This window comes from Elgaria multicarinata, chromosome 2, assembly GCF_023053635.1.
Source record: "Elgaria multicarinata webbii isolate HBS135686 ecotype San Diego chromosome 2, rElgMul1.1.pri, whole genome shotgun sequence".
In the NCBI taxonomy this organism is placed as follows: domain Eukaryota; kingdom Metazoa; phylum Chordata; class Lepidosauria; order Squamata; family Anguidae; genus Elgaria; species Elgaria multicarinata.
In genome coordinates, this window is record NC_086172.1 from 142687079 (window position 1) to 142748026 (window position 60948).

At 41.8% G+C, this 60948-nt stretch overlaps 2 protein-coding genes across 2 annotated transcripts; both read right to left on the bottom strand.

Annotated features, from left to right (window-relative positions):
- Positions 1 to 32811: 32811 nt before the first annotated feature.
- Positions 32812 to 39904, bottom strand: SPTSSA (serine palmitoyltransferase small subunit A). Its single transcript, XM_063117792.1, has 2 exons — positions 39734 to 39904; positions 32812 to 34016 (listed from the first exon to the last, which is right to left on the bottom strand). The coding sequence occupies exons 1-2, from the start codon at positions 39834 to 39836 to the stop codon at positions 33913 to 33915; spliced, it is 207 nt and encodes a 68-aa protein (XP_062973862.1). The 5' UTR covers positions 39837 to 39904; the 3' UTR covers positions 32812 to 33912.
- A 2516-nt stretch (positions 39905 to 42420) lies between these two features.
- EAPP (E2F associated phosphoprotein) lies at positions 42421 to 56442 on the bottom strand. Its single transcript, XM_063117793.1, has 6 exons — positions 56346 to 56442; positions 54809 to 54990; positions 53914 to 54012; positions 48006 to 48129; positions 46459 to 46581; positions 42421 to 44894 (listed from the first exon to the last, which is right to left on the bottom strand). Exons 1-6 carry the CDS (start codon positions 56417 to 56419, stop codon positions 44618 to 44620), a joined length of 879 nt encoding a protein of 292 aa, XP_062973863.1. The 5' UTR covers positions 56420 to 56442; the 3' UTR covers positions 42421 to 44617.
- Positions 56443 to 60948: the final 4506 nt, after the last annotated feature.

Sequence of the window (60948 nt, forward strand, 5' to 3'; positions counted from 1 at the left end):
AAGGCAGATCTCCAAATGTTTGGGACTTCAACTCCCAGAAGCCCCTGCCAGCAAGACCAATGGTCAGGAATACTGGGAGTTCTGAGTCCAAAACCTCTGAAAATCAACTTTCAGCCCATCCCAGCCTATACAGAATTTATTTGCTAAAACAAAACAAACAAACACCAAATATCAGTGACAAGATCTTTGTAGGTCATCTTCTTAGGTTGTTGACAATGGGCATTGGGGAAACTGACAAGGGAGTTCCATGGGTCCAGAATAAAGACAACATGACATTACCAAGCATCCTAAGAGAACAGAATAGGAGTTACTGTCTGGTCACTTGTCCCAAAATTGCAGTGTTTCCAGCCATTTTTATGGAACATTTGTGAGGAATCCTATTGCATCCTTTGTCCAAATCCTGTCATCAGACTTGAAGAAAATGGAGATGGGTTCTACTCCATTCACTTCCTCTCTGGATATATCTGAATCCCAGATATCATCTACTGAGCAGAAAGTTGGGCTGGGAAACATCACCCTCCGCTATGTAGTCACAAGGCAATCATGGCCACGCAGCCCAGCGGTGCCCACTTTGAATCCAAGTACATGGTGGCCAATCCTACAGGGCAACATTGGAATTCTAGGACTAAAGCTGCAGTTCTGATCCTACTTATCTGGAAGTAAGTCCCATTGAACTACGTCTGAGTAAATATACCAAGGAGTGTAGTGGCTAGTTTATTGGACTAGGACAGGGTTGGGGGATCTCAGGCACAGTCAAATCTGCCTGAGAGGAAAGGGATCCATCTACTCCCTCCACAGATGGCCCCACCCCTTCCCCTGGCCCTGGCCACTTCCCCCCAAGCACCAATCGTTTCTTGGCTTCCTGGCTTTTCTGCAGTTTCCCCCCAATCTGAACGCCATGGAGAACAGGTAGGATTTAAAAAATAATAGCAAGATTGAGCTGCAAATTAGGGCATATCTAGACATGATGTACACGTGGCTACTGCTGACCTGTATTTCCCTGGTAATGACATCATCACATTCAGGATCCCCACCCCCACCCCTCTGCCATTTCATTTACAGGGGTTGGGGAAATGCAGATGGCAAGATCACCCCGTGTTTCTTTTACTATATTTTAACCAGGAGACGTTGGTTTGTGACAGCCACACACATCCTTCAAAATGTCTAGTTAATAGGCCCTCCCTCAGCACACTGAGAGGGTTTCATAGCACATACAGTTTGGGGTCCAAAAAATGTTTTTTAGCACAACATCTAATTATGACACAAAGGAGAACTGCTCCTCATCTTACATTTTGCTATTAGTTTCATTAACTACAAGGTAAAATTTGAGCCTTTGTTGTGAAAGGACGCTGGTCAATCTCTAACTATATAAGACAGGGATTCAGATTTCATTGTGTTGCACTGCCCTCTAGAGTTACCACTGTGGGTTTTTTTTCATTGCTTCCTTATTGATTTTTTATGTATAAAAGCAAGACGCTGAGCACTGATCCTAACAAAAGATGTTCTGATCATTTAATGATGTTTTTTCTTTCTTTCAGGCAATAACTAGGAATTTGTTGGTTTTGAAATTCCCAAGTTTTGATTAAGCTGTCAGTTTAGAGAGGAAATAATCTATATTTTTATATATATATATATATATATATATATATATATATATAGTTAGCCTTTGTCAGTTGCCAAACATCTTTCTCCAGAGATTCTTCCTCTCTCCATGAGAAACAAACTTGGGGAAAATAAGTCATGAAATATTTGCTAACCCACCAAGCAAAGGGAAACAGCATTACGAAGTAGCTGTCAAAGAACAGCGGTATTGCTCCTCACTTCAAAGATGCTGCTTCCCAGTAAGATAACACATGCAGAGTCAAGGGCCAAACAAAAATGTAGAGAGAATGGACTCCGCACGCAGCAGATTACACAAACGCAGCTGCCATTTTGTGTAGCAACAGACAGAGTACAGTCTCACCAATACATTTTCAAATTGAACAGGGCAACTCCAGAAAAATCATTTGAGGAATGAAGGGGAAGCCAATGCAGTTATAGGGAAAACAAGATTCCCCCCTCCCTGTTTTAAAGGGGAAAACATTGCTCCTAACATTTATTTTGAAGATAAATCTTAACAAGGCTGAAATGGATAATGAAAAATATTTTTAAGGAGTAGGGCCCTCCAGGCAACTGGCAATTATTCCTGGAAAGGTCCCTCCTGGGACTAGGATGGCCACTACTCTTTGCCAAAACAGAGGAAATGCATCACCAAAAAGGAAGACAAAGGAGGGTAGAGATTTGCATAACATTTGCATGTGCTAATGTTTGTGTAGAGATGTAAATTGAAAATAATTATTGTTGTTGAAATAAAAATACAGTACTTCTAACCCTAATGGGGAAGTGTGTGACCAGGTGAGCTATATGCCTGCTCAGTCTACTGACCTGGTGCCCAACTGTTGATGGGCAAATTCAAGGCCCCAGCACTTGTGGTTTCCTCTGGTTCCCTATCTTTAAATCACTCGGACTGGACAGTCCTTCAAACAGAAGGTTGTCCTCTGTAAAGCACAGCCACACTACATGGCAATAAGATGAAATATGAAGTGAGTATCGCTGCATTTTAGGAAATCTAGGGCTTAAACTGGAGCCTTGGAGTCATAAGAACATCGGAAGGTGCCTTATACTGAATCAGGCTGTCAGTCCATCTAGCCCAGTTTTGTCCACACTGACTGGCAGCAATGTCTCTCCAGGGTTTCAGGCAGAAATTTGGCCTAGCCCTAGAGATGCTGGGGATTAGAACTTTTACATGCCAAGCATGTGCTCTACCACTGGGCCATGGTCCCTTCCCAGTCTGAAGCTGGGACCTAGGACTATATGTTCTCAGGCCTCAGAGCCTGCTCCATCTGCAGAAGGAAATATGGGAGTTCACCATACAGGGGTTGGCAGGCAGTCCTGAAGCCTCTGGTCTGGCCAGACCTGATCCACAGCGCTTGATGCAGCTTCCAACTTTTCTAGCTCAAGCCACTGATTTAAAAGATACTTCAGATGGAGATGCTCCAATTGGGAATCTACACTGGTGTTATTCTAATGTTTTGAATGGGTTACTGTGACGCATAGCGTCACGTGACCCTGGGTCTCCAACGTTGTAAATGAGTCGTACTTACAGGTTCTATTTCTTAGTTCCAGCATGGCTACAGATTCATGTGCCTTGTCCTACCGGTAATTTTCCTCTCCCTTTCTCAAAGCTGCTGGGTTTGCTCCGCCCACTTCCTGTTCTCCTTCCTTTGCCCCGTTTGCTATCTTATCTGCTACAGCAGATAAATCACACCAGCGTTATACTGTGCAATCACTGACAATTGCATGCAAAGGACTCAGAAGTTTTCCACCTTAGAATCTGCTTTTATTGTGAAGTACTCCCATGCATCCTGCCTTAAAATTTGAATCAAATTGGGTCATCGGTTGATTTTTTATGATTTTTTTTAAATATTTCCCCCCTCTTTGCAAAGGAGCTGAGGAGCGCTCAAAGGATCGCTGTAGCTCCGTGCAGGAAAATTAACAAGGGTCTCTTGGTCCCAGTCCAAAACTCATGACCAGCGGGGCTTAAATGCAGCTGCTGCTAAAACTTTTTAATTTGGTCTCCCATCCAAACCCTGACCAGACACAACCCTGCTTAGCTTCAGCAAAGTGGCTAGCTCCTATGTGTTCAGGCAATTCCCCAGGACTTATGTTAAGATGTTTTGGGAGGGAGGGAGTTTGTGTGTGCTTATGACTATTGCCCTGCACTGCTGGCTAGGAATGAGACAGGCAGTGGGTGGAGCAAACCCAGCAGCTCTCAGAGAAGAGGGAGGGACAATGTGCCCTGCAGTAACGTTACAGCTACAGAGAACCGATACAGAGAACCACGTTAGAAAGGGACACTAGCAACGTTATAAGACTAGTGTAGATCTGGCCCAGGTCTAGTCTAGAACATGCCCTACACTGATCCTGACAGTATTTGGTGGAGGGAATGTGTAGTGAGCATCCACACCTGCCCAATTCTTGGGAATGTGACACATGCTGCTCACTGTCCACTTCGCTGTAGGTTCCTGTTGCATGTAAATGTCAGAAAATAGACGGGTTATTTACCTATAGAGAAGCACTAAAGTGCTATTTCCTATTCATTATGATTGTATTATGCCTGTGCTTTACCAACTGTCCTGGCTCCCAGTCCAGTTCTGGGTCTAGTTCAAAGTGTGGTATTGACCTAAAGCCTTTCTTGGCTTAGAATCAGGGAACTTCAAGGTTGGCCTATCTCCATATGTCAGGCCTGCGGAATCTCTTTCAGCCCATGGGCCTAATTCCATTTCTGAGAAGTTCTCGGGGGGTGCATTTCAGTAGTGGTGGGGGCTGACAGCAAATGAAGGGAGGGCTAAGCAAAAGGAAATCCCCCTGTTATCTCTACTCAATGATCAGAAATAAAAGGAGGATTCTCCTTTATGCCCCCTCCGGACTTGGGGAGGGAGTGGGAGATGCTGATAGAGGAAGACTCTGTGGGCAAGATGGGGAGTTCCATGGGTTTGATTTGGCCCAAAGGCTAGAGGTTCCCCATCTCTGAACTAAGGTAAGGTGGGTGGGTACCAGATAGATGGCCATCTCAGTTGTGGCACCCCATTGAGGATGCTCTCTCCAGAACAGTTTACGTGGCTCCTACTTTCAGGCCAGGAAAATACCTTTTTAGAAACAGCCCGAATCTTGCTGACTAGTTTATGTCGCTTTGGATGTTTTAGTTTATTATGTTTTGGAATTTTTACATTTTAATTGTTTTATTCTTTCTTGCAAGCCCCCCGGGAATATAATTGAAGGGTGGTATAAAAATACCTATAATTACCTACTTAATTAATTAATTTGGGTAAGTGACATAATGGGATTTTGATTGAATGACCAGAGACAGACAACTTCTTTGTGAATCTAGGCCTGGTGATACGTAAGATACACGCAGTTGCCCTTGCCTCTGCGAAGCAATGCAAATAGCGTAACAAGAATTTTGTTTAGATGAGTACAATCAGGATACATTTGGTACCACTGTTTTATGAACAAGCTACAAGGATTATTATACTCACAGTACAACCTATCGCACTCGTCTCTCCAGCCCAGTTCAAAAGCAGCACATTATCTCCTACAGTGGGAACACAGATATTGCTTGTGAAGAGATATTTTGCCTTCAATAAAAACCACAGAAGACTTTTAATAACAGCTGTAGGTATATAGAAATTGAAAGATGCCTCACCTCATCCGTTTACTGAAACCTAACATACAGATGACTATACAAATAGGAGAGGGTAGCTGGGAGCTATATCTCTTCTTGAACAGGGAAGCATTATATATTACGTGTCCTTGAGGCTTTTTCTTAGACTATTTATTTGTTGCATGTTATTACCAATATGCTCAGCAGCATGCATGGCTCAATCCTCTTGCTAACACCTGCCTGTCTAGTATCTTTATCGCTAAAACAGGATTTTGCCCTTCAGAGCTGACTAAAGACTAGGGCATTTTCACATTCTTAGTGGTCTAAAGGCTACTGCGTGTTTTTTAACAGTCCCTAGAAAAAAATCATGTACATAGATGGCATCATCATCATCTCATAAATGAAATGACTAATTTATTAAGCAGTGGCTGTGTCAGTTTCCTTACCAAATACATTTCCTTCTTCAGTACTACAACAATTGTGCCTCTGATGAAATAAAACATTCTTTCATTTCCAGTTGGAATAGCCTTTCTCCCATAATTCAGTGCCAGCTTTTGCTTTGGTTATTGGTGGCTGTGCTTCCCATTATAGAGAAGGGGTCATGTTGATGCTTGTGGGCTTTTCTCATTGTGGCATCGCTGCCACTATTTCCCTGTGTTTTCAGGGCTTTCCCATAATTAACAGAATTAAAATTCCCACAGTAAATATGTGTGCCCCCTGTAGCACAGTGGCTAGGTGGGTGGGTGGGTCCATGGGACAAGACAGGACCTCTTCAGCCATTGCACCAAGCCTTAGGGTGGGCAGTGGCACATTGAGGGGGGGAATTGAGCAAAAGAGGTCAGTGGGCTGCACAAAAATTGCACATGCTTAGATAGATAGATGATAGATAGATAGATAGATATGAAAATTTAGAAATAACTGCTATTTTAATTTAATTTAAATAGAAATACCTAATGGGAAAGACTGTGACCAGGTGATCTGTGTGCCCACTCAGACTGTTGACCAGGTGCCAACTGTTGAGGAGAATCTTGAAAGCCTTCACTCTTCTTTCTTATAGTTTCTTCTGCTTCTTTATTTTTAAACCTGACTTGGACTAGACAGTCCTTCAAATAGAGGAAGCCTTCAAAAAGAGGACTGTCCTCTGTAAAGTAGGACAACTGGCCATCTAATGCAGCTCCAGAGCTGGCATATTTTTTCACATTTATTTCTGCATGGCAGGGGAATGGGGAGAACCAATCTAGTCATATTATTAATAGAAAATATTTTAATCTTAAAACAAATTTGTTTTTAAGATTGCCAAAACATATGAGTTAAAGAAGCATTAGTTGGATTACATCTCCAACAATTGTGCAAGTTAGACAAACCCTTATTGAAAAGGCATTGTGGAGTGTGACAGCAACCATGCTCTGAAGCATACGTGGGCATGACACAATTAAGCGTGCAACCCTATGTGCGTTTAGACAGGAAAAAACCCTACAACTTGCAGCATGGCTGGCTGAGGAACGTTGGGAGCTACAGGACTTTTTTTCTCTAAACGTGCAAAGGATTTTGCCTTAAGTTATGTTTGATCAAATATGATCTGTAGAGTTCTCTAGATTTTGATAGAGAAGAAATGTCGTATTGTGGCAATAGCCATATTTTCTGCGATGGCCCCATGTGCCAGTACTATCAAAACCTTGCAAATTCAATTAACATCCCATAAGCAGCTTTGTCTAGAAACAATAGAACTTTTTCTGCCATGTACACACCGCTTCTTATAGAGCAAAAACGATACCCCTGAACACACACACCCAAATAAGCTTCAGGCATACTCAAGCAAAAGAAATAACCAAATACCTCTGAATATTTAATTATCTAAGCTGGAAATGAGAAACAGGTGTAATTAAACTAACACTTTTTAAATTAAGTGACCCCTCTTGACCAGCCATCTGTGAATAATTCAGATCCCCCCCCTCCCCATTATTACTGTAAAATTAAAACTAGGACATATAAATGGCTAGATCCTCTTTAACTATCTTTAAGCACCAGCAATATATATTTTCCACCAGTTAAAATCCTTAATGATACCAAAAAATCTGTCAAGCATAACTCCCCCAATTCATTTGCCTGAAACCATCAATATTTTATCATGCACTTGCAGTTGGCTTTAATTTAACAGTCCAGGTTACTAATCAAACAAAACACCCAAGTCATTAAAAGTTAGCGTGCCATTTAGAAAGTGCATTTCACGTTTATTAAAATATCTTTCATGGAGCCATTAGAAGGCTAAAGTTTTAATTACAATCAGATATTTAGTTCTACTTCAGTTATGCTTTTGGCACTCTCTTGCAACTGCCTTGATTAATCTTCCGGACAGAGCTCATCCATTACCTCCTGAAATTATTTTCCTCTTTACTTCTTCATAATTCATCTCTCCCCCCCACCCCCCTGCACAACACCTACTTTTCTCCAAACATGTAAATTGCATTAAGGAGGTGTGTACCATACTTACCTTGGAAATAAGTCACTAGAAAACATTGCATTTCAAATGCAATTGAGCCTCGAAAATACGAAATACAATTCAGAGAGGGGTGCCGAAACAAAAAAACAAATTCAAGTTCTCTTTGCTGTTGCTTTTAATTTTTTTAATTGTTTTCAAATAAACCAAATACTACTAGGTGCCTCCCCCTCTCCATAACTCTTGTTATATTTCAGTTCAAATTTCTCTGGCTCATTCAGAGAACATTTTGAGTTCCACCTCTCCTCCCATCTTCACAGAGCAATCCTAGGACAGGGTTGGGAAAGAATCCTTCGAAGAAGAACTGCTACTTTCTAAGCCTTTCTGACCGAGGAAGAATTTGGGGAGATGGTTTTATACCACACAAATTAAGAAAAACAGAGCTTCCCCCCTCCATTTCCCTCACATTAACAGCAGGGCTGGTATAGTTCCTGGCCCTTGTTTTGGGCATATTGGGAAAATGAGGAGGCACAGAGCTCTGTGAATCCATGCTGACACAACCTGGACACATCCTTGGAATGGCCCATTTCCAGCCCCGTCACTTGGCAGAGCAGTGCTGGTGGAGGAGTGCCGGTGGCAGAGTTTTCTGCTGCCATATCAGGGAAGCCTCCATCTGTGGGCCTCCCTCTCTGCCTGCACCAAGGGAGATCCACAGCATCCTATGGCCCCTCAACTACCTTCACAGGGAGCATAGGATTACTCTCTGAAACAGTATTTAGGATTGCTCTCTGAAACTGAACAAATAATCAATAACACAGCAGTTAAATATGATGCTAACCAACTTGTCTAAATGGCCCAAATGAAAATGTTTAAATATATTCAAAAGGGGTGGTGATATTAATTAAGAGCAAGAGGGTGAGTTAAAAGTAAGCCAAAAGATACAATCAAGTCCCTTCAGGAGTATATTTAAAAACCATGGTGGTAGAGGCTCTATTAAAATGTATACTGCTCATCAGTGGACACAAGTCCAAAAAGATGCCAGAATGGCTAAGCAGTATAGCCAATACATTGTTTTATATAGTGCCCAAAGAAAGAGAATTTCAAAAGAGCACAAATTCTACAAACTGGAAGCATGTTTACCATAGGGCAAGCTAAGAAGGAATTTAAGGAGCAAGTTACTACCAGGGGGTGGGTGGGGTGGTAATCTAATATTAAACATTTATTGGAACATAGAATGAGAATTGTAGGATTTTTTCCTGTCTAAACATGCATAGGATTTGCATTCTATGTGAATTCTTTGTATCAGACCTCACTACAAATGTTAGACAGAGACTCACAGTTGAACATTGGTTTTCATGCAGTATTTCTGAAGAATTCCACCATATAGAAGGGATAATGATGGAGGTTTTAGGATGAAATGATAAATAAGTCTCTAAGCGTAGATGGTATTTACCCAAGCATTGTTCAATAGCTCAAATGTGAAATTGTTGATCATTTAAAAGAAATATGTATACGCAAAGTCAGCCTCCACACCAAAGGACAGGAAAATAGCTAATGTAACACCTAAAAAAAATCCCGAGAAGAGCCACCAAATGATGGATCTATCCGCCTAACATCTGTGCCAGAGAAACAGCAGAAAACATTATTATTAAAGAAATGTTTGTTGAACATATGGTAGAACAAGCTTCTGTAAGGGGTGCCTTGCTGGCCAACGTTATGAGAGCATCAGCAAACATAGTGTTATTTTAGTGGAAAGGCTATCTATCTATCTATCTATCTGTCTGTCTGTCTGTCTGTCTGTCTGTCTGTCTGTCTGTCTGTCTATCTATCTATCTATCTATCTATCTATGTGATGGGTAGACTTCAGCCTTTCCCCAGCTTAGGGTTGTATCCAATGGTCATTCTGCTAATGGAAGCATCTCCATTAATAGAACTAGGAGGGCACTGATTTCTCCATCCCACCCCCACAGCACAGCAGGCACCCTCAAAATCTGCTCCAGAGAGCTGGGAAACCCTCCGGAGCAGATTTTTGGATGGCCCAGAGGGCTACAGCAAGAATGAGAGAGTGAAAAAGTTGTGTATCACTAGCAGATGTTATGTTGGACTGTTGTGCCCTCCAGATGTTTTGGACTACAACATCCAGCATTCCTGACAGTTGTGGCCATGTTGGATGACTGTGGTAGATGCTATATAGATGGACATTCAAAACACTTTATCAAAGTGTCTTATCAAAGATTCCTAGGATAACTTCGTAGTCCTGGGATAAGATCCTCTCATGGATCACTAACCAGTTTTTTAAAAAGCAGGAAGCAGCGATTGGAATAAACAGACAATTCTCGCAATAGAGAGAAGTAAGCAAAAGTATCCTCCAACGATCTGGACTGGGACTGGGACTATTTAACATTAATAAATTATTTGGAATCAGAAACGACCAGTAAGGTAGCCACATTTGTGGATGACACCAAATTAGTGAATAAACAGACTTCTAACAGCTCCAAAAGGAGCGCTCTTTTAAAGTTCACTATACCATCACTCCTTGCTTTATTGCAGCTCTTGTGAATCTCCAAGAGGCTACTGTGGAGACTTTTGGTTCCAGCGAGGAATTCTGGTCCCATATCAGCAGGTGGTTTGCCCGCTGCTCAGAGAATCCCACATGCTCCACATCTTCTCTTCCACCTGCCAATCATCTTTTCCACTAGGGAGATGGAGGACTACATAAGCACTAGTTTTCTCACACACCTCTTGGCTACCATGAATTTTTTTAAATACATGACATGTATTAAACACCCATATTATCAGTGTTCATGATATAGATTACAGAGACATGTAACTGAACTTTAGATTCAAAAGGAAAGGATTCAACATAGGCTGTAGTTTGCTGATATAATTGAAAATATAGTGTCATCTAGTGTTGGCTGCAAGAATCACAATATATGAAGAGACAGCCACAAAGCAAGCGCTATCTGTCCGTTCTATCCAAAGGCTCCGAAACTGCACTGTCAAGACAATGTGACTCACAATGTGTCATTGGATAGCCTATGATGTCTAGGGAACACTTACATTTTAATTAACAAAAAGTGTTCATAGACTTGAAAGATCATCTATATTCCCTTTAGCATTCAGTTACCTATTCCTTGTAGAATATCAGCGCTGCTAAGCCAATGGCAGCTGAAGGGACTATGACACATCTGCCTGCAAAATTCTACTGCTTGTCAACCCGCCACTTTACCAAAGCTTCTGCTTCTGAATTCTTTGTGGGATTAAGATTGGCTCCTTTATACAGATTTTTTCCTGGTGTTTTTCTTTCTTTGCCTTTCTATATGTTCCATTACCCAACTATTAGGAGGTGCTGTGGTATAACAGAATTCCACAACTATTCCAGGGTTTCATGTTGCCATTGACAGAAATCCCAGCCTTTCATAATAATAATAATAATAATAATAATAATAATAATAATAATATTTCTTACCCGCCTCTCCCTTTGGATCGATTCATCATAAGAAACACCTTCCACCCCACCCACCCCTATAATGGTTGAAAAGACTGGGAGAGGCCCGTTCTTTTTTTCCAAGGTTTCTCTTTCTCTGCCATTCTCTGCCTTAGCCAACAACTAGATGGTGGAATTTCACAAATACACCAGGGTTTCATGCCACCATTCACAGAAATACCAGCCTTTCCTAATTTGAACACACACACACACACACACACACACAGTTATAATGGTTGAAAAGAATGGGAGAAGCAGTGGAGGAGGATGTCATGTAAAAGCATCCACAAATTACCATGAGTGAGGAATCATGAGGGTACAATAAAAGCCTTATATGGAAAGACCAAAAAGGCTATTTTGCTGTGTCACCAAATGAAAGATTTGACAGGCTAAGGTTTTATGAGATAAAAAGCATTTGTAGTAATTTAGAGTGGTGTAGTAGTTAGACTGATGGATTCAGTCTAACATTTTGTTAGAGGGTATTTCTGTATTATTAAGGAGGTTTTTCCCTTCTTGGGTTGAATCCAGAGTGATTATTCTGCCAGAGTATTTATTCAAGCTAAGTTTCACTCAGAATGCTCTTGCTGAAGAAAATGGAGAGAAGCATGTAAGCCTATGCGGCAGGGTCTTGCTATTTACTGTTTTACTCTGTACAACACCATGTACATTGATGGTGCTATATAAATAAATAAATAAATAAATAAATAAATAAATAAATAAATAAATAATAATAAGCATTTTTCACCAATTCATCCTACCTTTGTAGCCCTTCATGCCACCTTCCCCCACCAATGTTCCAGAGTGTACCCAACCCTCCAGGAGAGATTTTTCAGGGAGACAGGGGATCGCAGGGGAGAAGAGCAAGTAAGCAAAAATCACCCCCTCCCCCATTCAGCCACCAGGAAAGCAATGCCAGATCAAAAGCCTCCCCCTGATGGAAGGAGCCTTTCTGTCCATGGGAGGTTTTTGCTGGAACCACCCTTTTCTGCATGGAATCAACTAGGTGCACTACTAATAAACAGGAAGTGAACTGACTGAGGACACCCAGGTTCAAATCCCCATGAGGCCTCAAAGCTTCAGGCAGTGATGTGAGACGGAATTTTTTTCCAGTGCTTTATTTCTCCCACAGAAAATTTTCTGTTTCAGAAGTTCATTAGTCAAAATGAATGTATGCCAATAGCAAATAAAATATTAGGCAACCTTGGGAGTTTCAAAGTTGTAATTAAGGTGTTTCAGGTGATTATCCCTAGTAAGTATGTGAAGGAATACATATATGTCCTTGAAATACAAATATGTCTCAGAGTGAAGTGGAACTAATAAATAGTGACAGTGAAACTGAAGGTGCCCCAACAACCTTCATGGAGGAGGGTTGAACTCTGTTGAAATACGTGAATGATTGTCAGCATATCATGCAGTGTTCTTCGGGTTGCTAAACTTAATTAGCAACTGCCTGCTGTTGTTGTTGTTGTTTAACCAATGTAAGGGAAGTATATGCTATTGTCTTTACATTTTTAAGTAATCCAATAAAAATGTCTATATACTATACAATTTAAATCACATTAATTGTTCTTCATTTATTTTTCTCAAATATTTTAGGGCAACTATTTGTGATGTATGGGGACAAAAAAAATTAACATGAGGAACTATTTTTTTTAGCTTTGTTTACTAAATTCAAGTAAATAAACATGCTATATGAGATCTCTCTAGGGCATCAGAATATTTTCTGATGCAAACTGGGGGAAAATCCTATGCAAATGAACCTAAATTGCATAGAATCCCCCCCCCAAAAAAAATCCATTATCACTGGCTTCAGGGGTGGCTTCAGACCAGTCACTATTCTTCGGCCAGATCTATCCCATGGGCTTGTTGTTAGGACAAAATGAAAAAAAGCGGGGACTCAAAATGAAAAAGAGAGACAATGTGATAGATTTAGCATGGTAATCTTAATCATAGAGTGCTTACAGATGGGAGGGGTCCTAGCGCTAAAAATCAGAAGGCATTATGCAGCTATTTTCTTTTCTTACTTAATGGATTCTCCATTGTAAGAAAAAAGTCAAAAGAAGTGGTGAGAAAATGCAGGAGAGCCATGAGTGGAAGATGACGTCTGGACCCCATAAAAATTCTGTAAATGAGGCAAGGCAATGGTGCAATAAAAGCCTAGTCTGGAAGCATCCATAGAGTAGATCTACTCATCCATTCCTTGTAAAACCAGGTTTATCTCAGCAGGTAGGTAGGGGAGTGGGTGTGTTTTAAGGGATAAGGGTGGTGTGCAGCCAGCCATCAGCAAAATGTTGGCAATGACATTCAAAGCCCTAAACGGCTTGGGACCTCGGGGCCTTCCTCCACATCCCACCAACTCAAGACATATGCTATGGTGGGACATGGGAGAGGGCTTTCTCTGTTGTGGCACCCCAACTGTGGAATGCCTTCCCCTTGGAGGCCCGACTGGCGCTGACACTGGCTTCATTTCAGCACCAAGTTAAAACATGGCTTTTTATCAAAGCATTCAAGGGCTAAATTCTCCACGGTTACTCATAGTTTTAATTGATTTAAATTGTTTTATTGCTTTTAAAAAATTTCTACTGGTTTTAATTTGTTAATGATTGAATATATATTTTAGCTGTGTAAGTTATTTATGTTTATATTGTTCTGATTTTATCTGTATGCCGCCCTGAGATCCCAGTGATAATAGGGTGGGATACAAATGTTTTAATTGATAAATAAATAAAACACCACCAAGGAATATTGAGCTTTGAATGCGCCCTGAGCCTCAGCAGGTGGCTGTATTTGTTCTCCCAGCATAGCCCTTAGCAAACATTCACACTAGTGATTCTACGCCCAGACTAGAAATGTTCGCCTTCATTAATGCGCATTGACATTCTGCAGCAGTTGGTGTTTTGGAAAACGTTCTTATTCAGCAGATAGGCAGATATTATGATGTGGTATGTGTGCAAAAATTGATAAATATTAGTGTGTGTGTGTTTGAGTGTGCACAGTGGCCTCCAAATGAACAAACTGAGAAGAGCTTGGTTCTTTGGCACAAGTGATTGCTGTTTTTTGTGAAAGGTTGGGGTGGTGCTCTAACAAAGCAAGCCCACCTTCATGGAGAGGACAGGTGAATGGTGCCTCTGATTATAAAAGCCTTGGTCTGAAGCCTTCCTCTGATATTTCTGCCTGACAGCTATTAAAGCAGCATGCTGAGGACAAGGAGGATGAGCCTGAAAAAGCCTGAGATAAGCTGCAGCACAGGAGCAAAATTCAGCTTTTGAACTAGAGGTGAATATCGTTGTTTAGAAGAGTAGGAAAGGGGGGATTAGGAGAAAGTTAGGCTGCTTTAAGAAACATCCATGAAATGTTGAGGAGCAAGAAAGACTGTGTCCAGGATGACAGAAATCTCTTCCAATAGAACAAAATTGTGCATGTACTCCATGGGGCAGTTACTGATCGCAATGCATGAGCTCCCCTACATCTGTAAAAATATTTGGAGAAATGGAAATGGCAACACCCTGTGCTCTTTAATTTTATGGCACGTTTTGCACTTTTACAGCACTATCAGTGAACATAAAACTCCGACTAAGAGAACCATTTTAGCTAACAATGACTAAAAATACCACATCAAGGTATGGCTTCATGAAAGTAATCAAGCTGAGCATCCTGGAATGGGTGGAAGGGATATGATAAAGGCTTAGTGGTCTAATTTGGGGTGGAAGGTTGTTCTTCTTAGTAAACAGCATGAGATCCACTTTTAACACAGCCCAAATCCTAAAGGGCTTCAATGATCCTCAGCCTTTGGTAACTCAGACAAAGGTTCTTAGACTCCTTTCTAATTCCAGTCAAACTGCTGCACTCATTATATTTTTGGATTTCTTGTGCTTGTTACTTGCCAAGCCCAGGAAGTGGATTAAGGCCAGATGAGGATGTACAGCAACCCATGAGAAGATCCTGATAATAATCTTGCTGAAAAGGACTGAATGAGCATTTAATTTTTCATTCAGAAGGTGCAAAGTTTGAGAGGAAGTTTAACCTTACCTAACCTTTGTTAGGGAAATTCCCCTAACTGGGAAGGAATGACTTCACAGTCACATTCCAGACACAGAGACCCTTTATTATCTGTGCACACAGGAGAAAGCCCCTTACCCCCATACAAACCAACAGCAGAGACTCTCTGAACCTCATCCACATCAGCATACATTTATATTTATTTATTTATTTATTTATTTATTTATTTATTTATTTATTTAATATACTGCCCCAAAGCCAAAGCTCTCTGGCCGGTTTACAACTTTATACTCATCAAAGTTGCTCTGATGAAGTCATACTTTTCCCTCCTCCCTCCTGTGACTGATCACAAGTCCCATACATGTTCCATAAGCAGAAACCCATTCTTACATGAACAATGCCATGTTTTGGCAGCCTATGACCAGTACAAAATGTTGCATTCTGTTCTTTGATAAGCACCTCAAGGAGAGAGAAGAATTCCAGAGTATGCTCTGACCCTTCAGAAATGCCTAATCAAAGGGCTTTTGCTGGTAAATAGATGACACGATGCACCTCTAAGTCTATGTTGCTCAGCCTGGTTCCTAAACATAAGCAGACATGTCTCTCAAAAAGTAACACGTAACCCTGGCAGAGATCAAGAGATCAAGAAAGCCTTGAGGCTTTCTGTGCCTCTCTTTAGAGGCACAAAGGTGGGGGCTAGAGGGAAAGTGTCAGGAGTATGTTTGAGCAATTTATTCACATCAAATTGAGGGACTTCAACAGGGGCATTTTCAGATTTCCTTATCCCCTTATAACAGGAGTTCCCAAATGTTTCAGTATGAGAACTCAACATTTCAAGATATTTACATGGAGCTGTGACAACTCCCATGGCTGAGGAAGAACTTCATTACCCAGTGCCCAGTTTCCTAAGATTTGTTGAATACTCAGGCATATCCATCCCTTCTTGAGGGAGGAGAATGCCATAGTAAGAAGAATACGTGTTGTGAGTGTGTGGTATGTACGTGTGTACATAGTACAGGGGTGAAGGATGTATGGCCCTCCAGATGTTTGTGAACTCCCAGCAGCCCCAGCCAGCACAGCTAATGGTAAGGGTTGCTGACATTTGGAGTCCTACCAAATCTGGAAGACCACATTCCCCATCCGTGGTGTAGTGAGTATGAGAGACAGGGGGTGAGCGGTGAGCGGTCTATATGTGTAAAAGAGTAAAGAAGAGACAGGTGGATACGTTGGTGTGTGTAAAAAAGAAAGAATTGTTCACAAAGGTGGCAACCTAACCTACAATCCTGATCTAATAAAATCTGTAGTAATGTTTCCATAGATTCCACTTCAACAGCAAGCCTGTAAATTGGTTAGCTGCTTGTGCTGCACAACCCACAGTAGAAATTTTGACACAAGGACAACCACAGATGACCTGTCGTGCGGAGAACCTTCACATACCTGATCATTTACCATTTGATTGGACTAGGTACTGAGAAACACGTTGAAGAAACAACTCTAATTACCTGGCATGGGGGCAGGGGACATAGAAGGACTAGATGACTTGAGGTTGTTCCCATCTCTAATGAATTGGATTCTAGCAATGAGAGAATGATAGAGTTGTCCCTTGCTGAATGATTAGAAGAATATGGCAACAGCGCTTCCTGAATTCAGACAACATGTGGGTAAAAGGTATACTTGATGGGAAAGGGGTGATGAGCTACCAGCAGGCAGCCTGACAAATTGGATCATTTAATCCCAGCAAATATCTCCTGTCTGAGGACTCTTATTTTGGGGCCTCTGAGCAGCAGGGGATTTGGCTGAAGTATTTGATTAAGCTAAAGGGAGTCAAAGATTGCGTACGAGTGTCAAAGAAGATGTTCTTTTAAAGGTCAGAAAGGTTTTTGATAACTTGCAGAGAAGTCAAAGCTAGAGGAGGCAAGAGGAGGAGATGCACAAAGTAGTGCCAGCTTGGGTAGGACACCCTCAGTGGGGGCCCTCCCTCAGTGTGTCTACCTTCTCACCACCCTTGGCACCAGCTGCTGTTGCTCCTTGTCCTCTTTCTCACCACTGCTACTGTCTGTTTGCTTATCAGGCAGAGCGCCAGGGAGCAAGCAGGCCCACCCCCTCCCCCCTGTCTGGTCAGATGGCGATCAATCAGGGTTTGCCATCTGCCCAGACACATCGTTGGAATGGGAGTCCAACTGCGCAAGGGTTGAATCCAACCCACTGCGTGCATACTACCTTCTTTTGTCACACTATTGTTTATTCTTAAAATAGATTTTGCAGGTTTGTAAAACATTTTAAAAAAGGCTACCCAACCTGTTTACCTGGTCTGCTTACCACATGAAATGATGCCTCTACCATGCAAAGCTCTCCAGAAATAATTATCCTCTGGTCTCCAGTCGAGTGTTGGCCTGGAGAAACCACTTGTTTTTTGCATTGCAGAATAACTTCGTCTATGGGGCGGTATATAAATGTAATAAATAAATAATAACAACAACTTACATGGGCATACAAGGCATTGTATCATTTTAGTAACCATTTGTGGGATACCTTAAAATGCAAGCATTTATTTCCCTGAGAGAAACATTTCTGGTTAACAAATTTCACCTTCTCATAGGAAACTGCTTTATACCAAGACCATTGACCTGCCATCTAGTTCATCTGTAGTCAGCAGCAGCAGCAGTGGCGGCAGCTCTCTAGATTTCCAAGAGGAGTTTTTCCCAGCCCTGCCTGCAGATGTCAGGAACAGATCCTGGGACCTCTTACAGGCAAAGCATGTGGCTCTAACACTGAGCAACAGCCCTTCCTTTAAATGTCTTGTCAGTTTCCCCTTTGAAGGCAAGAAACTCTTTGCACTGTCTGAAATAACTTTATCCAGGGACTTTTATGGGTTTCTTCGTAGCGTTCTCCAAATCCCCCTCCACCTGCTCCCAGCACAAACTGCTCCTGCTGTTTTTAAGCAGACCTGCCAATTTTATACAAAGTGCTGCTGCTGATACGACGTTTCGAAGCTGTTGCAATTGAAGTCAATTACAGGAGAGTGCTCGGAGGTTTCAGCACTCAATCGGAGCAGAACAGAGTTAAGCAGATGCTTTTGGTTTGCAGGAAAATGGTAGCATGTATCTGTGGCACTGGAAACTATGCCTTCATCTTCCTTTAGACACAGGACCTTCTAGCCTATGGTCAGCTCTGTAAAGGTGCATGCAAAACATTTATAATTTAATCCTTCGCAGACTTACTTAGAAGCAAGTCTCATTGATTTCAGTTAAATCTATTTCCAATGAATGCTGACCAGTGTCGAGGAAATGTGTGAATGGGCTGTTTTGTCTGTGCCCACCCTGTTTTGATGTAAGCCCTTTCTATTAGAAATTAAGTTCTATAGTAATTTGATCCAAACTGTAACTGAAAATATATTGAGTAACACTTGCTCAACCAACAAGAAGTGTTGACACATTAGTCAGAGTGTGAGCCTCCCAGCGAGGACAGGAACAGTAGTAACCACAAAGGAACAGATATTCCAGGATTGCAATACCCATCTATGTGTTGTTTTTCTAGTCTTAGAATTATCTGCACTCTGCACCTGCATAAATGCCTTATCATTGGTTACTGTATTGCAAAACTGTATTATGATTGGTTTATTATATGAGGAATTTCTGTTGTTGCTTCTGAGGATGTTACCCTATAAGTATCTTAGTGTTGCCTACAACTAGTGGGCAGTCCTTCAGATCCTCTAGGGTTTGCCACCTTGCAGCACTGCAGGCTGCTCGTAATAAAACTTTTCCAAGATGAGAGAAATGGTGTCTTGAGAGTCTTTGACCGCCGCTCAGCGAACCTAGGGAACTCGCCCTTTCGGGTTCCTCCACACCAGCGGTGGGAGGGGGGGAGGGAGGAGAGAGAGATTTGAGCCAAACTTTATTCTGTTTCTCTGGGTTATGATTAGCTACCTACAAGCATTCTAAGGCACATCACAACAAAGAGAACTCCTTCGCTACACAAGAGTCAATTAAGCCAGCTGCAGCCTCTTCTGGTGAGATCTGACCTGGCCACAATCATGCATGTCTTTGCATTGGTAACATCCAGGTTGGAGTAGTGTAAACTGCTTTGTGTGTAGCTGCCTTTGGCAAGTGTTTGGACTGGAAGCTACAACTGCTTCAAAAGGAAGCAGCAAGCGTCCTGAATGGAACCCACTCCAGGAACATATAAAATCAATCCTGTGTCCACTGCATCAGCTCCCTGTTTGCTCACAGGCCCTATCTTCGGGATTAACTTCTTCTCCCATAAGATCCTGCCTATTGTTGGCTGCTGTGTGTGCCATTGGGCATGGTTAGATGGGTGGGTCTGTGGGACAGGACCTCTTCAGCCATTGCGCCCAGGCCTTCCTAGGAAAATAAAAAGAGCCCTGCTGAATCAGGCCAAAGGCCAATCTTGTCCAGTATTTTGCTTACACAGTGGTCAACCAGCTGCTTGAAAACCAACAGATAAGGCATGTGTATAATAGCACCCTTGCAGTGGGAATCAATGGGCAAGTGCAGCTCTGAACCATGAGGCGCCTCCCAATCTGCAAAGAATACTTGGAAGCCTCTGAGTTTGAAGGTTTACAAGTAGCCTGGGTGCATCCCATAGGATTGTGCCCTAACAGAAACTGACAGACTAAAATGTCTGGGAAAATAAGGTCTTCATGTGGCACCACTGCATCCCCTCTCCCTTAACCCCACTTTCCCATCATTTCATCCTTCTCCTCCAACAGTCAGCATCATACCATACCATACCATACCATACATCTTTATAAAAACAAGAATCAAACATGAAACATCATAACCAACCGTGGCCAAAACGGGCCTCCTCCCTCAACATTGGCCAATGTAGGGTTTCCCCCGTAGGGTCCTGTGTTTATTTATTTATTTGTTTATTTATTTATTGCATTTTTATACCGCTCAATAGCTGAAGCTCTCTGGGCAGTTCACAAAAATTAAAATCATGAAGAGCATAAAAACAACCAACAAATTTAAAACACAAATACAATATACAATATAAGAAGCACAACCAGAATAAAACCACACAGCAATTATTATAAGTTAAAATATGAGATTAAAACAGCAAAGTTTAAATTTAAGTTAAAGTATGTGTTAAAATACTGAGAAAATAAAAAGGTCTTCAGCTGGCGATGTAAAGAAGACAATGCAGGTGCCAAGCGAACCTCTCTGGGGAGCTCGTTCCACAACCGGGGTGCCACAGCAGAGAAAGCCCTCCTCCTAGTAGCCACCTGCCTCACTTCCTTCGACAGGGGCTCACGGAGAAGGGCCCCTGTAGATGATCTTAAGGTCCGGTTAGGTACATATGGGAGGAGGCGTTCCTTCAAATAACCTGGCCCCAAACCATTTAGGGCTTTGAATGTTAATACCAGCACTTTGAATCGGGCCCGGACCTGGACTGGCAGCCAATGAAGTTGTAGAAGGACTGGCATGATATGATCTCACTGGCCAGTCCCTGTTAGTAAACGGGCTGCCCTGTTTTGTACCAGCTGAAGTTTCCGGACCGTTTTCAAAGGCAGCCCCACGTATAACGCATTGCAGTAATCCAAATGAGAGGTTATCAGAGCATGGGTAACTGTAGCTAGGCTCTGTCCAGATAAGGGTGTAGTTGGGATATCAGCCTAAGCTGATAAAAGGTGCTCTTTGCCACTGAGTTCACCTGTGCCTCAAGTGACAGCTCTGGATCCAAGAGCACCCCCAAACTATGAACCCGATCCTTTAGGGGGAGTGCAACCCCGTCCAGGACAGGGCAAACATCACCTTGCCAGACAGATGAACCACCCACTAACAGTACCTCCATCTTGTCTGGATTGAGTCTCAGTTTGTTAGCCCTCATCCAGTCCATTACCATACCCAGGCACTGGTTCAGAACAGCCACTGCCTCACCTGGGTTTGATGGAAAGGAAAGGTAGAGGTGGGTATCATCCGCATATCAGTCCACATCTCCGGATAACCTCCCCCAGTGGCTTCATGTATATGTTAAACAGCATAGGGGATAAAATAGAGCCCTGCGGAACCCCATGGCTTAGGTGCCATGGCACAGAGCAATAATCCCCCAGCACCACCTTCTGAAAATGGCCATCCAAGTAGGAGTGGAACCACTGCAACACAGTACCTCCAACTCCCAGCTCAGACAGCCTATCCAGAAGGATACCATGGTCGATGGTATCGAAAGCCGCTGAGAGGTCCAGGAGAACCAACAGGGTTGCACTCCCCCTGTCTCTCTCCCAGCAGAGGTCATCCCACAGGGCGACCAAGGCAGTTTCCGTTCCAAAACCAGGCCTGAAACCCGATTGAAAGATCCATTAAGTGTGGTGTCCAACTCAAGACGAATCTGAGCATCTTTATCTTCAAAGTGTTGTGCAAACTCATCACAGCGTGCTACCGAGGGTTCAACAATCTCACATCCTGGCCCAGAGTGTAACAGGCCATGAACCACCCAGAAAAACTCCGCTGGACGACACTGTGAAGATGCAATGCTGATGGAAAAGAACTGTCTCTTTGCCACCTTCACCACCACAGAGTAGGCTTGATAATGAGCTCTAACCCGTGTTCGATCAGACTCAGCACGAGTTTTCCTCCACCTGCGTTCTAGTCATCTTCCCTCTTGCTTCATTGCCCTCAGCTCAGGTGTATACCAAGGAGCTGACTGGGCTCTGCTCAGAGGGAGAGGATGCTTGGGCGCGATCGTATCAACTGCCCGAGTCATCTCTGCATTCCACAGAGCGACCTGGGCTTCGACATCAGCACCGGCCATATCAGCAGGAAAATCCCCCAGGGCCCTGTGGAATTCATCGGAGTCCATTAGCCTCCAGGGCGGACCATTTTAATAGGCCCCCCGCCCTTGCAGAGGGGAAAGGCTGCTGAGAGTCTAAACCTCAGTAGGAAGTGATCTGACCATGACACGGGAGTGGATGTTAGTTCCCCCACTTTCAGATCACCATCCTCCTGTCCAGTTGAGAAAATCAGATCAAGTATGTGTCCACTTACATGCGTTGGGCCAGTGACATGTTGAGACAGCCCCATGGTTGTCATGGAAGCCATGAAGTCCTGAGCTGCTCCAGATACAGCAGCCTCGACATGGAAGTTGGGATCCCCAGAACCACCATCCTGGGGGTCCTCAACACCAGGTCCGAGACAACCTCCGTCAGCTCAGGCAGGGAGACTGTAGGGCAGCGGGGTGGACAGTACACCAGCAGAATCCCTAATCTGTCTCGAGTACTCAACACACAGTACAAACACTCAAGACCATCACCCCCTCCCCAGCCCTCGAGTCTGTGCTGGTGCTGCACCGAGTACCCAGGAGGGCAGAGCTGGGTGAGGGTAACCCCCCCCAGTTCACCCCCCCCAGGTCTCAGTGATACATACCAGGTCAGCCCCCTGATCCACAATCAGATCATGGTTGAGGGAGATTTTGTTTTGGACTGACCTGGCATTCAGCAGCAGCAGCACCAGACCCGAGAGCAAGCTGATAAGGCCACCAGGAACTATCTGGTTGGGGGAAGAACCAGAAGAGGGGATAGCTGTAAGGAATCTAGCCCCTCTTCTCTTCATCTGGCCTGTTCCTCCCCCAGCACCATACCTCCCCCTACCCATGACCACAGTTATGCGGGCATCCCCATATTCCCCAGAGCTCCCCAGGCACATACTAAAAGTTGATTAAACGTTTTTTGCAAAATTGCCGTTGGTTGCTGGTCGGCTGGTGTTCTCCAGACAGGGTGGCTCCTCTGCGTATCGCCGAGGTGCTGCCTCTGGCAGGCTGGAGCTTTATCTGTAAGCAAGGCGGGGCACTGGTCAGCAGATGTTCAACATGTAGGGGAAAGAGACTGCAGAGAACAGGCTCCTGCAGCTTCAGGTCTTCTCTCCCCACAGCAAGCACACCCCACCTTCCCCGCCTCTGGCAGGCTGGAGCTTTACCTGTAAGCATGGCGGAGCACTGCGTTGGCTGTAGCAGTGTCAATTATAGGGCTGACCACAAGGCCAAATAATAACCCAATGTTCCAGCAGACAAGTTCAAGGGAAAACCAGGAGCGGTCAAACAGGAAAAGGGTCAAAGCACAGTTAGGCCGTCCAATATATTCACAATCCAGTAGCAGAGTCAAACAGGATTCCAAGGTGGTAGCACAGGGGGTTCAAGCACATGGAAGGGTCAGGAAACCAGAAGACAAGAGAAGTTGGTGAGACATAGCAAGCTCTGACAGGAAGCTTTTAATCACAAAGGTTGCTGAGCCCCACCCAGGCTCAGTTGCTGTCCATTAGAGCTGTCTGGCCAGAGCCCTGCTCAAGAGGAGTTGCTTTCTCCTGCTTTGTAAATGAGCACTTGTCGCTTGAGGCGATGATGATCCTGGGGTGTGTGTGGGGGTGCTCAGCATCGGCTCCAAAGTCCCCTCCCTGTGACAGGGAAGGACCTGGACCCATCTCCCCTGAAGTCCCAGGCTCCTACTGGGCTGGTGCGAGCGACTAATGTAATGTCCCCTGGTTTCTGAAGGCTCTGTTTCTTCCTCCAGCAAGTATTCTTCTAGTGAGGGCATGACACAGAGGGCTTCTTGCAATCCTAAGCATTTTCACCTGGAAGTAAGTCCCACTTCGTGTAGTGGGTCTTGCACTTAGGTGACTGTGCATAGAATTACAGTATTAAAGGGAATAGGATTTCGTTTGTTGCTTCTAACTGAACCATCAACTCACGTTGTTTTTATTAATATTTTATTTTTTGCTAGGCTTTGCCCATGGCAACCCTTTCTCTAAACCCACGGTAACCTCTTGGCTCCGCCTCTGACAGTACCCATTCTCCTCCCCTCCTGCCCCTGAAGTTACATGCCACCACTGAACTGGTACATAGGGGAAAACTGCCTCTAATACTGCAGGTAAGATATAGCCATTTCCAACTCCCACTCCCTATAACACCTGGCCTTCTAATATTATGTTTGGAGTAGAAGGTTAAATTCTTACTTGGTAAATCCTCTTCCACTGGGTTGTGTATTTGGTTTTCTTTTTATCTATTTTGTTCTTGTAGATATTTTAATAATATTTTTAATTATTATTTCAACTCTATCTTTTTGCTCCTATGTCTATCCTTTTAGCGGCCACTTTGGATGTTTCCTTTTTCACAGAGAAGCAGGTTGTAAATATTTAAAAATAAATAAAAATACATCCAAATCAGTAAGCATTTGCTAACCTTTGCAGATGTATGTATGTATGTTTGTTTATTTCGGTCATAGACCAGCACAGCAGAAAACATCATCACAATAATATTAAAAAACCCAATATATAATAAAATACATACATAAAATACATAAAACACGGCAGTCTCAGCCTAAGTCTAAGGTGCAATAAAATTCTTCAACATCAATTTCCGTCAGCTTATGGCAGCCGCACAAAAGCTGGCCACTTTTAGAGTAACCTGAGGATTCTGATCCGATAGAAGATGTTTTTGCAGATGAGGAGAAAAATTTTCCCTGAGGCAGAAATTCAGATTTTTTTTTAAAAAAAAGTTGCTTTTAAAGAAAAAGTTTTATTTCTGCGTTGCACTTACCTAAACCAACCTGTCGGAGCAGCATGAAGTTTTTGTAAGGGAAGACAGAAGACACACCTTACCTAATGAAAGACTCTTTGCAACACTGGGACTAGTTGGAGAACATTCCTCTTCCCTCACTGTCAGACAATCAATCCCAACCTTTCTAAAATAGCTTTATTGACAGTTTGCTTTTGAGCTAGATGTAAGGCCTCCCTGAACTGCAGCCAGCAATTGCCACCAGGGAGTGGGGAGAGTTGGGGTGGCCCTAGAGAAAACACCAGTTTCTTGGGCCTGAGGCCAATCTCACGATGGCCTAGGCATCGGAGGATGGTGTTTTTGATGTCAGTGGGGTAGTGAATATGCTCCTCAAAACTCTAAAAGGAGTCTTACCAGTTCTGACTGAATCCCAGAGCACATTTGATGCCTCACTGACAGAGCCACCAACGTCCACTGGACCTAAGGTGGCTAATGTGTCCTCTTTTACAGCGGATAGTCATCAGGGTGAAGGGCTGCCAAAGGACTTTCCTCTATTTTGAAGGTGTCCTCTATTTGAACAGCTGTCCAGTCCAGAAGGGAGAATTGGGGCCTTGAAGTTGTCCATCAACAGCACCTGGACAGCCGACTGAGCTGGCACACAGATCACCAAGTCATGGTCTTCCACACTACCGTGAGATGTATTGTATTTCTGCATAAATTATAGTAATTATTGCTACATGTGCACTTGTATATATAAACTAGCATATCTAAATGTTATGCAGATCGGTGTCCTCTTTTGTCCTCTTTTTTGGGGAATCGCAAGCAGCCACCCTGCAATGGTTCGAGGACTCCAACCATTAGAATCATAGAATAGCAGAGTTGGAAGGGGCCTACAAGGCCATCGAGTCCAACCCCCTGCTCAATGCAGGAATCCACCCTAAAGCATCCCTGACAGATGCTTGTCCAGCTGCCTCTTGAATGCTTCTAGCGTGGGAGAGCCCACAACCTCCCTAGGTAACTGATTCCATTGTCGTACTGCTCTAACAGTCAGGAACAACAACAGGGAGAGCTGTGGTTTTGTGAGGGCTGGAAGTTTGGTCTTATATCATTATTTTGGGTGTGGCCTGGGGCAAGTTTTGACATTTTCCTGTGGTAGGTGGGACTATATGAAAGAGGAAGGTGTAAGGCCTTCCTATATGTTATGTCACGATTTTAAGCCCTCCCACTGAGATGTGAGACAATAAAGAGGTCTGCTGTGCAATCCACAAAAAGCTGTATTCTGTAAACAGACACTTCTTCACACCTGAAGGGAGTATGCTAAGAAATATCCTCTAAGCCTAATTAGCCTAACAAAGCTAAATTAAAGGGACGGTTTCCTGCTGTGCCTGTCAAGCTTTTACCAGACTCCTCCTTCAGGGAGGATCTTTAAGCTGTACCCACTGCCATGCAGCTAGTCTAGTGGACTTCCTCCTATCTCCTCTCAACTCCATCGACTTAACTCTACAGTGGACTCTAGGATCAATGCTTCCTAGAGTGGTGGGATATGATCTCTGAGTGTGGGCCTCCTGTTTGATAAGCTCTTGGGAAGATTCCTCCTTGACTCCTGGAGGGTCTTGGAGAATTTCCACTTCCACTTCCTGTCTTAGCTGGTCTCCTGATTCAGGATCCACACCAGGGAGACAGGGCCTGATCGTGACTTACTCTTGTCTTAGGATGGCTAGCTACACATTACAAAAAAAGAGGACATACATTACCCAAAAAGAGGACATTAAGAGGACACAGGGCTACACTAAAATTGCACATATGAATAAATATAAAATTTTAAAATAATTACTTTAATTTCAATTTCAATATAATATATCTCACCGTAGCGGGAGAGGATGTGACCAGGTAATCTGTGTGCCTGCTCTGTCTGCTGACCAGATGCCAGCTGTTGGTGGGCAACTTCAAGGATCCTGCTTTCCCTTCCTATGGTCCTTTATCTTTAAACCAGACTTGGATTGTGCAGCCCTTCAGACAGGGCTGTCCTCCTTGAAGCAGGATACAAAGCCACCCTGGTTCTAGTCACCAAAGGACAGAAGGGTTACCCCCCAGGTAGGTGGGGGTGGAGCAATGGAACAAGGTCTTGCCAGCTGCTGATCTTGGCATCAGTTAGAGATGGCATCTGCTCACCGCTGAACCCTCACATAGTGCTGAAGGCTTCACTGCAGGGTTTTAGGTTGAAGTGTGAGCACTGTACCTGGAGGGCACACATGCCATGGACAGCCAGGCTGGTTCCTCAATACGGAATGCCCCCCGCCTCTTTGCACACACACACATTTTTTCACCTGCTCCAGTTCACTTCATGCACTTGTATTTAATAATGTAATGGCATTTTCTCCAACATCAGCATCCACCTTTTTGTTGCCCCAAAAGCTATGGCTTCAGCCTTGTACCTTTGCTATCTTGATTGCCTTGTCATTTCCTATTAGCAATTTCCCTATAGCCTGGGGGTACACCTACCCATATCATTTCAATTGACCTGTAGGGGGAATAAGGGTTAACACTTGAGTAATTAACACTTTATTGACTGTTACCCATGTGAATAACCCATAGCAGCACACCCAGATCTCCATTTCTGGTTCTTTCCATACAGTGAATATTTTTGAGTCCCCTTCCCCATTGGAGATATCTATATTCTTGAGATCCCCCTTTATTCCGACCCAAAGCCCATTCAAAAAAGAAATCTCTATTTTAACAGTATGTAGCATACAAAGTTATAGATTCATGTACAGGAAGGCTTCAGGGCAGCAAATAAAATAGCCTTCAAAAATAAAATTCACTTCTATATTAAGAAGTTAGACTCACTAGATTCAACAGGATTTACTCCTGTGTAAGTGTGCGTAGGACTGTAGCCTTAAAATAGCATAAGCCATAATTTAATAAACAATTCTAGACTTGGTACCTACACCTACTGAAGTGGAGAACAGAATATATATAACCACAAAGGATTCTATTTCCTCATTCTGTGTCTAGGGAGGGGATTTGGAAATTGTCCGTTTGATGTCTCAACTTAATCAAGATGTTTAAAACATGACTAGTACAGCAGGGAGAAGATGGGCTATAAACCCGATTTTGATTAGAATAGCTAACATTCAGAGGAAACTTTGAAGCTTCATTATATGAAAAATTGGAGATTATGTTGAAAGGTGATAGTAGCTTGTAGGACGTGGAGTGCTTTGAAGTTACCCTTTTTGTAAAACTCTACATTCTCCACTCACTACATTGAATTGCTCAAGAGCATTATGTAGTGCAGTATAGATGCAAGAGATTTTTCTTACCTAAACTTTTTGAAAGCTCCCCTACTCTATGCTATCTGAATTTTTTTTCTCAGATTTTTCTTTCAGTTATTTTCTTCTGGTGGTAGGTTACCTATCACAACTGTATTATACATTCCATAAAATAAAACAATGGACCAGTTTGCACAACATGCCAGGTTCAACCCCCACCCCCAATGAGCTACAGCATGTCCTGGGCACTATTTTGAGATTGCCATTGGGGGTTGTTTAACCCTCAAATAACCCTTGGTGGCTGGGTTCATGTGAGAAAATGTCACCCAGTACCCACCATGTCTCAGACTCTCGTACAAAGGTATCAAAAAGAGGAAGGGAGGTTGTGACACTATTATAGAAGTGCTTCCTCAGTCAGTTACACAACTACTAGGGTGGCCATGAAAGACTAACTACCCTGCATGAGAGTCAAGAGTGGGAGGGACGCATGCTGGCTGATGCCCACTTCAGCTGATGGGGCAGAGAACAGACAAAAAGAGGCAAAGCCACCTGCCATCCAGATTGCTACACAACTTCCTCTCTTGCAAGTTCTAAGTATGCTTGTGTAAATAAACTAAAGAATAGTGTCTTGTCTTGATTCAGAAGGTCTGGGTGTTGTCACACTTGGTTCTGTGCTGGGAATAAAGGTGTGTGGCCTCCACCTCCCTTTACAGCCCCCCATCCTCCAGTTATGCATCCCATTCCTTGAACAAGGAGTTTGGCCCCACCAAAACCTAACCTTGGCACAGGTGTTCTGGCAGAAAAGCAGTATCTGTGGGGCAGGAGGAGGGGGGGAGTAAATCCACACAGTAACACAGAGATACTTTAAAAGAGAATACTGCAACAGGGTAGGGAGAGCAGGAAAGTAAAAGACCGCAGAGGAATGAAATGAAGGGTAAGTAGCATAGGATTCCAAGCAGGTATTTTTCTACATGCCGGTGTGCTTGAACAGAACTCATATGGTGTTGTCAAGATACTCCCATCTGAACATAAAGGCAGAAAGACAAAAGGAGATGGCCTTTACATTACATAGAGTCAAGCTGCAAATGTTTAATTATGCCCATAACATAATGGGAAGCTAGGAGAGATATGGAAGTACTCTGGTAAACATGCTCTTAGTAATCAATCGTTGTTAGGAGGCAGGTGCCAGCAACACTAAATGAAATTTCCAGAGCCATCAAGGGCAACCCCATATGAAGGAGTGGACATCAGATAGACTCCATTTATACCAAGTAGCATAGACGGGGTTAAATGATTTGGGTAGTTTTAGCATGGCATTTTTACTATGTAGAAGGAAAAGGGTGCTGGCCAGGAGATTTAAAATCAGGACACCTGGGGAGGGAAGTGGAAACAAAGGAGAGACCTTGGCACAGAGCAGGGGTCTCTTATCATGTCTCAAGGACATATACTAGCTGGGCTTGGCAGGAAGGAGGCACCGCAGCTGGAGAGGTGTGAAACCAAATCTCTGTGGCTGTGCTGGAGGGAAGGGGGAAACACAGAGGGAAATGAGAGCTTTGAAGGTATTGGAGGACTTCTCCCCAGTCTTTGCCTTGTCTTTCCATATGGTCTTGATGGAGGTATCTGTGGCTGGCTCAGACTGCAAGTCCCTACTTTGGTGTGAGTAGATAGTCTCGCTAGGTTTTACTGTTTTAAGGTACTGGGTTTCCTATGTTATACATGCTTGCATGATTGTTTTACTTTTCATTCTTCCCAAAACCTCTACCCTTACTTGTAAATAAAATTCCATTGACCTCAATTGTTTGTGCTGCTATCTTCTTGCTACCGGGTCAGTGCTAAATCCAGGGCTACCATGCTGTGATTCTGGGGTCTTCTCCCAGGGACTTCTGGTGCTATGAGGCCCCTGGGAGTGGTGGCAGCAGAGACGAGGATGCAAGCTAGCTACACACCCTCGGGCTACCTTTACACCCCACATACATAGCAAATTATAGTACTCTAGCTTCAAAATTACAAGGGCATGAATGACAGCCACAAATCCTGACAGAATAGAAAGGGCCACAATCTTGTCACAAGATGGAGCAGTTAAAAGGCACATCTAACTAATGTTGCAAATACAGCTGTGGATCATTAACTGCAAGCATTCTAGATTTATCACCTTAAAGCAGCTTACCTACACACTAACTGATATTAGGGGCAAACATGCTGCTTTTAAATACTTTATTTTGATATTAAGATTTTGGTTGGATAACTTCAAGCTTATTGGGTATACAGTGTATTATATTATAACCAGGCTATGTGGAAAGTTAGGATAAGGAGAACATGCCAACCAACCCGCAAACCTTATTGGGGAGGGCCAAAGTAAACATGAAAGATCTGTGAATCATCTCACATTTTTAAATAGCAGCCTGAGCAGAACCATTGTGCTGAGAGAGGAAAGGTTTAACACTTTCCCCCTCAACTTTTCTCCCCCCCCCAAAAAAATATCAATCCAAGCTATTTACCCTGGGGATTGGCATCACTATGAAAGGGGGTAGAAGTAGGATATGGAGAGCTTTCAACAGCATTTTTTTCAAGCTGGATTTTTTTTTTTTTTTTTGGTCTAGAGATTGCCAGGAATTCTGTGCAGATTGCCAGGAGAAACACAGATGGGGGGGGGGGGGGGAACTACTACTTATTATTATTATTTATTATCATTTATTTATATAGCACCATCGATGTACATGGTGCTGTACAGATAACACAGTAAATAGCAAGACCCTGCCGCATAGGCTTACAATCTAATAAGTTGTAGTAAACAATAAAGAGGGAAGGAGAATGCAAACAGGCACAGGGAAGTGTAAACAGGCACCGGGTAGGGTGAAGCTAACAGTATAGAGTCAGAACAAATTCAATATTTGAAGGCTATAGGGAAAAGAAAAGTTTTTAGCTGAGTTTTAAAAGCAGTGATTGAGTTTGTAGTTCTCAAGTGTTCTGGAAGAGCGTTCCAGGCGTAAGGGGCAGCAGAAGAAAAAGGACGAAGCCGAGTAAGGGAAGTGGAGGTCCTTGGGCAGGCGAGAAGCATGGCATCAGAGGAGCGGAGAGCACGAGTGGGGCAATAGTGTGAGATGAGAGAGGAGAGATAGGCAGGAGCTAGACCGTGAAGAGCTTTGAAGGTCAGCAGGAGAAGTTTATATTGGATTCTGGAGTGAATTGGAAGCCAATGAAGAGATTTCAGAAGTGGAGTGACATGGTCAGAGCGGCGGGCCAGGAAGATGATCTTAGCGGCAGAGTGGTGGACAGAGACCATCGGACTGATGTGAGACGAAGGAAGGCCAGAGAGAAGAAGGTTGCAGTAGTCCAGCCGAGAGATAACCAGTGCGTGAACGAGAGTCTTGGCAGAAGAGACAGACAAGAATGGTCGAATCCTGGCAATATTATATAGGAAGAAACGACAGGATTTAGCTACTGCCTCGATGTGAGGAGTAAAGGAGAGCGAGGAGTCAAATATAAAGCCAAGACTACGAGCTTCCTTGACCGGAGTAAGCGTGACATCGTTGACAGTAAGAGAGAATGAGAGGTGAGGAGAAGGTTTAGGAGGAAAAACAAGCAATTCAGTCTTTGCCATGTTAAGTTTCAAACGACGATGAAGCAGCCAGGCTGAGATATCTGAAAGACATGCCGAGATAAGATCGTGGACAACTGGAGAAAGTTCCGGAGATGAAAGATATAATTGTGTATCATCGGCATACAGGTGATATTGGAGGCCGTGAGATTGAATAAGCTTGCCCAAGGGCAGCATGTATAGAGAGAACAACAATGGGCCAAGCACCGAGCCTTGCGGAACCCCAACTGAAAGGGGAAAAGGGGAGGACGAGCTGCTGTTAGCCGACACGCTGAAAGAGCGACCCTCTAAATAGGAGGCGAACCAGTTATAGACAGAGCCACAGAGTCCAAGGTCATGGAGGGAATCTAAGAGAAGATTGTGATCAACCGTGTCAAAGGCTGCGGTTAGATCAAGGAGAATAAGAACGGAATAATGGCCTTTAGACTTGGCAGTAAGAAGATCATTGGTGATCTTGGTAAGGGCTGTTTCAGTGGAATGCAAAGGACGGAAGCCAGATTGAAAGGGATCCAGAGCAGAGTTATTAGAGAGAAAGTCAAGACAACGAGAGTAGACCAGACGTTCCAGGATCTTTGAGACAAAGGGCAAGAGGGAGACAGGTCGGTAGTTAGACAGGGATAGTCGATCAAGAGTAGGTTTTTTGAGAATGGGAGAGACTGTAGCATGTTTAAAAGCAGAAGGAAATGAACCAGAGGACAGAGAAGAATTAATAATGTGAAGCAAGGACGGGAGGATAGCGGGGATACACATGCTGCTTTTTAAAGCTCCTTCTACCTACCCTGTAAGGGATCACATCCTGCCATCACATCTAGTTGTGCCCAATTTCCTGTCTTAATGTATCCCTTATTCCTATATATTAAAACTAGCTAAAGTTAGTTGTGATTAAATTCCATAGAAAACAGTGGGACTTAAAATTGCAATTTGCAAGTAATTTCCATTGATTTCATCACTAATTTTAGCTGGATTAGCTATAGTATTTGTATAGCATCTTTCCCTAAATGCTTGAAATACTTTACATAAAGTGTTTATATTAGGTATTCCTCCCAATAAGCCTACAAAGGAGGTTAGTACTCTCCCCAACATTGGAAATTGAGAACTGAAGCCAAGATGGAATAGTTTGCTTTCCTATGGCAATCTATTGAGGGCACATAGATGCAGTGAAATTTGAAGCAGCTCACAACTTAACTGCCAGCCTACATTATCTGTCCCACCAAATTATTTGATTAATAAGTATTTTGTGTCTTCCTATAGCATTGTTGAAAAAGTATTATCCAAAACAATCTCCTAAAATTAAGGAGACACATTAGGCATCAATTCTGCTTTCAGCTTTTATTTTGGGGGGGGGGGGGAAATAACCCCCACCTTAAAAATTGCCATCTTACACCTCAGAATACAAATCTGAAAAAAGCTATAAAAACTAAGACAAGACTTAAGCCTAGTAGACAGCTCCTTATTGCTGTAGGTTTTAACTCAAGTTCACGTCAAACTTTATGTTTTGGTCATTTGATCTAAGTATTCAAAGGAGTTTGAACAATAGTTACAACAATAGGTTTACAATACAGACATGATTATACTATAGACAATAGCCGTAGCCACGGTCTTTTTACTCAGTCTATATTAAAATATGCTCTTTGAAAAATTAACATATACAAGTATAGTTCAATTAGAAGCTATATTAGCAGCATTATGGTGCTATCACAAAACTCCAGATGGCATGCATAAAATAAACTAAATCTTTTATGTGCAGACAAAGGTTGGGTCCAGTACTTTTCCTTTACACAATGTTGTTCCATACATACAGTAATAAGTTGTTACATTCTTCTCCAAATAGAACACAAAAAACTTTCCATTTATTGCTAAAGCAAAATAGATACCAAATATTCCATTGAACAGTCCAGATAGCAATTGAAGCACCTGAGTTAGGTCTTACAAACAAGGTTTTGTAAGAAAGATTCCATGAATATATCCACATCTCCATATGAATCTAAACACTTTTTTCTTACAAAATGTGTCACTAGAAATATATCCAGATGGACATATACTATACAATAGCAAAAGCTTTAAGCCCCACTTAATTAGATGATTTTTGATTAAAAATAGAAGGCAAAATGTACTCAAAGTTACATTAAGAAAAGCTTTCACAGTGTAATACTGAGACTATCACAAAGTTAAGAAAATACTGATATCAAAGGTACAAACAATCACAATATTACACAAAAATTACTATACAAGGAATTTTGTAAAGGAAGAAAACGCCACCAGAACTCAAGGCGTGTTGCATTACTCTGTGTGCACAACTGGCAATCACCACATGTTGCTTGCTTTATCATCTGTAGAAATACTTAATTGTAGATGGTCAGTTCTTCTAAACAGTCTGGTCCTTAGCTTCTGACTGGTCACTGCTTGTGATGTTCATCACTGCACAATTTCAAAATAGTGTAATATGGCCATAATATGCTGAGGCATGAAAACATAACCAGTGTAAAGAGCCATTCCAAGGATGGATACTAACATGGAATCTGAATGACAGTAAAGGAAAAACGCATGTTGACAGTACACAATACTATATATATCTAGAGAAGTCTCAATTGAGTTTAATGGGGCTTACTCCCTTGTAAAAAGTTATAGGATTGAGGCCTGAGTTTAGTTGTAGATAGTCAACTGGATTAATACAGAATATTAATATTCAGCAACTCAGCATAATGTCAAAAACAAAACTAGTACATTTTGAGACCCAACACAGTAACTGAACCAGTTAATCTGAAATAACTGGATTTAATTTAGTTCCATTGTAAGATTTACCTTCGGATTTGACCCAATGCCTACAAATCCCCAATTTGTTTACTACTGGAAAAGTAATAGAAAATCAAGCTCATTTTGCATACATTTTTAAGAGCTTGACAGTGCTATCCCATACATATCTGAATGCAATGGGACTTATTCCCAGGTAAGGCGGGTGGGGAAGATAGGATTGTAAATTAAACAAACTGGCTCTCAATCTAAATTCAAGTTGATGCAACTACAGCTACAGGATCTTGCTTAATTTAGGCTCAAAATGGAGGTCAAGGTAAGCCAAGTCAATTACTAGTTTATTTGTTTTGCCAGCAGGCAAAGCTTCTCCCACCCCAATAGTGACTTTTCAAAAAGCCTTCAGGAACTGCATTAAGCAAGCAGAACCAGGTGTGTGTAGGCAAAGAATGATGTGGCAATATAGATTGGGGAGTTACAGAACAGTGGAAGTTAGAACATATAATGCTAAGTGTGGGAGGAGAGAGAGATACACCCATCCCCGGTGATTTCAGGTGAAGTATTACAGCACAGGCCTGTGGAGTTACGTTGACAGAAGACTGCCCGGGCAAAGCAGGGCTTTGCTGTTATCTTCCTCCCTGTTAATTGACCATTGTTCAAATGGTAGACATGTCCTGTTGCCTTCCAGTAACTAACATGGAATCAACAACCAAGGCAGACTAGCTCAGCAAACAGAAGGGATTAAAGATGTGGATTCAGGATACAAGCAATGTGATCCAAGGGGTTTCGGCGGAAGGGGAGGGGGGAAGAAGGAGGAGATTTTTTCCCTACTTAAACTCTGTGTATGCTCAATAAAGGCACTTGAGTGGCCTCGGTCGCTTCAAGTCACTTCAACCCTCAGATGTGTGCGTGAGTATTTACTACATTCAGGAATTATGACAGAAAATGAGTAAGTAGGGCTCCTCCCCTCTACAGGATCCCCTGACCCATTGCATTAAAAGGAGGCATTGAGATTTAGTATACACTTATGTGATGTAATGTTATTGTTGCATCACCTCTTATGTGTTCCGTCTCAGCATTACTGCCACAGCTTTCTTGATTCAAACATTTCCTTCTAGCCAATCACTGCTCAGGGGACCGTGGTTCTCAAATTTCGACGGCTACATCCACAGTTATGAGGGGTGGGGAAAATAAAGTGGTTATCACCGGGTAAGGAGTAATTGGATGCATATAATGGTTGAAGGACCACCCTGCTGCTGGGGTAGGAGAATGTGTCCTCTGGTAATGGAATAAAGGAAGGGAAATTACACTATGGCCGAGGAGTGTGCACCAAGACATTTAAAGCCAAGAGAGAGAAATAGCGTCCTGGGGACTGATATCTATCATTAGGAGTGCATGTGTAGATTTGGTTCTGGAGAGGGAACGAATATCACTCCTTGGTCTGGGATAATCGCCAGTTTCTGACCAATACACTAATCCCCAAAAGTGAGTATTAGTTAGTCAATATTAGTTAGTCTCATCATTTGCCATTTAACAGCAACAAATTGGAAATGCTTTCTGGTGACCAGAACTGGTAAACCCTGAAATGTAATGTATTGGCCACATATGCTACCTTCTTACATTTGTAAGAAGTTGTATACCAGGTTGTATACCAATTGCAGCACAGTGCATACACTAGATCATTTTTAAACAAGTATCATTCTAGCATATCAAGGTAATGCTGAATACCAAATATATTCAAATAGCAATTTATGACATTGCACCCATGCATGTGGTATTCAACCAAAAGTGGCAGAAATTAGTTCCTAATATTTCACCTTTAGCATCTATAATTGAAGATTGAAACTTCAGCTTAGTTGGACACTATAATTTTGGAGTATTGCAATCAAATATAATGGGTAAATATCAAGATTGATTGAATAATATTTCTATTGCAACATATGAACAAGTCTGAAAAAAATGGAAGGAAATCTTACTTTATCAGTATATTAAGATAAAATCTGTTTTAAGCAGACAAAGACAAAAAATATTATTTCAGTCAGTGGTGGGAAACTTCTGATAAATGGGCCAAATTTGACAAGTGGAAGTTTCCAATCTGGCCCAGGGAGAAAGTTAGATTTTAATAAGGACAATGAAATGTTGACATTATCGTCATGCAGATTTAATTAGAAATGTTAAAAGACTGGGAGTTAATATTTTTGTAATAGACATTTTTATAGACATAAGCCTTTTAAATAATATGCATAAATATATGAGAAAAGTATTTACAGCACTGGATATAGTAATGGATACATAACTGCACACATTATCGCATGCAGCAAGTGTTTTGTGAACACATGGCTGCATCAACAGGTATACAGTCTTCTATAGTTCTCTGGTTGGGGGCATTAATGTTTACTTTATGAGAGCCACTGAATAGTTAAAATGAACAGTTGGTTGAAAAAATAAGAAGGTACACCAGGTCAGAGAGACTGCATCAATGGCTACCTTTGGTACTGATTACAGGAAAATAGTTATATGTAACACTTCTAAGCTTACAGTGATTATCTATATATTATTTATTATTTATTGCATATTTATACCGCCCAATAGCTGAAGCTCCCTGGGCAGTTCATATTAAATATCTTGGATCAATTTCATATCTGTTTGGTGTAAGCAAAGCCAAAACATTCTGAATGAAAATAAAGAAAACTCTAAATTCTAACAGCATGTTCTACAAAAGGATGAAAATAGAATGTTCAGTAGTGAAGAGTCAGTAGGGAGAACTGTAGAAATATATCTGAAAATAGTTTTTTACTGGCAAGCCTTAAAAGAAACTCATGTACTTCAGCCAAAGGCAGACAGCGAAAGTTAAAAATCAAGATGCCATGTTTCTCGCCTGCCCAAGGGCCTCTACTTCCCTTGCTCGGCTTCGTCCATTTTCGTCTGCTGCCCCTTACGCCTGGAACGCTCTTCCAGAACATTTGAGAACTACAAGTTCAACCGCAGCTTTTAAAGCTCAACTAAAAACTTTTCTTTTTCCTAAAGCTTTTAAAACTTGATGTTGTGCAGACTTCTACTGTTACTTTCTACTGTTAGTTTTTCCCTACCCAGTGCCTGCTTACCCTACCCTGTACCTGTTTGCATTCTCTTCCCCTCCTTATTGTTTTACTATGATTTTATTAGATTGTAAGCCTATGCGGCAGGGTCTTGCTATTTACTGTTTTACTCTGTACAGCACCATGTACATTGATGGTGCTATATAAATAAATAATAATAATAATAATAAAGAAGAGCATAGAAATAAATGAGCTACCATTGAATGGCAAATACACTTTAAGACCAAATAGTCATATGAAATGGAAACTAAGTGAATAGTTGAAACCATGCATTACTTCTTGACAGGCACACAGGAAGATACAATAGTACCCCATACTGTGACCACTTATGCTCACGTGAAGCTGTTGTGGTGGAGACTGTAGGCCAAGTACTGTTGTACTGTTCCTTCTATCGCTAAATCTGGTATTTTTATGAGTGGGACTTGTGCAATTGGTTTTGTTTTTAAATCTACTTATTCAATTTTACTTTTTAAAAACTATTTTTAATGAACTCTTACTGCTTTTATATCATTGTATTTACACTGCTATTTTACTTTGCTGGTCTTGTGACCGTAATAAACTACTTTGACAATGCAGTTTCTCTTTAAACTGGGGCAACTTTTTAAACTAGGGCAACCAGTTTAAAACTGGGGTTGGACTCAGCCTTGTAGGTCCCTTCCAGCTCTACTATTCTATGATTCTATGAACCTTATGATAAAAACATGCCATACAGTGGGGACTTCTTATTTCTGGTACATAAATAGTAACATATCAAGAAACATTTCCTTCAACAACTTGTTTAGACCTCTAATGAATTGCACAAAAGTTATTGTGGAAAACTACAGCCTTCGTTTCTAGCATGATTTCTCAACTGTGTTTTAAAAAGAATCCTGTACAGGAAACCCTGGCAGCAGCTATAGCCCCAGCTGCTCATCGCACTACCTTGAAAAGCCACCTTAGATCCCTTCATAGTCAGCTACAACAGGGGTCGCCAACACAGGCTGGCTGAAGGGAGGAAGGAAAAGAAAGGAAGAGCAGGATATAAGTATAATAAATATGTATTTAAAACACACACCTTAAGCTTAGCCATGACCTTTCCTCCAGGAAGGAGCAGGCCTGGCTGACAACTCAATCTCTTTTCACTAGTCAGGCCCCCATGGCAGCCATTATGGGACAAGCCACATCTTTCGTGGGAGCCATTTCGTGCCAGTTCCCACAGCAATTTCGCAAATTCCCAAATGTGTCCTCAGGCCCAAAAAGGCTGAGGCTCCCTGAGCTACAACATGCTCTACAACTCTCTCTATGAAACACAGTCTTCCAAACCCTCATGATCCATAGACCCAAACCACAGCAATGTTAATCCCTCAAACAAACAATACATGTCCACTGGCTCCATTGACTGAAGCTTCACAATGACATAATAAGGCCTTTTTAACATTCCTTCAGAATATTTTATTATCACAAGCTACATGCACTTGAAGTCTCCTACCCACAAAACCCCTCTCCATTTTATTTCCATCTCATCCACTAAGGAACTTAGGGAAAGCCCTCATTTTCCTCATTGCTCCTCTTACTCAAGCACTCCAGAGCATCCCAAGTACCCTGTTTATCAAAACTGGATTTTCCCAGCATCATGGACTAGGTAGCTCTGATAGAACTCACACAGCCCCCTTAGCCTCAAAATCAGAAATGTATAAGATGTTTAAGACTAAATAAACATCATTCAGGAGTGAAGCAGCGCGTCCAGGTTCCACCCCACTTTCTACCATCAAACCCATGGAGTGGAAAGCAATGGAAAGGCTTAAGAGATTAAGCTATTTAGTACCTGGATGAAAAACAAAACAAAACCTGGGAACTGCTCTGAACTTGGGAGCAGGGAGGAAGGGGAAGAAAGGAAGAGCAAAATAGAAGTATAATAAATGTGAATTTAAAAGCCACACCATAAGCTTAGCCATGACCTCCCGGAAGGAGCAGGCCTGGCTAACCACCCAGGATACACAGCCACTCTCAAACACACCGAAGAGTCCTATGGCACCTTAAAGACGAACAAATGTATTATGGCATAAGCTTTAAGGGATTAGTCCACTTCCATCTTTGTTTCTGATGAACACGGCTATCCTGACGTGAATTTTCCATCGACGACTCCCACCACTTTGCCCCCAAGCCCAACCTCTCAAAGCTAACTGTGCGCACAACCTGACCCCAGGAGGAACGAGCCCAGCAGGCAGCGGCCTTCTTCCTCCCCCGAAACCAAGCGGCTGCCCTCTCCCTCGTCCCCCCGATCGTCTTCTATCGTCCAGTGCCTGTCGCTCAGCCCGGCCGCGGCGCACCGCACCCAGTTTAAAGGGACTTTAGTCGCGCTGGCCGCCGTCGCCGCCCTTCCCAGCCGGCTCCCTCAGTCGAAAGGATACTGAACACCGTCCGCTCCCAGGGCTCCAACATGTAGAGCGCGGTGACCAGGAGATACTGGTAATAAAGCCACGACATTTGCTTCCAGGCCGAGCTCAGCGCCATCTCCGCGGCAGCAACTCCGTGCGCGAGACAGGCAGCTAGAGCAGCCAAGCCGAGGCAGAAAGGCGGCCGGCGGGAAAGCGGGAGGGAGCTTTAACGCCAGCTTCTTCGCGGATTGGCTGGGCCTCTTCCCGGTAGGGCGGACCAATCCCCCCGGGGGTAACTGACGCAAAGTTCTCCTGTGTCGATTCATAAGCCTTGAGGCGGGTGCCTTTCGCCCGGGTTTTGCGATAGGCTGAGGCGACTGGCTTGTGCTTGTCAGCAGGGATGGGCGTACGAGGGAAGAAGGTGTCTATTCCTCTAAACTTCTGTGAGTGTCATGGACGAACTAGTGTGTTGGGCCTGGAGCCAGAAGTTTCACTTTCAGGGCCCTTCTCGAGCTCGAAGCTTATTGCTTGGCTCTTGGGACACCTTCCTCTCAAACAGGTTTTGTCGCAAGAACAAAATGTATTACACAGAAACGTTACACAGAAAAGGAGACCCTCCTTCAGGTGTTGCTGGCCTACAACTCCCAGCATCCCTCACCATTGGCCTTTCTGACTTGGGCTGATGGGAGTTGGAGTCCAAGAATCTCTGGAGGGCTACAGGTTCCTCAGCCCTGCCCCATGGCAAACCAAACCACTTCTGAAAGGAGACTCTGAAAGTGTTTGTGATACACAAACGGCATGGGGACCTATGCTTCAAAGAAAACCCCCTCACACAAGAAGGCGTTTTATTTAAGCTGTTTTATTAAGCTGTGTTCTACCTTAATAGTTATTTTATCGAACTTATTTTCATGCCGCCCTTTTGCTCAAGTGCTATCAGGGTGGTGAACAAATCCATATTCTCCCCAACCCTTTTTTTATCATAACAACCCCGTGAAGCTGGTTAGGTTGAAAAATGACTCGCTCAAAGTCACCCAGTGAGCTTCACGGCTGAGAGGGGATTTGAACCTGGGTCTCCCCTGTCTAATAATAATAATAATAGTCCCTAACCGCTACACTGCAAGGCAACACTTTATAGTCAAAAAAACAATCAGGGATTGCCTCCAATTTTATGAATGACTGTTCTTTCCTGTCTCTTAGCACCAAGTAGAGAAACCTTGCTGTCAGGTTAAAATCCAATTTAAGCTCTACTTAGAGTAGACAATTGAAATGCGTGGGAACTAACTTAAATTCCATTAATTTCAATTGGTCTACTTTAGATAGGAATTATGTTGGATTTTATCCACATTTCCACTTCCAGAGACAAAATCAGTGGAGTAGCTAAAGCAGAGTTTTATTGTTGACCCCTCCATTGTAGAACAAACTATCAGTTAGAAATCTGCCTCAACCCAGGTCTGCAAATTTATGGAAACAACAATGTGTTAAGATGGGGGCAGAGTTTATTTATTTCATTTTTATACCGCTCAATAGCCGAAGCTCTCTGGGTGGTTAGGATAGTCTACAGCAGTTAATATTTTTTATTTAAAAAATTCGGGGGATGGGGGACGGGCAACAGATAGCATAGGGGATATAATTCAAGGAAATATAATATCAAAATAGCATCAAGACCATTTCCATTACAGGCAATCACTACACTGTAAGTGATGAATAAGATCATTCCAAAATCTGAGTATTTATTAAAAGTATGTTTATGGTAACCAATTAAAAATTTCCAGGGTGGGTTACACCCACAAACAATACTCAATAAAAGTTGGCAGCAGTAAGCGGCAAAAATAAAAATAACCACCATAGAAACTTACCTAGCATCTAAAAGACATGCGTCCAGCGAGTCTACCTGGGAGAGTTCCACAATCAAAAAGACTTTCTGCTCAACATTATGGAAGAGGTATGCTGGTGCTTTTCATTTATGTAAGAAATACGTATGCGGTTTGGTCAAGCTTTTGGATAATTATGCCTAGTGCATTAATTTCCCCAATATTCCCAAACACATTGATTCAACTGTGATTTAAATTATTCTTTTTCCAACACTGAGCAATTTTCATGCACACACCTAGAAAGAGGTGTGGTATGACGGTTGCTTTGTGAGGAGTCATTGGTTTGGATCCAGATTGGCTATTCCATAAATGGAAGGGTACATTCTGTTCAAGGAGGCATCAGGATCCAGCACAATCCCAGCTGAAGGAAGGGGAAAGGGAGGTGATCTTTGCCATTTCCCTATGTTGCCTCACTCTGCTTCAGAGCTTTTTTCAGGAAGCTCTGGAGCTGAAAGAGGGGAGGAATTGCAAAGATCACCTCCCCACTCCCTTTCAGGACGAGCAGAATTCTGCTAAATAGTAATATGGATCCAAACTAATGATAAAAATAATAGCAACATTCTGGGATCAGGACTAACACTTTGATTTGTTTTATTAATCTGAAAGACCCAATCCCAGAATTTGGCTTCTACCTTACAATTCCCCCACATATGGTAAGAACATTTCCCTCTACTTCCCAACTAAAAGAAGCTGAAAGATGTTATACCTGTGGTGGAGTTTGAGGCTGCCGTTAGATTGCCAGTACTGCACAAGCTTTAAAACTTCTCCTTTAAAGGAAACAGTCCTTAGTGACTGTATCAGATGTAGGACTGAAGGCAAGGTGATATAAAGCAACCAATCACTGCCTGCTTGCCATAAAGTTCACAGAACATTTATTTATTGTTTTATTTATAACATTTACATATCACCAATCAAGCAAGTCTTCTGGGCAGCTATAAAAAGTTATCAATAAAATACAGTCAAAACATTTTTTTAAAGTAGCAATACAACAGAAAACCATTAGAAACCAGCACAAAATCAGTCTAAATGACCATCTGTATTACCGCATTTCTTTGATTGTAAGACACCATCAATTGTAAGATGCACACTAATTTCAGTATCACCAACAGAAAAAAAGCTTCGATTCCAAGAAAAAAGACATGCCCGCGATTCCAAGACACACCCCGTTTTTAGAGACGTTTATATGGGGGGGGGGGGGAAGTGTGTCTTAGAATTGAAGAAATACAGTAACTGATTACTCTTTCATGTGGAATGCTATAAATACTGGACACCAATCTTTCAGATTAGGATTCATTGCTGAAAACTCAGACAAATTCAATAAAGGTTAAATGTCTTGTAATAAAATGCTGATTTGGTGAATCTGAAACCATTTTTTATATGCCAGTTTTATAGTTTAGTCTCCTGGGAGGTTGATAATTTACAAAAGTAATTTAGTAGTGATTAGATCATTTTTATTCTACTTTTACCCCTTTTATATTTGAGATCTTACAGTTTTAATATGCTATAATGTAATGTGATGTTTCCTTTAAAAGACTGTGAACTGAGTATTTTGATTCTCAAGTCAATTAAGCTAGTTTGTACGTTTCTTTGTCATTAGGAAAAGAAATTATTTATTTTTGCTTTGTGGAAAGTTACCCTTTTAATCTCCTCAGAAACATGAGAGGAATCCCAAAGCCACACAAGAGAATAGGGGAGCATTCTCTCCCTTTTTAGCATAGCAGATCTACTTTGTTGCCAAGATGCAGGCACTGCCATAGAAGAACTCTGGGCTAGATTGCTGGGCCTAGACATGCACAATAAAAGTTCAGCTGCTTAGCCTTAAAGCTTATTACATGGTTTCTGGAAAGCAACTCTCTGAAAGTGCTGTTAAAAAGATAGATCAAGTATGGCGTAAAGTTAAAACGTATGAATTGTCTAACATCTCAATTTTAACAGAATGCCAAAGGCTAACATTTCTAGATTATATTTTTCAATACCTAGGGCTGCATGTTTTGCAGCCTAAACAACCTCACAGAGTTATGAGAAAGAGGCCGGGGGAAGGGGGGATATAGTATAAGATGTTTTAAGCTCTTGAAAATACATGTAGACCAACCTTTCCTAACCTAGTCAATGGTCAGGCTAGCTTCGGAGGGATTATGGGAATTTTAGTCCAACACATCTAGAGGGAACCAGGTGGGGAAAGGATGATATAAACACTTCCACCTCTAAGTGGTAACTGAAACTGTCCTGTACATGTCCTTCATAACATGAATGTATCTTACTTATTTCTGTCACTTATGTATCTTTGCTATTTCTATTTTTTATGGTTCTGAGGAAGTGGCAATAATTTTAACAGTCTTTTTAAATATTCTTGTAACAGATTCTAACAACTCATTGACATTTTATAAAGTGTTCAACTTCTTCCCAACTACCAAAAGTATGTTTAAATTACAATGTTCCTACATAGTGTTTAGAAAAGATCCAAGTTTCTTGGTTAAAGTATGGTTAAAGTCTAAAGTGAGACCAAGAATGCCTGTATTTGTGATTTTATTTTTATTTGATATTTAGATGCCATTATCAGGAAGATGCTCTTGCAGACTGTAGCCATTTTGATGCTAAAGGGAGAAGATGGTCTTGATATGAGCAAGATGCATCTCAGGAAAGTGAAATTGCAAGCAAGAAACAAGTGCACTGGATTTACGAAATATTTGGGATGAACGAAGAACAGAGAGAGAGAAAATAAAAAACCCATAGTTAAGTAATACCAATGTCTGCTTCATGTTAGTCAGCCACTGGAACCCTGGCCTGATCTCAATCTAGCTCCAAGTAATTTTATGCTACTTAACAGGATATAGATAATTATGCACATAAGCAACTGTTTCAAAAACAAACTATATACATAAACTAAAGTTCACTTGTCTTACTAATACAGAAAGCGCCAAGGATATAATTTCCACATCAATTTGTTTAAATGTCCGTTTGAACAAATGACACAAAAAGGAACAAATAAAACAGCCCAGTGCTTTGGAATGTTAATAAAACGTCAAATAATGCAATTTTTTGTGAATTAGCAATGGCTTGCTAGAACATTGAAAAAATGAAAGACTTCATCCTTATCTAAGACAGCCACTTCTGTTGAACATTCAGTACATTTTACTGGATGATATATCTCCTCCTCTTCCTGTTTTTCCAGGCCAGCAATAGATTCACTACTCTGTTTAATTTTCTTGTGCTCTCTCTTTGTCTTCTTGTTCAATGGGCCTTTGTATTTCAAAATCTCTTCTTTGATAACAGTGCAGTTCATCACAAACATTGCTCTGTACTGAGTTCTGTATGATTCGTGCCTAAAAGGGGGGAGGGGCAAAGGAGAAATGCAATTACCTTTGACTCATAAAATATACTACAAAACTAGTAATCCTTGAATCCAGGAGATTTTCAGGTGAAGAAAAAGCAAACATGAAAAAGCAAACAGTTTGTCTCTATTCCAGAAGACTAGCAAAGCAAGAAAAAGATAAGAGTACTGCAGCACATTAAGTCTGTCTAATTTATATGAAGCGGCATTTTGTAGTCAACAAGGTATTGTATCCAATGGTACAGGTTGTTACCAATGAAAATCATGCCACAATAATCCATTCTATTACTGTCTCCCTATAGAACTTTAATGGTTTTCCAGAGTAACTTCTGCAATATACAGCAATGGTTGAACCCACATCCAATTTCAAAACCAATCTGCCTCAAATTAATTTGGGCCCTAATTAGCAACAAAAAGCCAAAAGCTAAGTATTTAGCTTTACTTATAGGCACAATAAAATGGAGCCGCATTTTCAAATACAGAAACCTAATTAAAGTGTATGCAATGGTGGTCACTCCACTGATGGAAACTGTCTACCAGCAGAAGGTCAGAGAAAATTCTGGGCAATTACCCCCTTCCTCCAATTCTTCCAAGAAGATTGGGGGGGTGGGGAGAGCTGCATGGGGATGAGCAAATTACCCCACTCCCCAAAGCCTCCTTCTGCCTTCCATTGGATGAAACCCTAAATACGTCATGACAGAAATAGTCGCTAGGTTCGATCCAGACTATGTAGGTCGCACTTTAGTCCCCCAAAAACAAATAGGACAAGTCAGTCATAACCAACTAAAGCATGACTTAGTTGGGATCCAACATTGCTTTTATCTGAGACAAAGGCTCCGTTCAGACAACACGTTTCTCAACCGTGGTTTTAGAACTCCACAGTGGAGTTTTTACACCACCGTTGAGAAATGTGTGGTCTAGTGGGAAAACTCCACACAACAGTGGAGGGTTTTTTTTGGAAAACACTCCACGCAGAATATCCACGCTGTGCAGAGAAGTGTCTAAACAGAGCCAAAGTTAGCTTGCTGAGCAAAACTGGGAATATTAGCAAATGCTATTCAAGCAAGATCATCTGCAAGGAAAGATGAGTCTGACCTGAACTGGATATAAATGCCCTGCGTATAGGTCACCTCAAGAAACTGATCTCCCTCCCCTATCTTTCCCCTCTATTCTTCCCTTCTGCTGTATTTCTTTTTTTCTTTCTCTGTCTTTTTAATTGATGTGAGTTACTTTGGGAGACAATAATTGTCTGAAAAGTGGGATAAAAATACAATACACAATAATATCTTTCCGAAGGGGGGGGGAACCCTCCCTTTTCTCCATATCCATAGAAAGGGCTGCTTCATGGACTACTTGAAGCAGCAACTATCAACAAGTTTACCTGCCCCTTACATAAACATAGTGATAAGCTTGCCTCTCTTATTTTGTGACTAATGCCCTAGTTCATGAAAACTAAACTGAGAGAACTGAAATTACAGTGTAATTTTGTGAACAAGATTACATAATCAGCGAGCACTGACCACACACCAGAGATTGCTTAAGGTTCAAGTAATTACCTCTGACAATCAAGGCACAATGTTGTCATGCAAGCAGGACAGTTCAAAACAGCATCACTGTTGGGAATGGCAGGAAGTTTGGCCTGCTGTTGTGGTGACAGTGCACTTCTTATACTATGATACCTGCAACGAGACAGAAAGAGTTGTTACTGGTTAGGCAGCTTGACTGAAACTTTGATGTGTGCCAAAAATCTGATACTAGAAAACCAAAGTGGTTAAGGGGATGGATAACAACATTTTATAGTAAAATAAGATGAAATAAACAATCAAAACTATACAACACTTACAATATACCATACCATACATCTTTATTGCGATCCATAGATCCATGAAAAAACAAGAATCAAACATGGAACATACTTACAATATACAATACATTACACATTTAAAAATACAGTAAAAAAGTGCTTCACAAGCTTGATTGGCTTGGCCAGACGCATTTCGACTCAAGCCTTCTTCAATGGCCAGTAACTACAATATATATATAAAAGCAAAACATTTATGAGTGCCACAGATAAGGAGAAACGAATTCCTATGGTCAATTAGTGCACTAATGAATCTTTATAGTGCTAGGTTGACATACGGCTGATCCACAGTCAGAGAAACTGCAAAGCAGGGGCTGACTGAAGAATTTCCAGGAGTAAAGGATTAAATATATGTCACTCCCCTCCAATTGCAAGTCAAGGGTATTTTTTGTTATAGATTACCCTTGACTTGCAAATGGAGGGGAGTGACATAAATGTTTTGCTTTTATATATATTTTGTAGTGATTGGCCATTGAAGAAGACTTCCGAGTCGAAACACGTCTGGCCAAGCCAATCAAGCTTGTGAAGCACCTTGCTCTATAGTTTTGATTATTTATTTCATGTTATTTAACTATAAAATTTTGTTGAAATCCATCCCCTTAACCACTTTGGTTTTCTAGTATACTGTTTATGGTTAAGGCCAACCCATTTTTTGTGCAAGTGCCAAAAATCTGAACCACGTGCACTGCATGTTCTCAATCATTTCAAAACGACACTGCATGTTTTCAAATGACAGAACTATTTTAACCCAGTTACCACTAGCTGTTTATTAATCAACAAATAAAAGCAGAGAACAGAACTCAGTTTGTTTATTTTAAAAAAGAAAAGGTTTGTTGGCATAGGCTAGAACTAGAAAAGAAGGATCTGCTCGTGGAAGGTATCTCAGCCCCATAAATGCCTGCATTTATTTCTCCACACACTTGTGATCAGGAATTTAACACATATTCTAGTTTCTCTCCATTTTATCCTCACAACAACCCTGTGAAGTAGGATGGGCTGAGAGTCTGTGACTGTGGTCCAAAGTCACCTAGTGAGCTTCTACAGCTGGGTGGAGACTAGAACCCAGATCACCTGACTCCCAGCCCAATACTTTAACCACTACACCACACTGGTCTGTTATTCAGGTTGTCACTGTGAATAAATGTTAAGCCTATCGTAGCTATCGTACGAAATTAAGCAACTAGTGTAATAAAAATGCAAATTCTGAGTACCCCAATGACTCAAAATACTCAGCATTCTTACCCTCTTCTCTTCATATCTACCCACTCCTGATCTCTATTGTCTTCTTCTGGGTCATAGAACAACTCATCATTAGTTGGAATTCGACGCTGTTGGTGTTTCCTTTTTTTCCTAGCTTCTGGCGTAACTGTCAAATGTACACATACATCATTAGAACAACAGCCCAAAAAATGTGACTCAAAGAGAAAACTGCAAACCCTTGTTAGATCCATCTCATAACCTTATAATCCATGAATTTGTCTAATATGCTTTAAAAGTCATATAAATTGGTGCCCATCACGATATCTTCTTATAGTGCTTAAATGAGCGCTTAAATACAAATTGCCTTAGGCTTGCACACTTCCCCCTCCCCTCTCCTTTCCCTTTGTGCATATGAGGAGGAGAAAGACAAAGATGCTCCTTTCACTTTAGAAGAGGGGTGAGCAACCTGTGGCCCTCCAGATGTTTTGGCCTACAACTCCCATGATCCCTCACCACTGGCTTTGGTTCTAGGCCAGTTCTACATCTGGAGGGGCAAAAGTTGTTCACCCCTACTTTGGAATGTAGTCAGTCATGGACCGGATATACTGCTACAGTAATACTGATTAGTCAAATTACTCCAAATGTAGCAATAGACACAGTGCAATAAAAAAAATTCAGAATGTGGGATAACTGCAATAATTCAGTGACACATTGAGGAATCATGACATATCTCATTAAACAACCTTTGGTAAGTTTTAAAAACCAATATTAAATATTTTCTCATGAATTAAAGTTTCTTTCTTTCCAGAGGAGTTCCTGTCCCATTTCTCTTTACACAATACTAACCTCCTGCCCTCCCCACTCACTCCTTTCTTACCATGTTAGACCTTTGACACTTCTTTGGAAAAAGCCAGGATATTAAACACACTTCAAAACATAGGTTAATATCCCAGATTTTTCCAAAGCTGAAAGCTAGTTTCCTGATACAGAAGAAACAGGAGACTGTGGTTAGGGGTATCTTGGTTTTTTTCCTGGCATATGCAAAAGAAGGAGTAAGGGGGTATGTGCGAGGGGGCAAAAAGCTTGTTCACATCTCAGCTTCTTATTATTATCCAAACCAGGCCAAAACGTAATTTCCAAAGGCTAATAACCAATGCAAATCAAAAAGGCCATTTTCAATTTGACACATTTGTGTTGGATCCTGGAAGGGATCCTGGTTATGTTTCCAGGGATTTACTAATTGCTGAGGAGCTGGAGGAATCAGAAGACTCAGCAGAAAACTTAAAGGTCAACGTTGCACCTGGACATTGATGTCATAATTGAATAATTGGTGTCTTGATTGTTTCAATTAAGGGATTGCAAGCAGTTGCGCAATTGTACAGTTAGCCTATAAAAGGATTGTATTCCCATGTACATGTATCAGAGATCATTGTATCACTGTATCACTCCATGTATCAGAGCTGTTTTGACTGACCGTATGTAAGTATTTGTATTTGTGATTGCCATAACTAAATTATATTTTATATGCCAGTAAAGGTTTCTTTAAACCTACTGAAAGTCTCTGTCTTAATCTGTAACTGTGCTGATTGTGCTGGAAACCGCTGCAAAAAACTCTGTTATAAGATTATTGGCCAGAAGCCCAGTCTGGCAATAACTAAAATAAGGTTGTGAATATTAGAGCAACATATCCCAATAGGTTATGGGCCCAGCCCCTAAAAACAACCAGCAAGCAGAGTGGTTACAGCCAGAACAGTAGGACTGAAAGATTAAGCCGTGGTTGATTAAATTCCTGAGCGTCTTTGTTGAAAGTCGTTGGAACAGGCAGCCGGAAAGCTATTTCGGATAGCTGGTGTCTGAAAAATCACACGGAGAAAACTGGCAAGAGTGGTTTTGAATTTAAGGGGGCACTGAGGAAGCTGAAACTGTATAGCTGGTCAGGCCCTAAAAGAAATTAAACCACTGAAGGGGTTGTATATCAGAAACAACCTGTTAAATTGAAAGTATGGCACTAAACGTTGGGAACACTGTCCCTATGGAATTACTTACAGACGAAAATTATATGTCATGGTCATTCAAGTTAGAAATGAGCCTGAGAAATCTTGATCTGTGGGAGGTTGTAACAGATGCCCCAGCAGAAGATTTGAATGCAGCAGATTTACAGGCATGGAGACGTCGCGCTGACCGGGCAAAAGCCCACATTGTTTTGTCCATAAGAAATGACCAACTGTCTTATATAAGCAGAGAAGACACAGTTGATGTTATCTGGGCTAAACTTAGAGCTGTATATGTCAGGGATACAGCTGGAGCTAGAATAAGTTTAACCAGAAAGCTCTACCGCACACTGATGAAAGAGGGAGAAGATGTAAAAGCCCATTTGCAGAAATTAAGAGACTGTTTTGAAAGTCTAAATGCAGCAGGCTTACCTCTCAGTGACGAAATGAAAACGTATGTGGTTTTGTCGAGCTTACCACCGTCCTGGGACGTGCTGGTGACAACTTTAGAAGCAATGAGGATTCAAGACATGACTTTAAATTTGATATCGGGCAGATTGATAGAAGAATGTCAAAAGAGGACTTTGAGAAAGTCAGCCCAAAGCAGTTCAGGCGACAAACCAGACGCGTTTGCAGAATGGTCTGGGTATGAAGGGGTTAAGGCTTTGGTGAAGAAGGAGGAAAATGAGTCAGCGTTTTCAACTTTGAGAAAGCCCAAAACTAAGAAACCCCTACGGTGCTTCAGGTGCCAGAAGTTGGGACATTTGCAAAAGGATTGTAGAGTTAAATTACAATCAGAGCCCAACAAAGAGAACAGAGGGAAAAATAAATCAGTGCAGCTAGTGACGGCAGAAGCAAGGAGTCAACTCTGCAAGCAAGCAGGAGGGAAGAGCTTTCAGTGGCTCATAGACTCTGGATCTTCTACAGTGATTTCGAATAGACCTGACTTCTTCCAGGACTTCAGGGATTCTTCTGAAAAATCTATCACGCTGGCTGATGGCAAAAAAGTTCAAGTGTCTGGCGAAGGCTCGTGCAGACTACCTTTTTTGAAAGAATGCTTTGATAATGCATTGTTTGTTCCCAGTTTAAGTTATTCTCTTCTAGGAGTGGCAAGTTTAACAGAAAAAGGTTTCTGTGTGTCTTTTGAAAAAGACAAATGCTTTATTCGAAAGCATGGACTCCTAAGAGGAACTGCAAAGATGCAGAATGGATTGTATTTTATACAGGACAATCCAAATGAGGAAGAAACTCCAGAGGTGCAAGCAGGTTGTATGGAAACTTTTGAAAATGTTCCTAACCATGACAATTGCATCCATGTTTTACATAGGAGGCTTGGACATTCAAGTTTTAAAGTTCTGAACAAAACTCTGAATTTTTCAGAGGGTCTAAAAGTTCAGAAATGCAACAATTTTCTGGATTGTTTGGTTTGTAAAGTTGCCAAGTTGAAGCAGAGGAATATTCCACGTGTCAGAGACTGGCGGAGTCAACACGTATTGGGACTGGTGCACATGGATCTGACCGGCCCATTTCCAGAGAGCTATGGAGGAGCCAGATATGCTTTAGTCATTCTGGATGATAAAACCCGGTTTTCGTGGGTATATTTGTTAAAGCACAAATCTGAATGTTTAGACACGGTGCAGGAATGGGTTAAATTCATAGAAAGAAAACTCCAGAAGCAAATACGTGAGCTGATGACGGATCGGGGAGGCGAATTCCAATCAACCCGTTTTAAGCAGTTTTGTAAAAAGACTGGCATAAGTCATAAATTATGCAGCCCGAGGACACCGCATCAGAACGGCAATATTGAGAGGCGCATCGGCGTGCTTAAAGAAAAAATGGAGTGCTTGTTAAAGGACGCTGAAGCAGAGCCACAATTGTGGGGAGAAGCGTTTGTGGCAGCCAATTACCTTTGTAACAGGACTTGGACTAAGACCATAAATAACATTCCTTTCTTTTTACTTTACAACAGGAAACCAAATCTAAAGCACTTGAGAACTTGGGGGAGTTTTGCTGTTGTAAATGTTTCAACTTCACAGAGGCGTATTTTACGCTTTGTAGGTTATGACCACAACAACTGGAGGTTTTTGTGTGAAGGGGGAAGAATAGTGGTTTCTAGGTCAGCTAGCTTTAGTGAAGCGAATTGGAAAAGAGTGCACGGCAACCCGGAAGTGCTGGTAGAACTAGAAAGCAGGCAGGAACCTGAATTGTTGGTTAACCCACAAAGTGCAGAGACTCAAGAGTTAAGGCACGAACAACAGCCGGAAGAAGCTCCAAGACGCAGTAAAAGAGTTAATAAAGGCGTACCACCAGAGCGTTACGGCTTTGAAGCTTACTGTGTGAATTATGAGCCTAGTTCTTACTCTGAGGTAAAGAAGTTGAATTCTTTAGAGAGGCAGCAGAGGGAAAGTGCCGAACAAAAGAAAAGAAGCAGTCTTAAGGAAGAGACGAGTTTGCCAGTAGGGCAAAAATCTCTAAGCTGCAGGAAGGTGTTTAGACGCAAGCAGTTAGAGAAGGGGTGAAGAAATTCAAGCCTCGGCTTGTTGCCAGAAAAGTTAAGGAGGCAGTTTGAAATTGAATGTTCTTCAAAAATGTTTAAATCTTTTGTTGTTGGAAAGAGTTTTTCCTAGGATTGAAAAAGGATCAAGCAGGTGAAAGAAGTTTTGCTAAGCAATGTGATTGCAGGATTGCAAAGGGAAAAAGCCCCATGGAAATGAATGTGTGAAGCAACCTGCAAAAGAAACAGCTTTAGCAACTTCAGGCTTGTATCATTTGGTGGTGAGAAAATGTTATGTTCAGTGAACAGTTTGATTGTGTTTTGTTACTATTCTCAGCAGGTTCATGGTGACGTTTGAAAAGATAGGAAGCAAGTGAAGTCTTTCCTATGAGGCTAAGTATTGTGCTGGTTTTTGGTAAGGTTACTTGGCTAAATCAGTAAATAAAGGACTTTAAGGCCCCGGTGGAGAAGCCAATAACTGTTTACTGTGATTCACAAGCATGCATAGGATTGGCCAACACAGAAATGTTCAAATCCAAATCCAAACACATAGCTATAAAGTATCAAAACGTGAAGGAACATATAGCAAGTGGAAGTTTAAAGTTAGTTTATTGTGAGTCCAAAGAAAACCTTGCTGACATGTTCACAAAGCCACTAGGTCCCACCAAACACAGGGAAGTTTGTGAAACTTTAGGTTTCAGGGAGGACAAATGTAAATAACTGTACAATGTGTTGTTAAATCCTGTGTAAACATAAGAAGGGGTGTTGGATCCTGGAAGGGATCCTGGTTATGTTTCCAGGGATTTACTAATTGCTGAGGAGCTGGAGGAATCAGAAGACTCAGCAGAAAACTTAAAGGTCAACGTTGCACCTGGACATTGATGTCATAATTGAATAATTGGTGTCTTGATTGTTTCAATTAAGGGATTGCAAGCAGTTGCGCAATTGTACAGTTAGCCTATAAAAGGATTGTATTCCCATGTACATGTATCAGAGATCATTGTATCACTCCATGTATCAGAGCTGTTTTGACTGACCGTATGTAAGTATTTGTATTTGTGATTGCCATAACTAAATTATATTTTATATGCCAGTAAAGGTTTCTTTAAACCTACTGAAAGTCTCTGTCTTAATCTGTAACTGTGCTGGAAACTGCTGCAAAAAACTCTGTTATAAGATTATTGGCCAGAAGCCCAGTCTGGCAATAACTAAAATAAGGTTGTGAATATTAGAGCAACATATCCCAATAATTTGAACCAGTGTGCAGAACCACTTCGTAGGCCAAAGTTGAAAATCTTTTCTCGAAGAACGAAGACATTTAGTAATTTCAGTCACAAGGGCAACTGCCTCCATCCTAAATAGTATTCATTGTAAAATTCTTGTGGACAAAGACATTACACCAACGATTCTGCACAAGTGAGTGTTTATGCAGGGAAAGGGAGCAATATTAAAATCAGTTATTTACCTACTTTGTCTTCATCCTCTGAATCAGAATCAAAATAAATGTCATCATAGTACTTTGAAGTGGAGACAGTTGCAGATTGCCCAGCATTAGAAGTGCCACCTAAATCACAAAATATATAGTCAAGGGATTACTATACAGAAGCAAACATCTAAATATCCTCTCAGAGATGAATTTGAAATTCCTTATAAAGATCTGTAGTTACTTCTATATTTTGATCCACAAGAACAAACCTGTGGTGTGTTGTGGCTAAAGTGTTGGACTAGGAGTTGGGAGATCCGGGTTCTAGTCCCCACTCAGCCATGGAAACCCACTGGGTGACTTTGGGCCAGTCACAGACTCTCAGCCCAACCTACCTCACAAGGTTGTTGTTGTGAGGATAAAACGGAGAGGATTATGTACACCGCCTTGGGTTCCTTGGAGGAAAAAAGGCGGGATATAAATGCAATAATAAAATAAATGTTAAAAAATGTTCCCAGTGGCCAATCAGATGCTTGTAAGAAGCCTACGAGAAGAACATGAGCACAACAACACCCTCATGCTTGCGAAACTGCTCCCAGCAACTAGGCATACTTGTTGTTGTGAAGGTAACATGGAGAGGAGGATTATGTACACTACCTTGGGTTCCTGGAGGAAAAAAGGTGGGATATAATGGAATAATAATAATAATAATAATAATAATAATAATAATAATGCCTCTGATACAGGAGATAATACCAAACTATCTTGTCTAGCAACCACTGATAACCTTAATTTGTAAAAAACTGTGCTCTTTACTATAAGATCTCTAAAAATTGAGCTGAGGCAATAGCACAAAATTATGCTAGACTACGTCAATATATGGGAGAGATGTTTGTCAAGGTGCCAACTCATTCTACAATTTTATTAAGATATTTACCTGTGAGCTGTGACTTCCACTTGCCCTCCATATTTTTCATGGTGCAGGCTAGTTCAGCTTCCATTTCTTTTTGGAATTCATCTTCACTTGAAGATTCACTTTCTCCAGTCAGGCACTCCCTTATTAGTTTACGCTTCTGATCAGGGGTGCCATTTAAGAGCACATCCACTTCATCTTCAGAGCTAAAAGATTGTGAAATATTAGACCATTATTCATGGATGAATGCGGAAATCCTATCACGAGCACAATAAAAACATTTGAAAGGTACTTTTTAGATATTGAGAAAAATGCTTAAGAAGCATTTTCATTGCAGAAATATAGTGCTATTAGCTCTGAGGCAAACAGACAAGCAAAATCCTGAGTTCTATACAGTGAACATCCTGCTTCACAAATGAAAACCATAGAAAGTTACATTGAGATACAAAGGGAATGAAGAGGTTTGTAGAAAAGGGAAGAAACAGCAAGATTATAGGAATGAAAAAAGTGTAACATTGGAAATGTAGAGAAGAGCAAGCAGGGAAAGGAGATGGGGGTGAAGGCTATGAGCCTATATACTGGGGAACATTGGTGGGAGGGTGCTGTTGCACCGTGCCCTGCTTGTAGGTTCCTGGTTGACAGCAGGTGGAATGCCCTGCAACCCTTCCAACCAGCTGTGTCTCTAGATACATACTATACTTTGGCTTGGTATCATGGCAGCAAGTAGGCCCTCAACTCAGTAGTTTCAGGCTCTACCTTGATTTTTTAAATTATTATTATTATTTTGTTTCACCTGCACACACAAGTGGTGAAGAGTCAACTGGAAAAGCTGAGAACCACCCTCCTCTCATTAAGGAATAGAGCTCCATGCAGGGCCATAGGATGCATACATGTTCAATAATTCCTTATGTACTCAAATGTAAGCAGTACAATTATTGATGCATGTCAAAGCTTCCACAGGAGGAAAAATAGAACACCAAAGTAACTGGATATATTTGAATGTATTACAAATTACATTTACACACATACCCTGCGTGCCTGCCTGCTTAAGAGAAATTTTATAAATAGCAATACTCTTACGGTGCAATCCAATGACTGGCTGGGGAATGCTGGGAGTTGTAGGACTTTTTCAGTCTAAATATGCATTAGATTGCGCCCTCATTTGTTCTGGTGAATTTATACCCCTCTATTCTATTGAAAGACAATACTCATGATGATTAAAAACAACAGATTATCGTAGAAAACACGACTAACTTGCCGATCTCTCGGTTACCCAAACTAACGAGGGAAATTCTTGAGATCAACGCCTATGTTTCAAAGCCTTTTCCTAACAACCGTAGAGAAATGTTTGGCGATCTCAAGCAAGACGAGCGTTGCAAAACCAGAAGGCAACAGAAAGGAGGATTTCATTTTTCAAGGCTTTCAGAGGCGCTCTCTCTCTCTCTCTCTCTCTCTCTCTCAATGGCAAGGAGAGGCTCCTCCATTCTCTTCGCACCCCGCTTCTACGTTCATATACATGTCCGCCCCGCAAACACAAGCCCGAAAGGGAGGAATTGCTGACCTGCTCTGCGCCGGCTCCTCATCGCTCGGCTCCTCGACCACGTAAGGATCATCCTCCTCTCGCAGACAGCTCATGGCGGCCTCTCCCCAACCAACAATCACAGTCCCCCTTCCACCTCGGTACAACAGGAAACCCCTTCCCCGCTTTTTCCAGTTCCGCCAAGCCTTGAGTTGGTCCGTCCTGCCACTGAGTCCCGCAAAGCGGAGAAAACAGTGGTGGCGCACTTAGTTCCGGCTTCCAGATTTTTGTGCAAACAGATCTGCAGGAGGCCTGCGCCTTAAAACGTACAGAGAAAGAAAGTAATAGATCCAGGATGACTATCGCACCTTGGCTCTTCTAAAATGGCCCTGCCGGGTGCCCAGCCAAGGGTCAGAGATGATAGTCCAAACTTAAGGAAAGCACCGGGTTTGGGAAGACAAATCTTAAGCAGGGCTGTTTCTTTTGCTTTCTTTTCGTTAGATAGAAGGAATTTCAGCAAGCACAACATTTTCTCTTCCCTGATATAATAATGGGATTAAATTTGTTTACTTCAGTTTATGCGTGGGTGAGACAGGATACGTACTTCTTCACATCTTGATAATCGCCTAGTTAGGGGGAAAGGGATTTGTATAGAATTATCTAAAAGAATTTCATACACCTACCACAGAATAGAGGCATCTTCGTTCTTGTTCTTACTGCCCGCAGGCTCTTGCTGTAAAGGCTGAAGTCGTTTGCTTTAATTACAGTGTACCACCCTGACTATATTTGGTTAACATAAATCTATTGTGCTTACTCAGAAGTAAATTCCACTTAATTCATTTAGGATTAGCTTTAATGTATTGTAGGACAATAATAGGCATGCCTACTCAGAAGTATGTCTCCCTGAGAGATGTGTGTAATTTAGGCCTGCGACCTTAATTTCTTACCTCTTGGAGGTGTTCCTACCCTCTCTTCCAGTAGCAGATTAAGTGATAATGAATTTATTTTACATGTAGAGTTGGCCAGGAACTGCCTGCTTTTTCAAGAGCTCTCTTTGGTGCACTCGGGGCAGGACTTGGGCACAGACATCCAGAGCCCCACTGGACAGAATGAAGGACTCCCAAAGAAGGGCCCTCTAAGCAGCCGTGCAGCTAGCTCATTTTAGACCCTGGACTTAACGCAGCCAAGGCGGAGAGTGCGTTTTAGAAGTCATGTGCGTTCATCAGTTGTGAAGCATAGAGCTAACATTTCTCCCAATCTTTTCTGTCTCTCTCCAAAGAATACTGAATGTGCAATTTTGCATTTTAAATTTACTTAAATCATAGCATCACGATGACCATAGGGATAAAATAGAATTGACTTCTACCTGATTCTAAACATATTTACTTGGGACAATTTTACTTGGGACAATTAGAAAGTTGTATTTTAAATAAAAAGTAAAATGAAATGAACATCTGCAACCATGTACATGCCTGGTCACCAGTATAATAAATTAGGGTTTCACTCGTGACTTAATCTAAAAGATTCCTTACACATGTGTTCACCCTGAATATATGAAGTCCAGGCATGCAGGTCAACAAGGACATATTAATCTGCATTAAAAAAGATACTGCTGGCATGTTTAAAGGACTTAAAATAAAGCCATAGACAAGCCTCACTAACTACGAAAATATATGAAGTTAACATAGTAGATGAGTGTTTGCATGATTTTTGTAGAATTAATACAAGGAGTATCACCTCAAGCTCAGGATGCAGTTAAGACAATACAGTATGTAAATATAGTACTTAATTCTGTTCCTCTAAGGGACTGGCAGCTTTTTGTTTTTGAGGAGCATGTTTTCTGGTCTGAAAACTAGGATATATGGAGCTGTCATGTAAGCCAAAGGGAGCTACCTTATACCAGATCAGATTATTGGTCCATCTAACCCAGTATAGTCTATATTCTATACATCTCCAGGGTCATTGACAAAGATCTTTTAAATCACCTGCTATCTGTTCCTTTTAATTGGATGTGACAAGAATTGAACCTGGTAATGTATGCATGCAAAGCTGTGCTCTACTACTGTGGTATGCGCTTCCACCAGAGGGTGGTTATTATTATTATTATTAATTTATTTATTTATATAGCACCATCAATGTACATGGTGCTGTACAGAGTAAAACAGTAAATAGCAAGACCCTGCCGCATAGGCTTACATTCTAATAAAATCATAATAAAACAATAAGGAGGGGAAGAGAATGCAAACAGGCACAGGGTAGGGTAAACAGGCACTGGGTAGGGTAAAACTAACAGTATAAAGTCAGAACAACATCAAGTTTTAAAAGCTTTAGGAAAAAGAAAAGTTTTTAGCTGAGCTTTAAAAGCTGCAGTTGATCTTGTAGTTCTCAAATGTTCTGGAAGAGCGTTCCAGGCATAAGGGGCAGCAGAAGAAAATGGACGAAGCCGAGCAAGGGAAGTAGAGACCCTTGGGCAGGCGAGAAACATGGCATCAGAGGAGCGAAGAGCACGAGCGGGGCAATAGTGTGAGATGAGAGAGGAGAGATAGGAAGGAGCTAGACAGTGAAAAGCTTTGTAGGTCAACAGGAGAAGTTTATATTGGATTCTGAAGTGAATTGGAAGCCAATGAAGAGATTTCAGAAATGGAGTTACATGGTCAGAGCGGCGAGCCAAGAAGATGATCTTAGCAGCAGAGTGGTGAACAGAAATCAACGGACTGATGTGAGAAGGAGGAAGGCCAGTGAGAAGAAGGTTGCAGTAGTCCAACCGAGAAATAACCAATGCATGAACAAGAGTCTTGGCAGAAGAGATAGACAAAAATGATCGAATCCTGGCAATATTATACAGGAAAAAACGACAGGATTTAGCTACTGTCTCAATATGAGGAATAAAGGAGAGCGAGGAATCAAATATAAAGCCAAGACTACGAGCTTCCTTGACTGGAGTAAGTGTAACATCATTGACAGTAAGAGAGAATGAGAGATGAGAAGGTTTAGGAGGAAAAACAAGCAATTCAGTCTTTGCCATATTAAGTTTCAAACGACGATGAAGCAACCAAACTGAGATATCTGAAAGACATGCTGAGATACGATCGTGAACATCAGGAGAAAGATCCGGAGATGAAAGATATAATTGTGTATCATCGGCATACAGATGATATTGGAGGCCATGAGATTGAATAAGATTACCCAAGGGCAACATGTATAAAGAAAACAACAACGGACCAAGCACCGAGCCTTGCGGAACCCCTACTGAAAGGGGAAAAGAAGACGACGAGCTGCCATTAGCCAACATGCTGAAAAAGCGACCCGCTAGATAGGAGGCAAACCAGTTATAGACAGAGCCACAAAATCCATGGTCATGAAGGGAATCTAAAAGAAGATCATGATCAACTGTGTCAAAGGCTGCAGTTAGATCAAGGAGAATAAGAACGGAATAATGGCCTTTAGACTTGGCAGTAAGAAGATCATTGGTAATCTTAGTAAGGGCTGTTTCAGTGGAATGCAAAGGACGGAATCCAGATTGAAAAGGATCCAGAGCAGAGTTACTAGAAAGAAAATCAAGACAACAAGAGTAGACCACACGCTCCAGGATCTTTGAAACAAACGGCAACAAAGAGACAGGTCGGTAGTTAGACAGAGATAGCCTATCAAGAGTAGGTTTCTTGAGAATAGGAGAGACTGTAGCGTGTTTAAAAGCAGAAGGAAATGAACCAGAGGACAGAGAAAAATTAATAATATGAAGCAAGGAAGGGAGGATAGCAGGGATAAGATTAATAAAGACGCGAGAAGGAATCGGATCACGAGAACAAGTGGAAGGCTTCGAAGAGCGCAGTATTGTAGACAGTTCATCAGCTGAGACCGAAGGAAATGCAGAGAAATTTGCAGGAGGAACTGACAGATGAGGAACAGGAACTGGAAGAGGAGCAGAGCTGGCCAGATCAGAGCAAATAGTTTGGATTTTAGCATTGAAAAAAGAGGCAAAGTTATTAGCAGACAGAGAGGCGGGGAGAGATGGTGGATTAGGCTTCAGAAGAGAATTGAAGGACGCAAAGAGCCGCTGAGGATGCCTAGCATTTGACTGGATCAACGTTGAGTAATACTGCTGTTTGGCCAATGAAATGGCAGAAGAGAAAGAGGAGAGTACAAATTTGTAATGGACAAAGTCCGCCCAGTCCCTGGTCCTACGCCAAAGGCGTTCAGCTGCCCGGGAACAAGAGCGAAGGTAACGGAGGAAAGAGGTGAGCCACGGTTGGGGTTGAGAAGGGCAAACTATCCGAGTTGTAGATGGAGCAAGATTATCAAGAGTTGAAGATAAGGAGGAATTAAAGAAGGAGACAGCTGAGTCCAAGGAGACAGCCGAAAAGACAGAAGGAAGAGAGGAGGCTAGAGACTGAGAAAAAGCCTCATAATTGATAGATTGCAAGTCATGACAAGAGCGAGAAGTGGGACGTGAAGGAGGAGGATTATGAGTAATATTGAAAGAAACTAGGTGATGATCTGACAACGGAAAGTGAGCAGTAGAAAAGTCCAAAACAGAGCAATTCCGAGTGAGAACAAGATCCAGACAGTGTCCAAGGGAATGTGTGGGTACATCAGACCAAAGCTTAAGATCATAAGAAATTCCAAGAAAGCTTAAGATCCAAGA

What these genes read in the sequence shown, in the direction of transcription:
- SPTSSA (XM_063117792.1), bottom strand. Translation starts at nt 39,836, where the DNA reads ATGGCGCTGAGCTCGGCCTGGAAGCAAATGTCGTGGCTTTATTACCAG. An exon ending in CTGGGAGCGGACGGTGTTCA is followed by an intron (nt 34,017 to 39,733) that starts GTATCCTTTCGA and finishes ACTGTCATTCAG; the next exon opens with ATTCCATGTTAGTATCCATC.
- EAPP (XM_063117793.1), bottom strand. Translation starts at nt 56,419, where the DNA reads ATGAGCTGTCTGCGAGAGGAGGATGATCCTTACGTGGTCGAGGAGCCG. An exon ending in GAGGAGCCGGCGCAGAGCAG is followed by an intron (nt 54,991 to 56,345) that starts GTCAGCAATTCC and finishes ACAATCTTTTAG; the next exon opens with CTCTGAAGATGAAGTGGATG. An exon ending in TTGTGCCTTGATTGTCAGAG is followed by an intron (nt 44,895 to 46,458) that starts GTAATTACTTGA and finishes CCCCCCTTTTAG; the next exon opens with GCACGAATCATACAGAACTC.